The sequence below is a fragment of the Perognathus longimembris genome, chromosome 25, assembly GCF_023159225.1.
Source record: "Perognathus longimembris pacificus isolate PPM17 chromosome 25, ASM2315922v1, whole genome shotgun sequence".
NCBI classification, from domain to species: domain Eukaryota; kingdom Metazoa; phylum Chordata; class Mammalia; order Rodentia; family Heteromyidae; genus Perognathus; species Perognathus longimembris.
Genome location: NC_063185.1, coordinates 839,715 through 911,803, shown reverse-complemented (window position 1 = coordinate 911,803; position 72,089 = coordinate 839,715). Strand labels below are relative to the sequence as shown.

Below are 72,089 nucleotides of genomic sequence, written 5' to 3'. Positions count from 1 at the left end.
TTGGGTCTGGGAAATTTAGGTTAGTAGTCACATCTGTGCAGTTATTTCAAAATGACTCTGGTCCCTTTATCTTAAAGAGTTTATGAGAGCACAAACAAAAAAGAAAAAACAAATGGAGAAGCAAAATCTTAGTCTATACCAAAGAATTGTCAAGATTAGATGTACACTTGACTCAGCATAGATAGACATAAAGAATAACACACTGGTTTTACATCATTGTACTTATATCACGTGCTGTATATTAAAACCTTTTGGAGTTTTTCTTAGACACATTTGTTTGCTCCCAAACATGATCAGTTTGGGTTTGAAACCTGTTTGTTTTTTTTAAGTTTTACCAACAGACAGACATAGACAGACATATATACACAAACAGACAATGTGCACACATTTTGGGGCGCGCTTAGAATTGTTCTTTAATTGGCCATGTAAGTTTTTCTGGAATTCCAGTGGCAAATGATATTATTTTGCCTATATTCTAGAACCACGTGGTTAGATAGTAAACAAAAAAAACCTTTTCAGCAAACCAAAATTTTCAGATCATCTGAAAAGCCACATTTTGAGAAACCAGTTTAGCTCCCAAGGGGAGCTTGTGGGAGACAGGACATGAACACAGACAGTGAGCTCACAGTAAGACACCTTCATCTTCCAGCATTTGAATTGTAAGGCACCTTTGAAATGCAAGGCCACAGGACTCCAAGTCCCTGCCCAGCCTCCAGGAATTTGGCATGCTTGTCACCTGGGGGATGGGCAGGCTTCCACCCCAACCAATCCTATTGTTGACCATGTGCTCAATGCTAGAGAAAGCTTACGATTTAGCCAAACAAGCAGAATTTAACTGAGTCTCCAAACTTAACATCAATAACAAGAATAGAAAACCTTTCTTTGAGTCTTTTAAAGCAGATGTTAAACAAATATCAATACCCATCCTATGTCACAGGCAGGCAGGCAGAGTTTAGAGGGAGGCAGAAAAAGAGACAGAGAGAAATTCATCTGCCTGAGCGCTCATAGAAGTTAGGTAAGTCCTGCAAAATATTCCAAATATATAAGATTGGGCTCAAACTTGAGCAGCTTTCCTGAAGCAATTTAGATTGTCCCCCACTTGATGAGTGACCAGCGGAGCTGAACTAGAGATCAGTTTTCTCCAAACACCCACAATCGCTGATTTCCTTGACCTAGCCCAGTGGCTTTATGGAAAATGTAAGCTCCAGGCTAACGGTCACTCACCCTGGTTGGGGTTTCAAATCTGTCGTGGTGGATGGAAATAAAGCGCTCAGTCAGGAGAAGTTACCTCGGCGGTGTTAGCATTTTCCTAGCCTCAGGTTCCTCCCCCCTGCGAGTAGCCTGCACCTAGGAGAGCTGTAAGTCTGCCAGGACTCCCTTTAAAGGAGTTTGTTGTTCTGGATGAAGCTGTGATAATAGAGCTATAACTGATTTCAACATATTCTCAACATGGGTCAATCTATCTTTAGTAGGCTCATTGCATAATTTCTCCTCAGTGTCTGAGCCATCTGAGTCTTCCTTAATGCCTAGCCCAGTGGGGTCAGGTCTTGTTAATTTTCTCAGCTCTTCCCGGGCAGCAGCATATGCTCCCAGAGCTGGGCAACACTGATCAGGTCCCTGTTCAGTTTCTCCAATCGACTGAACGAATATAATCTGTTCGTGTCTAGGATCTAAGCAATCTCGGACCAGATACCAAAGAATAATAGCATCCACTGGGGTTTTCTCAGGGCCATATGCATCATAATGTTCCCAAATCTCTCTCTCTCTCTCCTTTTTTTTTTTTTTTTTTTTTTTTTTTTGCTAAGTTTCTAAGTTATTGGTTCCTTCCTCCAGGAACTGGGGGCATGCTTCCTCAATAAAGTAAAAGAAAACGTTCTAAGTGACTTTGGCCAACTTTCACTGCCCGGGCATTAAGCATGCCTTTGGGGGCCTGCACGTATAGCATGCAGCCTATACTTTATCCCATAATTTCTTACTCCCGACAATACTCTCTCTCTCCCGCTCTCCTTCCCAAGTGATCGGACGTCCTTACCTGAGTGGGGGTCCTCTGCCTTCATCCCAGGCGTTCAGGTCCCTGTTCGGGCGCCACACCTGCTGAGCCAGCCGGCAATGAAAAGGAATCCTGAATGAGGGGGGGCGAGGATTAAAGAAAAGGAAAAATACAAGACCAGAGAAAAAAGACAAGAAGCAAAGATGGGGTACGGGAGGGCTGCATCTTGAGATTGAAACTCAAGACTGCAGCCCCATTTATTCTTAACATCCAGCTTTTATGCGGTTTGGGAACCAGGGAATGGCATAGGGTTACCAAAGTTTAAGAAAATAAGAAAGCTTTTAGGTCGGTAAATAACAGGAGGCAATAAAACAAGACAAGGCTGAATGGTAAACATAAACCAGGCGCCTATGGACACAGTAAAACATCTTGGTAAGTGCTGGCTGTCAATTAAGCCAAATCTTACCGCATTCCTTGTGATAACAGCACAGCCAGAGGTCAGGATGAGCTTAGCTGCTAGCTCGACTCCCAACAGTTCAGGACAGGTAGAGAGAATGAATCAGACTCTAAAAGAGACCTTAATTAAATTGGCCTTAGAGACTGGTGCAGACTGTGTGTCACTCCTTCCTTTTGTTCTGCTTAGAGTAAGAAATTCTCCCTATCAGCTTGGCTTTACTCCTTTTGAAATAATGTACGGGTACCCCCCCACACACACCCATTATCCCTAGCCTTCAGACTGAATTGCTTGCTGATTTGGATGATACTGAATTTTTGTGTAAACTTGATTATTTGCAGCTCGTGCACAAGAATATGTGGCCCCAACTTAAGGCATTATATGATTCCGTTTCTGTCCCTACCCACCATTTCAGTCAGCCTGAAGAAGCTACAGAAGATGGATGATCTTCACCCATTAGGCCCCTTTTGAAACCAAGGGACCAGAGTTGTTTTTGCTTACTACTTTGGGCCCTATTGGCCCATACCTTATCTCTATATCATCCCCTAGACATGCAAGCCATTGAAATGGACAGAAAGGAGCTATGATTGGCTCCCAAGGTACCAAAGAGAAAAGGGGGAAAAATGAAGTGCCACACTTCGAAGTCAGGCCCCACTTTACCATGTGAACCCCACTTAACCATGCGAACCTGAGATAAGCAGGCCCTGTGAGCAAACCCAAGACAAGCTTATTAGGGCCCAGCCAGTCTAGAACTCTAACCCCTGGGAATGCGTAACTCTAACTGCCCCCAGAATGCCTCGAGCCCTGAGCCAATCAGATTTGTACCTGTGTCCTAATCTTGCTTGCTTGAACACCTGATTGCTGTAACTTTGTTTTTTGCCTTTATAAGCCCTGTGCAATCATAGCTCGGGGCTTCCGCCTAACCTCCACTGTGTCGGTGGGTAGGACGAGGCCCGAGTTGCTGCTCGCCTGAATAAAGTCTTGCCTTGCTTTTGCATTTCAGAACATCTGAGTCTCGGTGGCCTTCTTGCTGGTCGTTTCGTGACTTGGCACAACAGGGTCCTAATCCTAACCCTAATTCTGGAAATGGGGTCCTAACCCTAATTCCAGAAGTGGGGTCCTAACCCTAATTACAGAAGTGGGGTCCTAACCATAAACCTGGAAGTGGGACCAGGGTTCTCCAGCAGGCGAGGCTGAAACAGTGGTGAGGCTGGCTGAAGCGGCGGCAGTGGGGCTGAAGCAGCAGCCAGCTTCTCGCTGCAGGCTGGAACTGGGGGGCAGGGCTGAAAGGGGACCAGGGTTCTTTCTCAGAAAGAGTAACACTCAAATGATTTGAAACTCGTTTATTGTGAGAATAAAACAAAGCAATGGCTTTAAGATACTGACATCATGGCGGGGGGGGCGGGGGACCACAGGTAAATTCGTTCCGCGGCTTAGTAATTCAGATAGTGGGGCCACATGTGGTGGGGAGGAGGTGACACAAAAGAGTCCTTGTCCCAAATGTGCAGCTCATTGATGCAACGGTACAGCGCTGCCTTGTGGGGAATCTCATCACTATATCACTCACTTGGGAGAGTATTGCTAGTGATTAATAGCCGTTTTGCCAGAAAGCTCACCGTCCCTCCCTTTATCTCCACATGGAGTGGGTCCCAGTCACAGAGGTGGAGCAAATCATCAAAGGGGACCCACCCATAGAAGTCGTCCATTATAATGTCTTCCTCTGCATAATATCCATCCCACCACTTGCCACACGGTAGGCAATATTCATTTCCAGTAGGCAGAGGGTGCCATACCACATACAGTATGGCTCTTGCCAGTTCCAGGTGGGCCAATGTACATGATCACCTGGGTCTTCCACGTCCCGGCCATGGTCAGCTGAGGCCACATAAGGCTCATCTCACACAGGCAGCGCCAATGGTGAACAAACACTTCTGGATGGTCGCTGGCGACCTGCCGCAGACTGCCCATGGCATGGAGGACTTTGACCACTTGTGTCAGGTCCATTCACTCTCCTTTCTTGTGTGGCGTCTCATGCTCGATCAGGATGTTCCCCCCCCCCCCTTACAGCAGTAGTCACGGTTACTGCAATCATCCCCCTGGGAAGGCTCCACATGAGCACATCCACCCAGCAAGTTCTTGACTTGCTGAAAGTGAGGCTTTTTCTTCAGGTTGATAAAACCCTGAAGGTGGCAGGTGCCTTTCTCCCCGACCTCCCACCGACAGACCGTGTACTTGCTCAGGTCCTTCAAGGCTTTCACCTGGTCTTTGTCTCTGTGTATTTGTGGATGGTGAAGCACCAAAGCACGGCAGCACTGTCTCACTTCTTGAGGGGGGATGCTGCTCCCACATTGCCTGAGACATGTCTGCACTGCACTCCAGGCGGAGCTAAAGGGGGACCAGGGTTCCCCAAGTGGGCCGGAAGCGGGGCTGTGGTTCTCCAGGCAGGTCGGAATTGGGACTGGGTTCCAAGGCGCCAGGTGGGGGGTGCCATTCTCCCCCAACTCCCACACATAGACCAGATACTTGCTCATGTCCTTCAAAGAGTTCACTGGGGCTTCTTCTCTCTCCGTGAACTTGTGGATGATGAGCCACCAACAAGCAGCAGCACTGTCTCACTCCCACATTGCCCGAGACAGGTCTGCACTCATCTCCCAGTGGCGGGGCTGAAACGGCAACAGGTTTCTTTCTGCTGGCAGTAGGCCTGAAGAGGCTGCAGGCTTCTCCATGCAGCAGGGCTCAAGTGGGGTGGTTGGCTTTCTCCTCTTAACTGCAGCATGCCTCAAGAGGCAGTGGGCTTCTCCATGCAGGGCAGAAGCAGGCCCGGGTTTTATTCTCTGGAAAGGGAGGGTTTCTCCAGGTGTAGAGGAAGGGGGGGCCAGGCTCCAAGGAGTGTGGGAAATAACATAATGGACATTGGAGCCACATGAGGTGGGGCTCATTTGGTGTAATCCTCAACCTAAGCCTCATCCTAAGCCTCACCTGAACCATAAGCCTCAGGCTAAACCCAACCCTAACATTAAGCCACACCCTAACCCTAAGCCTCAGCCTAATGCTCACCCTAACACTCACAGGAAGCCTCACCCTAAACCTCACCCTAACCCTAAGCCTCAGACCAAGATTCAACCTATAACTAAGCCTCACCCTAAGCCTAACCCGAACTCTAACACTAAGCCTAACCCTAAGTCTGGAAGGGGGCCCCTCACCCTAACTCTAACCCTAACCCTAAGCCTAACCCTAACCCTAAGCCTAACCCTAAGTCCGGAAGGGCGCTCCTCAATAGCAGGAAGGGAACAGGAATTTAAAAAGTCATGTGTGGAAATTTAACAATATGCCCCTAAATATGGAAAGTGTAAAAATTTAAATTTTTCTTGAGAAGAATGAAAATGGAAACATATCATGCTAAAACATGTAGGAAACAAGAAAGACAAATCTAAGAGGGAAATTCAGAGTCAGAATGTCTGTCTGCATGAAAAAGTAAGGATCCTAAGAATACGCTAAAGAAGTTAGAACCACAAGAACACACTAAACTCAAAATTATTAAAAGGTTTATATTTACAAATCAAGAGTTAAAATGGCTTCAAAGCCAACTCTGGCAGATAAAACTGAGAGACTCTTATCCACAGTTAACCAGCTAAAAACCACAAATAGAGGTGTGGCTCAAGTGGTAGACTACCAGCCTTGAGTGAAAAATCTAGGGAACAATGCCTAGAGCCTGAGTTCAAGTCCTAGTGCTGGCACAAAAACAAAATGAAACAAAACACTTGTTTAGAATTGAATCTCAGCTCCTTTTCTTCCCAGCTTGCTCTTCTTCCTCTTATAAAAGAAGGAAAGAAAAAGAATTAAAATGGGGCCTAGAAAAGAATAAAAATAGCAACAAAACAATGATAGTTTCTTGAAAACATAAACTACATGAAAAAAAAAACACAACTATGGCTAAACTACCGAAGAACAAAAACAAGACTCAAAAAAAAAGTAAGGTGGAACAAAGGGCAAACAAATACAACACTAGACACTATGTGGAAAATGAACTGTACATCTTGTGGGTGGGGATGAGAAGGAAAAACAGAGAGTGAGAGAAGGGAGACATGATTCAGAAAGAATTGCACTCATTACCTGATTCATGGAACTGCAACCCTCTCTATATCAACTCTACAATAACAATAAGAATAAATTAAGAAGAAAGCTTGCACCTGACACTACTGAAATTCAAAGGATGAGATTATAATGAATAATGACCTGCCAATAATTTAGATAACGTAGAAAAATTTAGATTATGTAGAAAAAATTTTGATAATGTAGAGTTTAGATAATGTAAAATAAATGAATTCCTAGAAATTTGCATTCTACCAGATTGAATAATGAAGAAATGGTCTATTGGAACAAAATAATGATTGATTGAACTATCAATAGAAAGTCAGAGGTCCAAGAAAAGAACAGGATCTAATGAGTTGCCTTTTAAAGATTCGAAGATTTAAAATGTGATATAATTAATAGTTCAAAGTCTTGTAAAAATTGAAGACAAAGGAATACTTCAATATCATTGTAAGGAATGATAAGAGGCCAGCACTACCTAAATAACAACAGTAGACAAGGAAAACAACAAACAAGGACAGTGTAAGACAGTATCACTTATGTATAAAGATACAACAATCCTCATTTAAATATTAGCAATTGAAGTTCAATAACATATCAACAAGATAATTCACTTTGACTAAGTGGGATATAGTTCAGCAATGCAAGGATGGCCCAATACGTAATGATCAATAAACATGAGTCATCATATTAACAAAAAAGACAGATAATGTTATTTCAATAAATGCACTAAAAGAATTTCAGAATGCAGAATCACTTCATGATTGAAGTACAAATTAACAAATTAGATTTACAAGGACCTCACCTCAACACATGTTGCACAGAGAAAAGTGGAAATTGTTTCTTCTGAAGAGGTTGATTGCTTTTCTTTTTTTAATGTTCCCCAAAATATTTGTTTATAGAAAATACAATGGGATATATATGCAGCGATAAATACAGCTGTAGAAAACAGAGCCATCCCCACATTGATATATTGGCACAAATGGAGATTTCAACCGCATGACCCAGGACTAACCATTGCGCCAAGATCTGTCTGTCGGCTTCGGTGGGGGAATGAGTGCACAGCCAATCACAAACGCACCCCCCCCACGACGCTGTTTAATAACCAGCAAACAATACTGTAGACGTTGATCTGAACATTTCTAAAATGCTGCTTCTTAGATGGAGTTGGCAAAGGCCACGTGCAGTAATAAACACCAGTTTAGTCTTCCATGTAGAAACCACATCTCTAAACTATGAAGACAGTATTCCTTTTGACTTCGTTTGCAGGTGCTTGGCTGTGTGCTGAGCCGCTGGGGCATGTGAGGAGGTGGCGAGACAGGGAGCGGAGAGTGTGCAAGGCGACCTTAGAAAGACACGAGAAGCGCGGCAGGGGCTCAGGAGGAGGAAGTAACGGATCACTGAGGCCAGTGTGGCTCCGACTGCACGGACTCCTCCGCGGACTGCGCGTGCGTGGAGCCCCGGGGCTCTGCTAACTGCAGGGTCCGGGCACCCCTATGGTCTCGGTGGGGTTGTCCGCCCGGTAGCCACGCCTGCCCGCTGACTTCAAGCGCCTTATCCCCGCGCCTCCGCTTCTGTGGTGAATGGCGGGCTCTGCGGGCCGCACTCCGTGCCCGGGTCGCGCAGGCGCGTGCCTCTCCGGGAGGCAACTCCGCGGTGCCCATCTGCGGGCCGGGGGCCGGGGCCGGCGGCGTCCTGTCCTCCTCTGCCCGAGCCTGGTGCTGGCATCCCAGTGCTGGTGCCCTTGGCGGGCGACCCGGGCTCCGCTCCTGGGTCCACAGAGGGCGTCGAGCCGGCCTGGCGGAACATGTGTGTGTGTGTGGGGGGGGGGGGGGGTGCCCGTCTGCAGCCCGGTCACTCCGGCCAGCCTTGGATCTGTTTCTCCGCAGTGAGGCCAGCATCGACAGCCACCAGCAAGCCCTTCCTTCCAGCCCGCCCTGCCACGGGGCCTGGGTCGTGTTTCTGTCCTCACGAAGGTCGTTTGCGGCAAGGAAGCCGCGCGGCTGCACACCGAGAGCCTCCACTAACGTGGCCGGTGTTTTCAGGGGAGGCCGAGGGGCAAGGCCTCGGGGGCGCTGCGCTCCTCAGGGAGCCCGCGGCCGCCCCGGGAAGAGTTAGCCCAGCTCCCGCCCTTGACCCGCCCATCCCCTCTTCTGTCTGACTTGGAGGCGATCTTGCCCCGGACCTCTGTCCGAGCCCGCAGGAGGGGCCCCTGTGGACTCTGGCCTGGTGCCTGAGGAGGCTGGGGTTCTGGGGCTCGGGGTTCGTGGCGCTTCTGGCCCCGACGGGGAGGGGGGCGGCGCTGAGAGGCATCCGGGGCACGATGGTGAGGTTCTCGGAAGCAGCCCGGGAGGGCGCAATGGAGAGGCGCAGCAAGGGCCCGGCCGACAGGGCGACATGGGTGGGGCCCCGCGGAGCCTCGGGTCCGCTCTGAAGAGCGGCGCCGGCTGCCTCGGGCCCCACACTCCACAGACTTTCTTTCTCCTTACCGGGAGTTCTGAGGAGAACAATCAGGTAAGAGAAACAAACAGTAACAGGCGTCCGGAGGAGAAAGGAAGCACATTCACCCGCCTGCAAATGGGGCGATGCCGTATCCACCACAGCCGGGAGGTTACACCAGAAGAAACAGTGTTAGAACCAATCCATGAACTCTCAAGCGCAGAGGCGGCCTGGCGCGCTGGCTCCTGCCCAGGGACTCAAGGACTTGGGAGGTTGAGGTCTGAGGATCGCGATTCAAAGCCAACCGGGCAGGATCCAGTGAAATACTCCAAAGAAGCAGGAGGCGGCGCTGTGGCTCAGGGGGGAGAGCGCGAGCAGAGCGCAGGGACAGAGCCTGGGCGCCAAGTTCAAGCCCCACCACCGATCAGAAACATAAAATAAGGAATAAAAACTCAACAGTAGCTTCTCTGAAAACAAATCCGAACGTTTATGTTCAGGAAATGAGGCCCTGCGGGCTGTGGAGCTTTGCGTGTGTCTCCCGAGCTGGCTTGGGAACTCGCGTGCAGATTCGCCATGCATCTGGAGTAGGTGTTCTGCAGGATGAGAGGTGCAGATCTAGTTTCAGCCTTCTCCATGTAGTTAACCAGTTTTCCAAACATGATTTGTTGAAGAGGTTGTATTTTTTCCAATGTACGTTTTGGCTTTTTTCCCCCAAAAAATTAGGTGGCTGAAGATGAGTAGTTTCATTGTTAATTATTATATTCAGTTCCATTGGTCCCCATAGCTGTTTCTGTGCCGGTTCCTTGTTCTTTTTGTTACTACAGCTTTGAAGTATAATTTGAAGCCCGGCATTTTGGTACCTCAAATACTGTTTTCTCTACTCAGGATTACTCTTGGGACTTTCATTCTTTCATACAAGTTTTAGGATTGGATTGTCTGTTTCTGTGATTAAAAACATTAACTTTCATAATCATTGCATTGGATCTATAGATTTCTTTAAGTATTATGACAATTTTCATTATATTAATTATGCTGATTCATGGAATTAAAAAGGTTTTTATGCAGAAAAGAGAAACTTTAAAAACCAAGAAAAAAATAACCTTCAAAATGAGAGAGAATCTGCCAGCTGTTAATGGATAAAGATTAACCTACAGAATATACAAAGAGCTAAAAACTGAAACAATGAAAGAACAAACCAATTAATAAATGGGAAAATGAATAGAGCTGACAATTCTCAGAAGGAGAAGTGCAAATGGCTACTAGACAAATTAAGAAAGGCCTGTCATCCTTAGCCATAAAGAAAATACAGAACTATTCCAATGCTTGCTCCACTCAGAATAGGATTCATCAGGAAAACAAATAACAGCAAAGGCTGGTGTTATTTTGGGCATGCCAGTGGTTGCTCTGGCCTGTCCTATATCCCACATTGTAATTGCATTCTTTGCTTAGTCCTCTAATAAAATCTTTGGCTTGGGAAATTCTCTTTATATTTGCATTGATTCTGATATCACCCATTGAACTTTGTCTATGTTGTTATCTTTTTATATATTTTAATTTATTCCTCATAGCTTTGCTCAAATTCTGTACTGTATTGTTAGCTTTCATTTCAGCTCTATTTTATCAGGGATTTTCATGCAAAGACTAAATTTCTTACTCAAAGACTTCTTTCATATCTTGAATTTAACTATATTTAATTTAAGAGAGGGATCATTTTGTGTTTTTGTGCCTAATGGCTAGAATGAATCTCAGCTTAAGCCAAATTATAACATTCTTTAGAAGGTCTGAATCCTCTTTTGTGCACTCATACATGATTATATTTTATTTAGTCAAAGAATCAGAGAACATTTATTGTAGAAAATTTGTGGTGTCATTGCATTGTCTTTTCCCAAGAAGTTAGTAGTCAAGAGTCTCTGTATTGGAAATGCACTCATATTAAAATGAGCTCTCAAATCTCAACTAGGTAAAAAAATTATGGTTCCTATAACAACTGGTATCACTCCTGACTATCTTTATATTAGGTTATAAAGGGCAAAGAATACGTTACTCCATACATTGCTGTTCATCTTCACCACCACCACAAAAAACTATAGTTTATTCCCTGTGCTGGCCACAAGGCAAGTGTCGCCCCTACAGTTCTATACATTCGTGGCTTGGAAACATCTTCTTTCAAACTGTTAACTCTAGTGCTTTACCAGGAGGAGATGGGACAGAAACAGGCAATTAGATCATGAGGGCTCCTCCCTTATTAAACAGAGTAAGGCACTGTAAAACAGACTTTTTGATCATTAGGACTGCTCTCCTAGCTAGTTCTTCTGATCTGCCATAGGATGATGTAGCAAAAAGACCCTATCAGATTTCAGAAGCTGACAACTTGTTCGTGTGCTTTCAAGACTCTAAAACAATAGAATAAGTTTTTTTAAAAGAAAAATAATTGACTAATCTCTGATATAGATTATGGAAGTATAAAACTGACTAAGATAGCATCTTATTGCTTTATTAGATCTGGTATCATACAATAAACTAGACAGAGTGATTTAGGAGGCAAGCACTCTGCCACTAGACCAGATTCCCAGCCTTAGACAGAGTGACGTAAAAATCAGAAATTTATGTTGTTCTGACTTCTGAAGTCTGAGAGATTCAAGGTCAAACTATTGGGAGATTTGATTTCTTTTGAAGTATTGTTCCTTGGTAACTGAATGTCTGCATTTTTGCAGTTCCTTTTAAAGTTCTAGTCTGTATACATGAACATGACTGGTACCACTTTATACTTCAGAGACAACAATATTGGATTTGAACTCTCCTATATTCAGATACCATAGCTTTAGACCACATCTACAATATGGTTACTTGAAGACATGGTAGGTGTTGCCATTCCTGAAAAAAATTGCAAGATTTATGACCATCTTAAAGTTAATAGTAAAATACCTTCAAGTGTTTTGAACTACTATGAAATTTTATCAATCTACTGACACTAGAAAAAACAGGTTCCACAGCAGAATACCTGACTACTGTCATTTTTATGAACAGAAGATAACCATTAATGTACTTTTTGGAGATGCTGGTTATGACTTCAATGGAACACCCTGGACACTGTCAGAGAATGTAGTCAAAACTATCAGTAAATTATAACATGGTTGAGATGGCCTTAAATATTCATCAGACTAGCTTCCAATCAACTAAACTTAATATAAGAAATATATGTAGACACATGACTAAGAAGCCTTTGTACTTTATATGTATCTTTTCTCTAACTTCCAAATAAATTATATTATATAGTAGTTGCTAAAGCACTTATTAGGTATTAACTTTTTTTTTTTTTTGCCAGTCCTGGGCCTTGGACTCAGGGCCTGAGCACTGTCCCTGGCTTCTCTTTTGCTCAAGGCTAGCACTCTGCCACTTGAGCCACAGCGCCACTTCTGGCCATTTTCTATATATGTGGTGCTTGGGAATCGAAACCAGGGCCTCGTGTATACGAGGCAAGCTCTCTTGCCACTAGGTGATATTCCCAGCCCCTGCTATTAACTTTTTTTGTATATCATTTGGGCAATTCAATCATAGTCATATTTCTACTCTATAAATTAAACCCAACTTACTTAAAAAAAAATCACTTGGGATAAAGCAAGCAGACAAAACCCTTCCTTCTCCCTTCCCACCCCTTCACAAGACAGTTCTCAGAACATGATGCCAACATACAATCATCCACTTACCCACATCTCAATGGAGGGTTTTCCCCAGACTGAAGTATGCTGTTCTTGTCACTTTACAAACACGATGGTGAACTTTTTTTATTGCTAGGAAGTCATTCTTAGAGCTTTCTTAAAGTATGGCAAACACGAAGATTGATTGTGTGATTATGAAAAAGTCTCTTACAGTTAGGATTAAAATGTTTCCAAATCATGATCACTCTATTAAGAAAAATAACACCTTGGATTCTATAAGCATCTAATTCCTATATTGGGATAATTACCTTATTAATGAAAAAAATGCTGTAAGGATCAAATAAACTCTTAGCGTTAGCATCTTGCAACTGCATGAGGAATGAAACCTAAAACTAGATAAAGTCACGTCATTTTCTCAGGCTCAGTAGGATAGGCTTAGGCAAGTCGAAAGAATGCTCCACAGTAAAGCCAAGTCCCGCAAATGCTGCTCTAGACAAGCTTGTCTGTGGCCAGGGCTCCCAACCAGCAAGCACACAGACGAACCGCAAGCGTTCCTCAGAAAAGCAAAGCTGCACACATGTTACAAAGATAATTGGGACATTCAGAAAACACTCCAGGAAAGAGCCATGGGAAACGTGTGTGAGCACAAACCAGCCTCTCTCCTACTTTTAAGTTCTTCTGGGAATTACAACAGCGATCCTGACAAAAAGGGAAAAACAGAACCACCACTTGGTAGATCACTGGTCAAACAGCCAGTCCAAGACCAGCTTTGAAAAGACCAGTGCAAAAGATTCTTCTCCCTTTCGCCTGTATCTCTAGGACTTTTAAACCTATGAGAACCTATGCGATATAATTTGAGCCACAGATGAAAACTACTCTCCTTTGTAAAAGCAAACACAGTGGGATGCACTGCAGCTTGCGGACACCATGGGGTTCTCAGCAGAGGCAAAGTATGTTTATAATATGAAAATAAGTGCTTACTTAATGACACAAGCCATACCCTTCCCTCTACAATTTCAACTGCGATTCCTAAAACACTCTTTCCTATCTACCTCGCTCTTACTATGCAGGGTAGATGACCGCCTGTGAGACCAGCCTAAGGCAGGCATCTGGAAAGCCCAAGAGCCCGTGGCCCCACAGGGTTCCCCTCTACACAGCTGGGTCGCTGGCGGCGACCTTCTCCTGCTAGTGGTCTTTGAAGTGGGTGAGCTGGTGTCTCTTCCAGTGCGGGGCCTGCCTGAACCTTTTGCCACAAACTGAGCATTCAAATGGCTTCTCCCCCGCGTGAATGAGATAGTGTCTCTCAAGCTTAGACGGAGACCAGAAACTTTTACAGCACATGCTGCACGGGTAAAGGAGACCATCATTTTTCTCTGGATACCCTGGGTAGCCGCTGAAATGACTCCCAAGAGTGCAATGGGAAGGCAAGCATGCTCATTTCCGCCATAGGTACCCAGAATGAAATCCTCGGTTTCTGGCTTCACTCCCATCTCTGATAATTGATTCGACTGTGAAACCTCATATGTCTGAAAACCGAAAGCCTGATGCTGGGAAGCATTGTAGCTATCACCACTTGGAGGGATAAAACTGTTCACATTTTCAAAGTCTAGCTGGTAAAATGATCTTCTATAGAGATTCTTTTCAATATGAGTCTCTTGGTGTCTTTTTAAGTGAGCTGACTGTCTGAAAGATTTCCCACAAACATTACAGCCAAAAGGCCTCTGTCCAGTATGGATTAAATAGTGTCTCTGTAGCTTAGAAAGAGAAGGAACGCTTTCTCACATTTATCACAAGGATGTATCTTATGTCCAGTAAGTATGTTCTCACTTGGAACTGGGAAACCACAGTGTTGAAACACTTGAAAGTTATTGAAGAACTCCTCTCCTGATGAACCATAAGCTGACAAATCTTTATTAGTCACAGAGCTACCCATAGTTAATCAGCTCTCTGATGATGTAAGGATATCTTTCAAACATTCCCCCCTATTTTGGTTCTGGAACTGCTTTTGCCAAGAAAACGGCAAAGTCGGTGTTTTCTTCTTTTTATTGCCAATTCTTCTATAAAGCCCCTGCCTGCCAGGAGAACCCAGAATTCTTCTCTCTGTTCAGAATTCTACTGACTAGACTTACAAGTTTTCAAGAAACTACTTTTAAATGCTTTTCTCTCTGATGGACCGTTACTGCTTTTTTTTTTTTTTACCCCCAGCATGTTTAAGCTTAGCCAAGATTTTTTTTTTACAGTGGTTTTATAGTTGTAGGTTTTTTTGAGCCTACATGGTGTTTTGCCCTTCTGGCAGGAAAACACTGGTGTCCTTTGAGAATCTGCTCTGATTCAAAGCATTCTTCACACTCGGAACACTGAAAAGTGACGATATAAATAGAGTGGACCTCAGGTGGGTTATTCCCCTCGGACTCACCCATACTGCCATTCTCAAAACCTTCCTGCTTGACATTTAATGTGTGGGGCAGGAAGTACGACTCTGAACTCCTCAACTTTGATGCAAGAGCCTGAAACATCTTGCTCTTAGTATGGATTTGCTTGCTTCAGAAGTTTGCTTTGAACCTTAAATCCTTTTTGACAAAAACAACATTGGAAAGATCTTTCTTCTGAATGTGTGAGCTGGTGGATTTTTAAATGCCTTGACTGCCGGAAAGACTTACTGCACAGGAGACACTTAAAAGGCTTCTGCCTAGTGTGAATAAGTGAATGCCTATCGAGTTTTGACTGTGACGGAAATATCTTGCCACAGATGGTACACGCATGAATCCTCTTCCTTCGTTTCCCGGTGCTGTACTCGGGATCTGATTGGGAGCATGGGGCTAAGGCCCATCTTTCCTCCGGGGGCAAAGTTCCATAGCCACTGCTTGCTGGCTTTTCCTGCTTGGCCTCCATCAGTCTTTGGGCCTGCTTGACATCGTTCGGATAGATCTCAATGTGACGCTGTTGGTGCTTCATATATGTCTTCAGATGTTTAAAGTGGCGTTGGCAAATGCTACATTTAAAAGGCATATTATGAGTTAACTGGTGCTGCTCCAGGTGAACCAGTTGTCTAAAGGTCTTATGACACACATCACATTCAAATGGCTTCTGACCAGTATGAATGAGATAATGCCTACCTAATTTTGATGGTGTTTCAAAGTGTTTGAAGCAAATATTGCAAATGTATGGCTTGCTTCTAGGGAGTTTGCTGGCTGCTACACACTGCTGAATCTTTAGCACTTTCAGACTGTTTTCAGCCATCATATTCTTCAGGAATACGCTTGCAGGAGCTCCATAGTGTTCTTAACGCCATACATATACATGGCTGCACACAGCTCTAAATCTCTTTCCAACAGATTTTGTATTCTCCCACTGGTGTTCTTTGGTGTTTTTTTTTTGTTTCCCCCAGTCTGCGGCTGGTGGGCCTCACAGCGGCCAGGCCCCGCTGCCCAGGGCAGTGAGCGCATCCGCAGGGCCCACGGTGCAGGCAGAGCACGCAGGAGCGGTGGCGTGGGGGCACCCGGGACAGGGAGGTATTAACTTTTAAACTGACATCCTAAAAGGATGTTTTATAATAAGACACATCTATGATGGAAATTTCAAATAAAAATATGTAAGTTTCAATGTATTTAGACTCACATGGAATATTTTACCTTAATAGTATTTTTTTTATTTTTAAATAAGAAAAAGTGCACTGTGGTTGATACTTTATTATTCATTGCTCTAGATTGTAAAATACAAAATACAGTATGAAAGGTACATGCAAGCAAGTTCTCATGATACATTCTCGTTATAAATTCTCATTATAAGAATAAAGTGTTAGTACCTAAAAATACTGTGTTGTTCTGTGTGCTGGACAGATTCCTATGCCTGAATTAATGTTTCTTCTTTCTAAATTCATAACTTAGCACACAAGTACAGTAACAGGAATGGCGAAATTCGAGTTTAGGGAAAGAAGACTAGCTCTGTTCTCTTAGAGACCAGATGTGAAAACATGACTATTTCATAGTTGACAACTTCGATATTTCATAAGAAACTTAATAGTATTTATTTTACTATGTTACATTTCTTTAGAATTTTATATTTTAAAAAATATAATCTTAGGGTCTGGGAATATGGCCTAGTGATAAAAGTGCTTGCCTCGTATACTTGATACCCTGGGTTCAATTCCCCAGCACCACATATATAGAAAAAGCCAGAAGTGGCACTGTGGCTCAAATGGCAGAGTGCTAGCCTTTAGCAAAAAGAAGCCAGGGACAGTGCTCAGGCCCTGAGTTCAAGGACCAGGACTGGCCAAAAAAAACCAAACAAAAAATATAATCCTATTGTTGTTATAAGATGGGCTGTACAAAGGGGTTACAACTTCACAAATCAGGTAATGGGTACATTTCTTTTTTGAACAATGTCATCCCTTCCTTCGCTTTCCCCCCAATTCCTCCTCTTGTCCCTGCCCTCAAGTTATAGAGTTCATTTTCCACATAGTGTATAAAAACTTAAATTCTTATGACCATGTAGATTAATATAATAAAGTAATAAAAGGCAGAAAAATGTCACTATGGCTTGTTTGTTAAAATTAACTGTGATGAGAATGAACCATTCATTCTCTGTAAATGAGATTCTTTTTAACCCAATGAGAGGAAAGTATTGACTAGTTGCATTAAGTCTATAAATATACATTTTCAATCTGAATTTATAAATTATTTCAAACTTTCTATAGACCAATACAAATTTGAACAACATAAAAATGTTTTGAAAACTCGTAAACTATGTACAATTGTTCAGAAATAACCAATTAATCACAATATCAGTTAAAAACTAGAAGTAAGCTACTCAAGATTTTCAGTCTTCTGGGTGAGGAACAATACATTGTCTCACAATACAAGCATCCACCAAATACTTAAGTTTATGGTAGAGCTTTTTGAAGACACAACTTGTGTTCTTGTAAGTTTTTTAGGAGATTCTTTTCAAACTCATGAGTAGACCCTTGAATCTTCTCATTGGTAGCTTCATGTCTTTGTTCCTCAGTGTGTACATGGCAGGATTCAGGATGGGTGTAATCATGAAACCCAGAATTGCAAGAAGCTTATCCACTGGTACTATAGGAAATGGCCACATGTAAACAAAGATGCAAGGTCCAAAGAACAAAACCACCACCGAGATAGGAGCTGAAAGAGTAGAGAAGGCCTTGTGCAATCTAGCAGCAGAGTGTTTCCATACAGTGAAGAGTATGAAAGTAAAGGAGATGAGCAATACGAAAAATGTGCCAACAGAAATTAGCCCACTGTTAGCAGTTACCAAGAATTCCATTCTGTAAGTATCTATGCAGGCCAGTTTAATAACATAAGGAAGATCACAATAAAAGCTATCTATCTCGTTAGGGCCACAAAGAGGCAAATGTACAACAAAAGCTAACTGGATCACTGAGTGAATCAGTCCAATAACCCAAACCCCAAACAGAAGCGAACTACACATTCGTGGGCTCATAATACGCAGGTAGTGAAGTGGTTTGCAAATGGCCAGATATCTCTCCATGGCCACTATGAGCCGCACCATCTCAGATGCTCCCAGGACATGGAGGAGAAACATCTGTATGACACAACCCTGAAATGAAATGGTATTGTGGCCAGAGAACAAGTCAGAAATCATTTTGGGAACTGTTAAAGTAGACAAGAATAGGTCAATAAAGGAGAGGTTTCCTAAAAGGAAATATATGGGGGAATGTAGATGGAAGTCTAAAGTCACCGTAAGCACAATGGAGAGATTACCCAGGATAATGATCACATAAAACACTGTAGAGAAGGCAAGGAGGAAACGCCTCACTAGTCTGTAGGTAGAAATTCCAAGAAATATAAATTCTGATACTTCAGAGTAAGTTGTTTCATACATTGAATGTTTTGTCGTTACCTAAAATATCCAAACAAAACAAGAAGAAAATAATTTATCAGAAGTAAATATTGAAAGGATGAATTCTTTTAGAATAAATCTTCATGAACTACAATAATGTATTTTGATTAAATTATTCAATTATTTATCCTTACAAAAATATTCTTCATGAGCGTTTACTATATGCCATGAACCTTGTCAACTTCTAAAGTACAACTTAAGTTAATTTTAGAGGATTTAAATGTCAATTATTCCTCTAGACATCTTGTAGTGCAGACAAAACATAACCAATTTGAACAAAAAATTAATTCAGTCCTATTTCTCATCTCAGCACTGACTGCTTAGACGCTGCTTGCTGGTGGGGGCTACTATTGAAAAGCTATCAGTCTAGGCTTTGAATCTTCTGTATGAAGAATGAGCCAGGGCCAGTGCATCAAGATGAGCATGTGGGGTTGTGGTAAAGGAAACAGATTCTCATGCCCAGAAAAGCTCTGTTCTTATCAGAAATACAATAGAAAACTTTCTGTTAGTAAATGGTCACAAAAGTTTCAGTGCAAAGAATGGAATGTAGCCAGGCACTAGTGAGTGGCTCACTGCTGTAATTCTAGCCACTCAAGAGGCTGAGATCTGAAGATCAGAGTTAGAAGCAGAAAATACCTCCAATTAACCAGCAAAATGTCTGACTGGAGCAATAGTGCAATTGGTAGAGCACCAGCCATGAGCATCAAAAGCATAGCAAGAACACAAGGTCCTAAGCACCAACATTACATAAACAATAAAAGAATGTAATGAGGGTTAAAGTTGAGACTAAAGTAACCTAGCAGAGAAATGTAATAAATCAGTTCACACCTGGTGCTTTAAACAGGGATGTTCATACAAGAGATCAAACTTTGGAAAATATAATGTTCAATTGCATATGTAGAAACAAAATGAATATTATGGGAAAAGGTGAATACTATATATTTAAATAAAAAGGGAAGGGGCTGGGGATATGGCCTAGTGGCGAGAGAGCTTGCCTCATATACATGAGGCCCTGGGTTCGATTCCCCAGCACCACATATACAGAAAACGACCAGAAGTGGCGCTGTGGCTCAAGTGGCAGAGTGCTAGCCTTGAGCAAAAGGAAGCCAGGAACAGTGCTCAGGCCCTGAGTCCAAGGCCCAGGACTGGCCAAAAAAAATAAATAAATAAAAATAAAAAATAAAAAGGGAAGGAAACATATAGGAACATAAGAAAGCGTGTATATCTAAAATATGTGTATCTAGGGTGAGACTTTATGGTAATGTTTATTTATAAATCATTGAAGTATTAACTTATGTGGACATATTTATTAGTTTATTGCACATAAAAATTTTCTTCCAGAAGTTCCAAAGATGTCACATACTAATTTTATGGTGTCTCATGTAATACATTAAATACTTTTTTCTGACCTCATTTCTAAATTATCTTTGAGTAACCAAGGCAAATTATCAACTGTCATGGGGCTATTTTACAACTACTTTTCATAATTTGCTTTTGTTTTTATTTTTATATAATGTATTTCTATGTAGAGAACTCTATATGTCTACTACCATTCTCCTCCTCTTGTTTAGCCCATACTACTAACAACCACTTCTTTGTTGTCACTCTCCCTTGTCTCCATATCCAGCGCAGACTCTACTTGGGAGCAACTTTACACTGCCTTCCACACACAGCAGAATGAGCTGGTGGGAGCACCGTGGGTGCATTACAGTTAGACTTATGACTGGATGCTGCAAACTGAGAAGGAAGAGATATCCTGAGGATCAGTAAGCAGCCCAAATCAAACAATGCAGTGGATATGTGGAGAGCCCTGCCACAAGAGCCACACTGTGTCTACCACACAGCACTACTGTATATTTCAAAAAGCAAAAACCACTTCTTTAATAATGGGGCAATGTCATTCTTTCTGATAGAGGCACAGAATTCCATTGTGTATATGTACCACATTTTCTTGATCCACTTGTCTACTGAGAGGCATCTGGGTTTGTTCCATCTTTTAGCAATGACAAATTGTGCTGTGATGAACATTGTTGTGCTGGTAGCTTTAGTGTGGTCTTGCTTATAATCTTGCCCTAAAGTGGGGCTGCTGGGTCATAGGGAAGACCTATATTTAGCCTTCTGAGGAACCTCCATACTGCTTTCCAGAGTGGTTGAACAAGTTTACATTCCCACCAACAATGTAGTAGGGTTCCCTTTTGGCCACATCCCCTCCAGCGTTTGTTATTGTTAGTTTTACTGATAATGGACATTCTTACTGGGGTGAGGTGGAATCTCAGTGTTGTTTTGATTTGTATTTCTTTTATAGCCAGTGATGTAGAGCACTTCTTCATGTGTCACTTGGCCATTCTCATTTCCTCTCCAGAGAAGGCTCTTTTTAGGTCTTTAGCCCATTTGTTGAGGGGCAGGAATTCTATGCCTCTATCAGAAAGAATGACATTGCCCACTCATAAAGAAATGGAAGTACTTGGAAAAATGTATACTAAGTGAAGTGAGCCAGACCCAAAGAAACATGGACTCTATGGTTTCCCTAATAGAGAATAATTAGTACATGTTTATGCTAGCCACAGCAGAGGATCACAAGAACCCAATAGCTATGCCCTTATGAACACATAAGATGATGCTAGAACTGCATGTTATGGAAACAAGTGTTATACCATTGTTGCAATTATTTTCAACATGCCATATGAAGCCATATCCTTTTTTTTCTCTTGTATTCCCTTCCTTTAGTGTTACCACCGCTATCACTGTATCTGATCTTAGTACCCTGGATACAGTATATACATGTATTAGAATTAAGGAAGGGAAAGGGAATACCAAAATAGAGAGGCAAAGGATATAAAGACAAACTATTCCAAAAGCAATACTTGCAAAAACATTTGGTGTAAACCAACTGTACAACTCATGGGGGGGTGGGTAAAGGAAAGGGGTAGAGGGAGGTGGGGGAAAAATGAAGGAGGAGGTAACAAGTTGAACAAGAAATGTACTCACTGCCTTACATGAGAAACTGTAACCCCTCTGCACTCCACTTTGATAATAAAGGGGGAAAATGGGGGGGGGAAGCAAAAAACTCATGTTTTGGTCACATAAATGGTATATGTTAAAGTAATTATATTCAAGACAGCATAAAAATGAACATTCTGTGTTCCCAACTAAAAAAGGTTGCAAATTGAACAAAAATAAATAAAATGAATACTAAGAGATTTCTGAATAATTGGGAAAGCAAATGATATGATTTTGCTTTCATTTTTCTTTGCTATTTTTTGATAGTGGGTGTATAGTTTTGGGAAAATTATTATCATTTAAGTTGCTATGTTTGATAGAAGAACAAATACATTAACAGCACAAAGAAGAGGTACAATTTTACATAGTGGGAAGATATGTACACACAACTCAAAATAGAAACAACCACATATTTGTGGCTCATGCCTGTAATTCTAGCTACTTAAGAGAAGATCTGAGGATTATAGTTCAAAGCCAACCCAGGTAGGAAAGTCCATGAGACTCTGATCTCCAATTAATCACCAAAAACCATAAGTGGAACTGTGGCTCAAGTGGTAGAGCACTAGCCTTGGGCAAAAAAGCTCATGGACAGCTCCCAGTACCTGAGTTTAAACCCTAGGACCAGCACCAAAAAATAAATAAATAAATAAAAAGGGAAAGACAAAGACAGGGAGAGTGTTATAAGAAACCAATAAGAGAGAATTTCGAGTGTTTTTAAGATTTCAAAATGAGTCATAGTTTGGAAACAGTGTAATGCACAGCATTGGATAACTGTGTTGGTCTGATAATACACATGCAAATATACATACATATATTTATACATATATTTATATATAAATATATGTTTATTTATATGTATTTACATAGACACACACATATATTATATATACATATGTAATACATGAAACAGGATGTTGTTGAATTTTGTCCATGATAGCGAAGTTATTAAGTACACTATCATAACATGTAGAATGGGAAAGTATAAAGCTACTAAAATTATTAAACATTTTAAAGTACATAATCCTGAAAATATTTACAATATAAGCAAAAATTGAGAGTGTGTGGTTAGTAATATGACAACTGTATATTTAAGTAAGCAAAAACTTCTCCAGGAGTACCCACCCAAGTACCACCAGCAGTGAACCCGGAAAGTAAGATTCCACCTGTGGTTTTTAATTTCCTAAGGCCTTTATTATATGATCTGTAATAATGCTGCATCAATATTAATTCAAAAGCTGATTATTCAGAGTAAAAAGAAAAAATTCCAGGTATGATCTCAAATTCAATACAGGAATATCAGAATTGTTCAAATAGTGATCTCTGAATCATTCAAATATTTAAGAAGTCATAATAAGGTTTAAAAAAGAGAAACAATTGCTTCTTATTCTTGAGAACAATTCCTATTCCTGAGACAGTTGTTTTCTTATTTTAAAAAAAATCACAAAAATAGCAGATAATGATTCTGGTAAGAGATTCATCACTAAGATCCAACTTCACATTCGTGAGTAGACTATTGCTGTCTTTACAATATCTATTTGTTATTTAAATGGTTAGTAACAGTAAAGACGTGAAAGGCAACAAGAGTAGAATATAGGAGAAAAGACATAGACAACAACAGGAAAAGAAGAGTAGGAGTAAGAAAGAAATAAAGAATATCATAAATAATGAGAGGACTAGCTATAGTAGCACACCAACAGAACACTTCCTGTATCTTTTCTTGCCTGCTCACTGCTTAAAAGCCTGAGTGATTTCTGTCTTCAGGACATCTCAGTACACAGAAGGCCCTGTGCCCTCTCACCTGGCCTGTGGTCCTCAAAAGGTTGATGATCTACACATAGTCCTTATTCTTTCATGATGGTGCAGATCACCCATGGTTGGTGTGTGTGTGTGTGTGTGTGTGTGTGTGTGTGTGTGTGTGTGTGTGTGTATGTGTGTGTTTAGTCATTAAAACTACCCCCAGCCTTTCTTACTTAGCTAAATTAACAGTCAGTGCAAAAATTTCATCCTATATGTCAACTCATCTAGATGTCTCTATTTCCAGTCTGGATTAGATATCTATCCTCTAACCCTCATATCATACTTACCAGTCTACGATACACTTACAAATATTAATCTGTTTCATAGTTCATAAGCCTTCAATAGCAGCAATTATAAATCCTGGCCTACAGAAATAGTGGTGCATTTAAGAGAGATTCAAATTATAATTATTACTCTAGACATGGTCACATGCTTATGACTAACTGGAGAAAAGTAACTGAAAACAAATTTCCAAGGGCCTTGGAATTACTAAGGAAATATAAGTATTTCCATATATTACCTGAAAATCAAGAAAAATATCTAGGCTATAAGGATCAATGAAAACTCTAAACTTACTCTAAGAAATATAGTAAAGGTAAATGTCCAATAGTGCTTTTGAAATTAAAAATACAAATAAAGATGAGAGTATTAATGTTGTGGAGTATGCACTGTATATTACCTATACAATAAATGTAACTGATGATTCTAGTAGGCTATTGACTTTAGTTGCCCCATCTCACCTTACCTGATAAAAAGGGAAAAATCACACCAGAAATCAAAACTGCTCTTTCACTGTTGCTGGGTCTTTCAAGAAATGTTTCTGTTTGATGCTGTGTGTTTCACACTTCTCACAATGGCTCCAGCTAACAATGGCACTGGGTAATCCATCACCTGTTGGCCAGTGTTCTGAATCCCAAGACCATTTATCTTGGGGATTCTGCTTTATTTGCTTGCTTATTTATTTATTTATTTATTTACCAGTCCTAGTGCTTGGACTCAGGGCCTGGGTGCTACCTCTTTGAATCCCTATGGCACTAAAGGGAAAAAGAAATATCACTTTTGCTAAAGTAGTAAACAGAAAGCAAATTATATTTGATAATGCATACCAGCAAACTGTAAGAGAATATGAAATCTAGACCTTGTTTAAATTTATAGATCAAATGTCATAAGATCAGGACCAATGGAAAGAGTCATCAACACACAGAAATTAAATGCGAAAAGATTTGGGATTTATTTCACATGTAGACATGTAGACATTCCATCAATGGCTGGACAGGTTCCACTTAACCTTGAATAGGCTTGACACTCACGTAAAAAGTCAACTATCTTTCATGTATGGCTTTATTTCTTCTGTTCTAGGGGTCTAAAAGCTATTCCAATACCAGTGCACACTATTTTACTGTTGCAAGTTTGGAAAATAGAGTGATTTCCCCAAATCTGTTCTTTGCTTGTTTTATTCAAAGTTAAACTTACTCATCTTTTTCTTTTTTTTTGGCTGAACTTGGGGCCTGGGTACTATTCCTGAGCTCGTTTGTGCTCAAGGCTACTGCTCGACCAGTAGAGCCACAGCACTACTTCTGGCTTTTTTAAGTACCTTACTGGAGATAGGAGTCTCATCGGAACTTTCCTGCCCAGACAACCTTCCAATTGTGATTTTCAGATCTCAGCCTTCTGAGTAGCTAGGATTACAGGAATGAGTCACTGGCCCCTGGCTAAACTTATTCATCTTTAACTTTTAAAATATAGATATTTAAGTGAAATTAAAACTGTTCTACCAGCTTTCCTCCAACTGTTATTTAATAAAAATATTTTAATATATTGTATATATATATTAAATATATATTGTAAAGGTGAACAGAGGAGTTAGTTACATAAGGTAATGAGTACATTTCTTTTTAAACACTTTTGCCCCTCCTTCCTTTTCTCCGCTTATCCCTCCCTATTCCCCTCCCCACCAAGTTGTATAGTTCATTTCCAACATAGTGTCTAGCAAGCATCGTTGTTGAATTAGTTCCTCCTTTGTCCTGCTATTTCTGTGATTCCCTTTCCTTTCCATGGATCAGATAAACTTACGTATACATTTTTATTGATTCTTTTCATTAATAGACTATTTTAGAAATTTTATATTTATGAAGAAAAAGAACAGACAATGCACAAACATGCACACATATGCTGGACACAACTACTATTTTTAGCATGTCATGTAAGTACATTATATTTGGTACAAAGGTTGAAGCAATATTGACATATTTTATTAATTAAATTCCATGGCTCCTTCTGATTTCCCTGATTTGACTTGATGTTCTTAATTGCTATGTCCTTTGAAGTTGCTCATTTCTGTCATAGTTTCTCAAGTTACCTGTGTTTGGTGACCTTGACTTAGAATAATACATGTCAGATATTTCAAAGGATTCTATCAGAATTTTTTTTTTTTACTGTTTTTATCATGAATAGACCAGAGTTATAGATATGAGGGAAGAAAACCCTTGTGGAGTACTGGATTATAAGTATGAGTAATTCATCATTTATAAGGCATAATCCAGATTTTAAAAGCATAAAATAAATATCCATCAGTCTGTTTTGATATAAGAATATTAATGAATAAATAAGTGGAGGAGGCAAACCGCTTATCAGAAAAATTTACAAATAATCTATGTAATGTAGATACTCCTCCCTCAAAGAAGATAATAATTTCCTACTATTTTTAGCATTTCAACTTTAAGTGTCAATTAATACATAAGTTTTAATATTTTTTCATTCCGATTTGTATTAGTGTATATAATTATATACATTATTCTTACGTATTAGTGCATACTAATTTTACAGAGGCACTTCATTGTGTTATCTCCATCTTTATAGTTCCCTTTTTCTTCCCCTTTTACAATTTTAGTGGGTTTTATTATGCTATTTTCATACATGAATATAGTGTACTCTATTATATTCATATCCCATTACCCTCACCTTTTATTCCCTCTCCTCCTTCTGGCTCTTGAATCCAATGAGTCACCTTTTTATTTATTATATCATAAATTTTAGGTCTAGATTCTCAAAAATAAAACATGTGATCCTGATTTCAGGTAGAGCCAAATTAATTCCCATACTACAAATATAATTTGATCATTTATTTTAAGGTTCAATTTTTTCTCTCCAAATATGACATTTTCTGGCATCTTGTAGATGACTAAGAAATATTTATTTTGTAGCTAAGTAAGTTCATTTTCAAAGAAACCTGTAGTTATAAGACATCATTTTCTTCATTGAAAAATTTAAAAACTTTTAAACTTGTTTCATTATTATTTTTTTGAGACAGCTCATTTTTAATCATATTTATATCATTAAGATAACAATAAAATGTGTTATACCCAAGAGTATTTTTTTCAAGAATCAATATGTTTAAGTTTGAACAAATGTAAAGTAGCGGGTTGGGAATGTGGCTTAGCAGAAGAGTGCTTGCCTAGCATGCATGAAGCCCTGGGTTCGATTCCTCAGCACCACATAAACAGAAAAAGCCAGAAGTGGCGCTGTGGCTCAAGTGGCAGAGTGCTAGCCTTGAGCAAAAAGAAGCCAGAGACAGTGCTCAGGCTTTGAGTTCAAGCCCCAGAACTGGCAAAGAGAAAGAAAGAAAAAGAAAGGAAGAAAGGAAGGAAAGAAGGAAGGAAGGAAGGAAGGAAGGAAGGAAGGAAGGAAGGAAGGAAGGAAGGAAGGAAGGAAGGAAGGAAGGAAAGAAAGAAGGAAGGAAAGAAGAAAAAGTAGCCAGGCTCCATTATTAGTTAAATATATCATCGTTACTGCATGGGCCCTTCAAGCATAAGCAGCAGCACAATTCTGATAAAGGTCCATTTCTCAGTTTGTAGGCCCTAAAAGGGCATTGCCAGCAACCAGTTTAACTTTTCTAGTACGACAGCAGCTGTGGTAATTTGTAAGTGCACTCCTGTGGCTGCAACTCAATACAACCATTTTTTCATGTTGCATGGCAGATTTGTCTTCAGGCTGCAGTTCACCATGGACTGTCCTACTTGCCAAGTGTTTCATGAGCGCAGCCCGGAAGTTTACACTCTTCCTCTAGGTTTTGGATTTGGTAGTTTAATACACATTTGCTGAAGGTAATAAAATAATTCATTTTGATATCTTAGGTAATACCAAAAAAAGTCAATTCACAAATCAATTTATATTGAGGTTTCTGACTTTGTGCTTTCTGCATCAGGAACAACAGTATTTCAAGTTTTTCTGCATTGTTTTGTGGAACTGGGAAAGTGTTTTTGTACTAGGAAGCATCCCTGTCATGTATCCAGTGACATGTGGGCCTCATTTCCATTCCCTCTTGTGCTTTCTTTTAGGAAAAGACTTTCTACCATAGCCGTTATGGAGATATTTTTTCATTTGGGGAACAATACCATTCCATTCCAGGGTGTGCCGCTTTCCTGTACTAGTCGGATCTAAGATGATACTACTCAATGAAATGGCTACAGGCAGACTTGTGGTCCTATAGAAGCCTTTCCACTTGTGACCATATGAGTGCATGGACATGACTTTGCTTCTCTCTGGTGCTGGGATTAGTGATCAGTCACAGAGTGGTCCACTTAGCTTTCTGGGTCCATTTACCTTTTGTAGTTATAATAATAGATAGTCTTTACTGTGATTTTTTTTTTTTTGGTTTATCAAATTGATCTATGTAGATTGTTTTTGTGTGTTCTAAATCTATTTTGTGTGTGTGTGTGTGTGTGTGTGTGTGTGTGTGTTCTAGATCTAATTTACTGTCTGTACAATGTTGCTCTTTAGTTTGGGAATATTCTTGATTAGGTAGGGAATTGTTGAATCTCGTGTTTTTACTCATTTCTCTTAATTAACATTTGACACAGAAGAGCTTGTTACAACCATTTTTATAAGTTTATGACTTTTAATCATTTCTCTTTTCATTTATATCTTTATTTGTTTATATCTTCCAATACTTGATGGCTTTTTGTCCTCACAGGCTTGGATTCCTTTCTCATAATCTTTGGCACATTTAGTCTTTGACCTAGTTTTTGTGTCTGTCATTAACATCAGATCACTCTCCTTCTCCTCTTATCTGTAAGATTTCTGATTAGAAATACTCTGATAATGTTATTTGAGCTCCCATTTATATGACAAGGTACTTTTTTTCTTAATGCTTTGGAAATTCTCTTTTGACAATTCAATTACAGAATATGTTTGGGATGTTTTGGGGTTTAGACTCCTTGGTTATTCTTAGATATCATAAACCTAGATGTCCGTATTTCTTCCCTAATTTGGAAAATCTTCAGTCAGTTTCTTTAAATAATCTTTCCACCTTTTAAGGATTTTCTAAATATGCATGTTGTTTTCACTTTTTTAGAGTCCCATTCATTCCACTGGCTTTCTTTACACTTTTTTAAATTCTATATAACTTCAGATAATGTTTCATACTCACTTGTTTTCTATCAACTTTTTGATGCTGCCATTGAAGTTCACATTGAGGTTTACTAAGTGTGTTTAGTGTTTTCTTCATCTTTTGAATTGTTTTTTAATGCTTTTGAATTTTTTTCCTTTTGTTTGTGCCAGTACTGGGACTTGAACTCAGGGCCTATTTTACTGGACACTGGACTAGCACTATACCCCATAAGCTCCCGCAGGTTCTTTGTGGTGATTTATTAGAGATACAAGTCTTTGGGTGTTTCTGGCTAGGCTGGCTTCAAACTGCAGTCTTCAGATCTCAGCTTCCTGAGTAGCCTAGATTACAGGGCTGAGCCTAGCATAGGACTTTGAATTTTTTTTAATTTCTCATTTTTAATTACCTTTCTCTTAATATTATTTCTCTCCTTTTTATTTTTATTTTACTGTCAAATTGACATACAGAGAGGTTACAGTTTCATACATTAGACCTTGGGTACATTTCTTGTACTGTTTGTTACCTCCTCCCTCATTCCCCCCACCCTCCTCCCCCCTCCCCATTTCCCTTCCCCCCATGAGTTGTTCAGTTGGTTTACAACAAATGGTTTTGCAAGTATTGTTTTTGGAGTCGTTTGTCTTTTTATCCTTTGTTGCTTGATTTTGATATTCCCTTTCACTTTCCTAGTTCTAATATCAGTATATACAGTATCCAGGGTACTCAGATGAGATACAGTGATAGTGCGGGGACAAACACAGGAAGGGGATGCAAGAGGATCATCAACAAAAGCTACGGTTTCACATGGCATGTTGAAAGTAATTACAACAGTGATATACCAGTCATTTCCATAACATGGAGTTCATTTCACTTAGTATCATCTTATATGTTCATAAGGGTATAGCTATTGGGCTCTTGTGATCCTCTGCTGTGACTTGCCTAAACCTGTGCTAATTATTCCATATAAGGAAGACCATAGAGTCCATGTTTCTTTGGGTCTGGCTCACTTCAGTTAGTATAATTTTTTCCAAGTTCTTCCATTTCCTTAAAAATGGGCAATGTCATTCTTTCTGATAGAGGAATAAAGTTCCTTTGTGTATTTGTACCACATTTTCCTGATCCTTTTGTCTACTAAGGGACATCTGGGTTGGTTCCACATTTTAGCTATGACAAATTGTGCTGCGCTAAACATTGTTGTGCTGGTGGATTTAGTGTGTTCTTGTTTGTAATCTTTTCGGTAGAAAACCAAAAGTGGGGCTTCTGGGTCATAGGGGAGCCCTATGTTTAGCCTTCTGAGGCTAAAAAAGCCATACTGCTTTCCAGAGTGGCTGAACAAGTTTACATTCCCACCAACAATGAAGAAAGGTTCCCTTTTGGCCACATCCCCTCCAACATTTATTATTGTTAGTTTTCTTGATATAGGACATTCTTACTGGGATGAGATGAAATCTTAATGTTGTTTTGATTTGCATTTCTTTTATGGCCAGTGATGTAGAGCACTTTTTCATATGTCTCTTGGCCATTCTCATTTCCTCATCAGAGAGGTCTCTTTTTAAGGCTGTAGCCCATTGGTTCAGGGAGCTGTTGGTTCTTTGAGATTTTGTTTTAGAGGAATTTAATTTTTTAGTTCTGCATATATTATAGATATGAGGCCTTTGTCTGTTGTATGGCCAGTAAAGATCTTTTCCCAATTTGTGGGCTTTCTCTTTATCTTGTGAGCGATGTCTTTTGCCCTGCAGAAGTTCTGAAATTTGATGAAGTCCCATTTGTCCAACCTTTCTTTGATTTGTATCATTTCTGGTCCTTTGTTAAGGAAGTTTCATCCTGTGCCAAGGAGCCCAAGTGTTTCTCCTACTCCTTCCTTTAGTGTTTTCAGGGTGTCTGTTTTGATTTCAAGTTCTTTGATCCATTTGGAATTGATTTTGGTGCAGGGTGATATATAAGGACCTAGTTTTAATTTGTTGCAGGTGATGAACCAGTTTTTCCAGCACCATTTGTTAAAGAGGCTATCTTTCTTCCACCCTATTTTTTTTTTTAGCTCCTTTATCAAAGATTAAGTAGGCAGAGTTCTGCGGGTTCATTTCTGGGTCTTCAGTTCTGTTCCCTTGGTTTTCAGGCCTGTTCCTGTGCCAATACCAAAGCTATTACTATAGCTTTGTAATACAGCTTGAAGTTTGGTATAGTAATTCCTCCAGCACTGTTCTTTCTGCTTAGGATTGTTTTTGCTATTCTGGGTCTTTTATTGTTCCATATGAATTTCTGGATTGCTTCCTCTATTTCATTAAAAAATGGTGTTGGGACATTAATGGGTATTGCATTGAATTTGTAGATAGCCTTTGGCAATATTGCCATTTTGACTATATTAATCCTTCCAATCCAGGAGCATGGGTGGTCTTCCCATTTCCTTAGTTCTGCCTTAATTTAGTTTCTGATGTTTTTAAATTTCTCATCATAAAGGTCTTTCCCTCCTTTTGTTAAGGTAATCCTTGGTATTTTATGTTTGTTGAGGCTATTGCAAAGGGAGTTGCTTGGTCTTTGGGTCATTGGCATATAGAAAAGCCACTGATTTTTGAGGGTTTATTTTATATCCTGCTACTTTGCCAAAGTTTTGGATCAGCTCAAGTAGCTTGGGAATAGAGTCTACAGAGTTCTTTAGCTACAGGATCCTGTCATCTGCAAGGAGAGAGAGTTTGACTTCATCTTTTCCAATTTGGATCCCCTTTATATCTTCTTCTTGCCTTATTGCTCTGGCTAGGAATTCTAGTACTACGTTGAAGGGGAGAGGAAAGAGTGGACAACCTTGTTGCTCCTGATTTTAGATGAAATGGCTTTAGCTTTTCCCCATTAAGAGTAATGTTTGCTGTGGGTTTGTCATAGACAGCCTTAATTATATTCAGGAATGTTCCCTGGAATCCTAGTTTCTCAAAAGCTTTTATCATAAATGGGTGCTGGATTTTATTAAATCTTTTCCTGCATCTAGGAAAATAATCATGTGATTCTTGACTTTGCTGCAGTTGATGTGGTGGATTATATTGATTGACTTGCGTACATTGAACCAGCTCTCCGTACCGGGGATGAATCCAGTTTGGTCATAGTGTATGATTATTTTTGATGACCTGTTGATGACCTGTTGAAGTCAATTGACCAGAATTTTGTTGAAAATTTTTGCATCAATGTTCATCAGAGAAATCAGTCTATAGTTCTCTTTCTTTGATGAGTTCCTGCCTGGTTTGGGGATGAGGGTTATACTAGCATCATAGAATGTGTTTGGTAGTGAACTTTTGCTCTCAATTTCATTGAAGAGTTTGAGAAATATTGGTGTGAGTTCAGTTTTGAAGGTCATGTAGAATTCTGCTGTGAATCCGTCTGGACCTGGGTCTTTCTTGGATGGGAGAGCTCTTATTGCTGTTTCTATTTCAATGCTGGATATGGGTCTGTTTAGAAGGTTTAAATCTTCATGGTTGAGTTTGGGGATATCAATTTTTGCTAGGAAGTTGTCCATTTCTTCCAGGTTCTCGAATTTGTTGGCAGAAAGGTTTGCAAAATATTCTCTTATGGTGTTCTGAATTTTGGTCATTTCTGTGGTGATGTTGCCTGTTTCATCTCTGATCTTGTTTATTTGGGTGTGCTGCCTTCGTTTTTTGGTCAGATTTGCTAGGGGCCTATCTTGTTTGTTTTTTCAAAGAACCAACTCTTTGTTTTGTTGATTCTTTCAATTTTTTGGACTCTTAAGTCATTTAATTCTGATTTGATTTTAATTATTTGCTTCTATTGGCTTGAGGTTTGGCTTTTTGTTCTCTTTTAAGGAGCTTAATGTGCTTTGTTAAGTTGTTTAGTTGCTGTTTCTCCAGTTTGTTGATGTAGGCCCTCTGAGATATAAATTTTCCTCTAAGTTCTGCCTTTGCTGTGTCCCAAAGGAACCAGTACTTTGTGTGCTCATCTTGGTTTAATTCTATGAACATTTGAATTTCTGTTCTAATTTCTTCAATGACCCACGGATGGTTCAGCAATGTGTTGTTTAGTCTCCATGAATTGTAGGATTTTCTGCGGTGGCTGTTTGAGTTGAGCTCTCATTTTATTTCACTGTGGTCTGAGAGAATGCAGGGAATGATTTCGATACTTCTGAATTTTTACAGATTTTCTTTGTGCCCTAAGATGTGATCTATTTTGGAGAGTGTTAAATGTGCTGATGAGAAGAATGTGTATTCTGGTGTTGCTGGATGGAATATTCTGTAGATATCGGTTAAGTCTAGTTGGTATATGTAGTTGTTTAATTCTGAGGTTTCTTTGTTTAGTTTTTGGCGTGTTGATCTGTCCAGAGGTGACAGTGGAGTGTTAAAGTCTCCAACTATCAGTGTTTGGATCTATGATTGTTTTTAGAGTCATCAGTGTTTGTTTGATGAAGTTGGGTGCTCCTGTATTTGGGGTGTAGATATTTAGGATGGTTATATCCTTCTGTAGGAGAGATCACTTTATTAGTATGTGCCTTCTTTGTTTCTTCTTACAATTTTTAATTTGAAGTCAATTTTATCTGATACTTGGATTGCAATGCCAACCTGTTTATGGGGGCCATTTGCTTGGTAGATTTTATTCCAGCCTTTCACTTTTAGGAGATGTTTACATTTGCTGGATCGATGTGTCCCTTGGAGGCAGCAGAAAGATGGATCTTGATTTTTATCCAACTTATGATCCTATGTTGTTTAATTGGAGAATTAAGTTCATTAATGTTGAGAGTTAGGATTGAAAGATGATCATTTGTTCCTTTCATTATAGCTATCTTTTTAAAATTTGTGCCTTCCCCATTCTTGATCTAATATTCTGGTTTTCTATTTAGGGTTAATTTCTCTGTCTGTATTGTGATCTTGATTATTTCCCATGTGTAGTACATCTTTGAGGATTTTCTGTAGAGTAGGTTTGGTGGAGATATATTGTTTGTTTTTCCTTACTGTGGAAGACTTTTATTTGACCTTCAGCTATGAATGAGAGTTTATCTGTATTCTTGGTGGATAGTTGCCTATTTCATTGACTTTCTCTCGGTTTTCCTTGATACCTATTAGCCTTAAATTGGGCTTCCTGATTGTATCTTGGAGCTCCTGGATTGATCTGTTTTCCTGATTGGATTGTGTTTTGTTTTGTGTTTCTTTTTTGTTGTTGTTGTTGTTCTTTCTCCATAGATTCTAGGGAATCTTCAGTTCCTGAGATTCGATCCTTTGCTTCCAGTCTGCTCTGTAGGCTAATTGATTTTGATTCTCCCTTCCTTCTGACTGGTCTTTCTTGATGGAGTTCAAGTCTTTGCTATAATTTTCTCTTAGGTCCTGTATGGACTTCTTTACTTCGTTAATTTATTTCTGAGTGCTCTCTCAAATCTTTTAGCTGGGTAGCTATCATTTCAATGGACCCTTGAAGTTCATTTATCTATTTGTGGAGGCCATGAAATCCTCTATTAATTTTTGGTTTACCTCACGCTCTAGAATAGTTGTCTGAAGAGATTCGATCTTTTCATTTAACGTTTTTATCAGTAGAGTTTGTAGAGCATTTTGAGGGTTCTCATCTAGGTGTTTGGTTGACTGCTCTACTTCCTGCTTGTTTTGAGTGGGAGGTGAGATTCCCTTGTTTTCCATCTTTCTTGTGCTTCTTCTGCCCATTTGGATTGGACACGCCAACCTACAAGCACCTGTGAGCACCATTTCAGACCCAAAGCAGACCTTACCAAGCACTGCTGTATAAATATTAGAAGTTCATAATTACATATGGATACATTCCCTCTCTTTTTTGTATATAAAAGCAAATTTGGTGTCCTCAAAGAATACAATTTTAATAGAACAACCAACCCTGAGCCCTGTAGTAGTCACTTATTTACCATTATAACCCTATGAGCAATTTTTGTTCTTATATTTAGTTCTTTTTGGACTGGTGGGATTTCTCTATGAACCCATTTAACTCACTTGAACAGGGATACCCTCTATCTGAAAACCAGGGGTCAATGGAGTTTGGATGACCTGGAAGTAAATTTAGGAGGGTAAGTTAGGGGTATTGGAGAATAGAGTAAAATGAATAGGGGATGATGATTTCGGTTTAGTTTCAGTGAAGTGGATAGGTGGAGAAGAGTAGAATTGGTAAAAAGAATGAGGTTAAAATGATAGACAATGGAGAGTCAACAGAAAAGAGAAAAGGTGTTTGTCAAAGGAAAGTAATTTTAAAGAAAGAAAATGTGAAAAGAGAAACAAGAAAAAATACAGGGGAAAAAACACAAAATAAAACAAAAATGTTACCAAAAAATCCCAATAATACAAACAAATAAAAAAACAGAAAACAAAAAACAAACAACTCAAAAATGAAAAATTTAAAAAAAAGTTTTTTAAAATGGAGTCTTCCTTGTTTGGCTGGGCTCTTTCCAGTTTCTGGTTTCCTTGCAATGGCCTACAGTCTATTTTCCTGCTGCTTGGCTGGTTTGATTTGCTTTCGATTTGCAGGGGTTGGCTCTCCTCTGACCTTCCTCTCTTGTTAGTTAGTTCATGGGGCTCTTTGGTTTGCACAGCTTTCAGGTAGGACTTGGGTGTTCCCTGTAGTTGGGGGACACTGAACAGTTTAGGGAACTGTGGCTCTTCCCATCTGCTGTGGGGCTGCTGCCTTTAATGCCTGGCTTTGAATAGGCTGCAGACTGAACAGGGTGGGCACCTCCAGCCTGTTTTACCTCGTTGAGAGTGGCTCATTTGAATCCTCTGTTCCCCTTGTGATTCCCATCACCACCCTGGATGGGGACACTGTTTCTGACCTCTGTTGTGAGGTGAAGAAACTCTGTACAAATGTGCATAGCTCCATTTCTTTCAGACCATTCATTTTTCTTATTCTATGAAAAGTCTTGCTTCCTTGTTCATTTTATGTTATTTTTCCCCTGGAATACCTCATTAATTTGGATTATTTTATTTACCACAAAGAAAAGCACAATCTCCTAAGAAATTCTGACCAAGACATTAAAACAAGTATTTTTAGAATTATGAAAGTCTTGTATGGAAAGTAATGTTTAAGCCTGAATTTCCTCTTATATCTTATTGAGAAGGAAGCTACACAATGTGAAGGGAACCCACAAATGAGATACCTGGGTTAAGACCTTTAACTTTCCTCCATGGTGTAAATGTCATAACCAGTCAAGCCTATCAATTGTTCCAGAAGCCTGATTAAAGTATTTTGATTTTGTTTCAAAGTTTTTCTACTACTCTAAAGTTCAGATCATCAATAACTTTCTCTGGATTTTTTTATTAATTTTTTTTCCTCCCTTTAAATTTTACATTTGGGGATAATAAAATCTCAATAATTGAAATTAATTTGCACTACAGTTAAGTGATCTTTAACATATATTACTTTTTTACTGTTTGATGTTTTAACTTGAACATATTGTTTCACAGCTCAAAATTATAGTGGTTAGTTTCATAGCAGCAATCATACAGACTTGATTATGCAAAAATTAATCTCCTTGTTTATTTTCTGGAGGATATGTACCACGTATTCAGTAAGTCTTAATGTTGCTAATGGTTACCGTGAGGTTTCCACCTAAGTCATTAAGCCATAAACACTTTCCATTTCCTTAGTAAATACTTAAGTACTCAAAAATATCTTAAATATAAAATGTAAATTATTTAATTTGAATTGTAAATACTTAAATGTATAATAAATATACTAAACATGTGTATACATTAAATACTTAAATATTTTTAAGGAAATATTTTAAAATAATAAGCAGCCACAAACTCTACTCTATTCCCTTCATGTATCTATTTGCAGAGAAAAATGTCTCAACAGATGTAAGGGTTAAAGGGAGGGGCAACGAGTGCTTCAGGAAAAGAAAATAACCTTGTGATTATTCCACAGACAGCAGATGGTCTGTTACCACTTCCTTTACCCCTTGCAGTGAACACAGGTTTGGCAAAGCTGCCCTGGAGAAAGGAGGACTCCAGGCTGGTGGATGGAAGTGGAGGTCGTGTGGTGGCGACGCTGCTTGAGTGTTGATTCCTGTTGGTCTATGGGGACAGCATTACAAAAAAGTGAACGCCACCTGCCCTGTAACTTTACAGTTCAGCTTGTATTCCTCTACGCAGTCTTCACCTACATGAACTCTCAGCTTGGCTGGGGGACTCTCCACTGTGGCCAAAGTGGCAAGAACAGAGCAGAAGCCAGAAGCCTAATTGCCCACACCGCTTTCATGCAAAAAGGACAGGGCTCCAAGTGGACCATGTGGAACCAACCAGAACCAGATGAAGAAACAAAATCAGCTCCATTCCAGGGGTCGCACATGCAGCCCATGAGGCATACCAGTGATCAGGACCAACAACTAAGCTGAGCCTCCACCAACGCAAAAAAAATAAGTGATAAATAACATGGTTGGCCATAACACTGAACTATGGAATAATTTTATTTTATCAATACATACATGAGTAAAAAACCTACTATACTATAGGGAACAGATGAAAGTGGCAAGGCTGTGGGATTTGGAGAGAGGGAAGGAGGAATGGGAAAGTTAAGTACAGCGAGGTGGGATTGTCAGATGCTCATTCAGACAGGGTTTCCTTGTCACTGTCTAAAAAGAAAAAATAACAACAAAAATTACTCTTGATATAAATTGTCTCAACTTCTAGCCTCATCTCAAATGCTCATAAGGAAAAGGAGCTTCTAAAGCCATCCTCAAATCAGTAAGGAAATAAGGAGAAAGCAAGAAAGGGCAATGACAGATTGGTACGTGAAGGACAAGTCTTGAGGCTCTGTATCAGAGCTAGGGTCTGTGAGGTGAATTACTGAATGGGAGCTAAGAAATCACCTGGTTTGAATAATGAGAGCTAGATTTTTCTGAGTAATCTGTGCTATGTCCTTTCTGTTTGTAAAGTTATTTTGCATGACCCACTTTATGTACTGCATTCATAAATCCTCAGATTCTGACAGAATCCGGCTTGAAGTTCAGGTCTGAAGAAAGTTAGTGTGAGAATGCAGGACAGTGTTTTGAAAACAGAGACTTCCTGTTCTGGCTTTGGTCTCCTGAGAGTGTAAACAACATGCCCAGACCAGTGATCAGCCTAGGGAATACCAGGAGGTGGGGCCCTGGCCTGCACCATTACCCTCAGGACAGAAGCTTCTGCAGCAGCCAGGGCCCAAAGCATCTCCCAAGCCTGCTCAGCCTCCCTGCTTGTCCTTCCCAAGGGCAGTTCAACTATTCATTTCAATGGTGCTGCTTCCTGAGGCCACCTCACATCCCCACAGTACCTGAGCTCCCCTACCAGCCCACAGGGAAGTCCTCAGTAAAGATTTGGGCAGTGTTCTCAATCAAAAACTGCACCAGCACCACCTGCAACACAAAAGGGAACACAGAGCTCTCCTGTCATTTGGCAGTTATCAATCCTCTAAGGAATGTGAGTGTTAGAGCAAATTGGCAGAGCATTGAGGAATGTAGATAGAAGTGTGATATTTACATTAAAAATTACCTATGAACCAGGTTTTTTTTCAAAGACACAACTGAGAAGCTGTGGAGGGTCTTTACAGGCCAGAAAACAAAGGAATTGACTAAGGTCCAGAGAGTTACTTTGCTTAACTGCCAATTTCTTTTAGTAACCATAATTTCCTCCACATAATGTCATTGTTATATCAACAAACAGTGTTTTGGCATAATGGTATATACACCAATATTCAAGATAAAAGAAAATGATCGAATAGAAACAATGCTTGAAATTCACTGTGCAGAGCAGTGGTGAGGGCATGATCAGGAGAGGATCTCTCTCTCTCTCTCTCTCTCTCTCTCTCTCTCTCTTTCATGCAGCTGCAAACCCTGCTCCACACTTCTGGGCCCCAAACTGCTCAACACCTAGGGTCTCATCTGGCCTCCTTTGTCCGTGGAGATGGGTTAGAATATTTCCCTAATTTCTCCTTCCTGTAGTGAATGAGAAATATGCTATAGTTTAAGTTTAGACATCCCTCCAAGAGCCAATAGAGAAATCATTGTCTCCAAGTGGATCCATCTGGGAGGTAAAGTTCAAGATGTTTGGATTAGTGAGATGAAATAAAGTAGATAAGGAGGTGACCTCAAAATATATTGGGGAATTCCCTTCCTCTCCTCTCTCTGTCCATATGTATTTATCAGTACACAATATTGCATGATACTGGTTTCTAATGCGAACCTAAAGGATATATAAAATGGCATCAATATTTCTTTGAATGTGCATGACTGCAGAGACTCCATGGTTCATGTTTTCAGCCCCTTCCTATGAGGAAGTATTTGCACATGGGCAGAGCACAGCGCAAGAGCTCATCCTCTGTGCAGAGGACCACACTGGCTTTAAATCTATCCCAAGATTACAGATCCACATCGGCTAGAAGAGAGCTGAACTTCTGTGGTTGATTTGAGAAGCTACATGTCATTTCTACCATTGTGATTCTGCCTTCCACTCTATTGGTCAGCCTGGACTCCTGTATACTGATAGAAAGAGAAAGGGCTGCACTGCTGCTTTCTCCTTGCTGCACATCTTAATAAACCTCACTAGAAAAAGGGCAAGCCTTTCTTAATTCCTGTCCTTACATCCTGGGCTGTCCAGCATGTCCCAGCTTTCCAGATCCAACCACCACTTCCACTTCTCAGGGTGAAGCTAGCAGAGGCCATTACCTTTCTCATGAGTTCAATATCAAATCCTGCTCTGGCATCAGGGGGCGGGGCCATCAGGCTGGTGGCTGTGCAGACAGCTAAGTTGTATGAGGTCATCAGGTTAATGGAGGAATTCTGGTGGATTTGGCTCAACATTTCAAACAGATGTTTCAGCAGTAGTTGGTTGGCTCTGGGCAGCATCTTTAACAGACTGAGCAAAGAAGAACACCCTTTCATGCAAGTAACTTCTGGTGAGGGATTATAAATACACAATCTACATTTTTCTAGAACTCAACCCAGTGAAAATACAGAAACTATTGCATAAAATAGTTCCTGAGTTGAATACAGTCAACCTTAACTTGGGTAACATGGATGAAGATAAGTTAACAAGTGTCTTTAGAAAAAGTCCTGTACTGGTTTCCAATGTGCTCAACAAAAATCTTCCTGTAAAATTAAACCGGTAAAATATTTCTCAAATGACAACGTTCGTTGGTCACATCTTTCCAAGAATTAAGGTATTCAAAACTGGTTTTTAGAGGCTGGGGATATAGCCTAGTGGCAAGAGTGCCTGCCTCGGTATACCCGAGGCCCTAGGTTCGATTCCCCAGCACCACATATACAGAAAACGGCCAGAAGCGGTGCTGTGGCTCAAGTGGCAGAGTGCTAGCCTTGAGCGGGAAGAAGCCAGGGACAGTGCTTAGGCCCTGAGTCCAAGGCCCAGGACTGGCCAAAAAAAAAAACAACAAAAAAAAAAACCAAAAAACTAGTTTTTACACAAATCATTTAATTAGATATAGATTCTGATGTGCATGTAACTATTTGACAAAGCTGAGATCAGGCCCTTGCTACATAGGTTAATCAGTGTGATCTGCTCCCTACTACCAGTGTTTACTTCGCAAATATGGACATGGGAAAGATGCTATGAAAGGAATAGCATAGGAAAATTTCATTCACACCCAGAGTACTGCAGCCTTTCTCTGTGAAATAACCCATGCATGTGACCAAAAATAAGCTTTTACCCCACTTGTCATCATTCCAGTACCTAAAACTCTAATCTATGCTACTACTTTTCCTAAGAGTGTAAAGGATGGATTTTTCAGTCCTACCCAGAGAAGAATAGTTTCCGACATCCTACCTCTGGGCCATAATTATTTTCTCCTCTTCGTTGTCTTCATTCATGATCCTAAGCCATGTCTCATACATGGGACTGTAAAACACACCGCCTTCCACATTGTGAAGAAAACTCTTTAAGAGACACAAGCAGAATTATTCTGATGGAACAAACTTTGTCATACAATCACAACATATACATGGAAGAAATGGATGTAGCCCCCATTTGATACAATGAATGAATCTGAGACCTACACAGACCTGGGTTCAGATTTTTTTCACTTCCCACCTGACACAGGTGCCAGAAGTCTCCCTCCTGAACTGAAATCACACAGGCATTATCTGGGCAGTGTGCTGAGACCGGATGGATCATGGAAAATGGGACCTGGTGAAGACAACTAAGAAACAAGGAATTTGGAAGCACGGATGCACTGCCTTTGCTTCTAAGCAAGCCAAAAGGATTCATTCTATATCTCAAGGATATAGAATTTAAGAGCAAGACGCATCTGTTCCTGAAATAAATGTCTCTCAGAACGAAAAGGGGGACACAACATTTAAGGAACCAGAATGGTAAAGAAGAGCCAGGGACTTAGAAGCTATAACAGCACCAAGAGTGACTGAGAACAGAAATGAACACCTATCTTCGCACATGTGTAAGTCCGAGTCTGCCTTTATCATACACACACTCTTGATACCAAAGAGCTCAGGGTCTCCCTCCCTTTGCCAGCACCCACTCTGTTAGAGTGTGTCTCTGTCTTTCTGCTTGTCTGTCTCTTTTTCTCATCTCATTGTCTGCTTGCCTGCTTGCTTACTTACTCAACAAAGCTCTGCCAACTTTTCTAACCATGAAGACCTGTTCCAGACATTCTTATTGTGGGATGCAGGTCAAGGGCTCTAAGTGAAGAGTCCTCCTTTAAGGAACATCACAAGCCCTCACCTGAACCCAGTGACCGTGGGAGTGCAAGCCCATCTCCTCCTCTCTTGAAAATCCCTACCTGACAGGACAAAAACACTCCAAAGAAGAAAGATAGCTGTGCAGTGCTTATCAATCCTATTGCTGAGCAGAAGTAGGCCTACACATTTCACCTTTTTCTTGGCAGCTTGAATTGGATAATTCTTTTTTATTTCCTGAACAAAATATTCCTGTACATATCATAAGGGAATACTTGGTTTTCCAATTTGTGCTATTTCTGAGTCTTGGTTTACAATTCCCCAATACTCTTAAGAGATGTTGCCAATTTTGTTCCTTTGAATCTCGTGTTAGAGACCTGCACATGTAAACATGGAGCTGACATGAACTTATCTACCTCATATCAGTTACAAGTGGGCAGTATCCCACTCGTTACTTTTATCCCTACGAATACATTCATACTGTCCTAGCACAGCACTGGCAACCATTATCAGCATAGCAGTTATCTAGACATACACTGAAAGGACATAAACGAAGACCTAGAGCAAGGGAGATGATGAACTATTTTAAAGAAGTCATTCTTAGTCATTGTCACATGAGTTTCTGCTGCGATGCTCACAATGAGAAAAGGGAATTATATTGGTTATGTAGTGATTACTCCATACTACAGACATAAAGATGCTTGTGATCTGCCTGTATCATTTTACCCCTAATGTACATTAGGTAAAATCAGGTGAATTTTCAGGAAGCACAGCTTTTTTAGCTGCTTTATCCATGCTAATCATCAAATTTATGAATAATGTGGAGAGAAATGACTTTTGTGTAACTACGATTGTGGGATATGAGGGAAGAAAGAAAAAGAATATTTAAGGCCCAGATTTGGAATATTGAGGAAGGAGCAGTGCTTGATTATCTGCACCACCTTTCCTGTAAGGTATTGGTGATTGGACAGGAATGAACTGAGCTGTAGGTAGCCTGGTGAATCACAATTAAATCCATTATGGCCTTCAACCTTGGTGATGAAGGTAACTTCAGTAGTTCCTGTCAGAAGTTTCACAAAACCTTTTGGATTTTGTGTTTTGACCCTTCACTAAAGAAGACAGTGCAATGTGCTTGTTTGGTAAATATTTAGCAGTGCTTCTCTGTGTTGGTTGGTAGTTGTGTACAGCCATGGCTATTTTCAGTGGTAAAGAAAAGTAGGTTGCTCATTAGTCATTATTTGATATGGGTTTTCAGGTTGGAAGAGGAGAAAAGGTGACAGGTGAAGACAAAGTAAACACAGAACACATAGCTTTAGCCATTTTGCCTCTGTGATGGGTCCTTGCATTTCCCAGATTCCTGATCTGTGCTGCCCCTCATTGGGTGAGGTTGGTGCTGACAATGTGGTCGTGTGGCTTCAGAGTGAGGCTGCCCCCCTGGAGCACGCTGGCCCTGTCCTACCTTTAACACCGAAGCCACCACATGAACAGACTCCTCGTGCAGGTCCACTGGTTCTCCACCAATGAGTCTGTCTTTGAGGGCTCTGCAGGCTCTGACACTGCCTGACTTTCTGAAGATGCCCTCTGTGAGTCGGCCCTCCTGCATAATGAAGGCAATCATGTCCTGGGGGAAGGAGAGGAAAGAAAGCCTGGGTCCTCCCCGTGCCCTGACCCTGAGCATGACCTCAAACCGCTTGAAATCATCTACTTGCTAGGGTTTCTTTCTATCTCTTGTGCTAATCCTTTAACCCAACTTTTTGCTGAATATTTTGGGTTAGGAATCTGGTGGAATTTTCCTCCAAGGTGGCCTATATTTCAGTCCTCTGGATCCTAAAGTCCCAAGGAGCTTGGAGTACAATAGTGCACTTTTACTAGGATGATATGTCCATTTTTAGAATGTCTATGATTTCTCGAAATGTGAGGATGCAACAATAACCTATGAACCTCCTAAATTTGCTTGTTAGAAGTAAGACCAGGGCATTCTGTCACATCCAAGGGAAAATTCCCAAGTTGTAGTAGCAATTGAGGAGACAATGGGCATTCACTCATTAAATCTTCCCACACACAATATAGTGAATAAGAGGGGTGTGTGTGTGTGTGTGTGTGTGTGTGTGTGTGTGTGTGTGCACGGCACCAGTGAGCAGGCATTCACAGTCAGGCTCCCATGCACCCACATGCCCACCTAGTTCCTGGAGTTTGGAACTCGTGGCCTGAGTGCATACAGTGAACGTTGAAGTTCAAGGCTACTACTGCTCTAAAATGAACAAAAGTCGCACCTGTCACTGTGGGGTGGTAATTCCAGACAAGAGTCTCATGAGCATTCTCATCTGGACTGCCTATGGAGCAGAAGTCTTAGGTCTCAAACTCAGATCTTAGGGTTTGGAGGAGCTAGGATTACAGGTGTGAGTCACAGTTGCCTGGTTAGTACACCACTTAGAAACATTGCAAACAAGTCTCAATGCTTTTCCAGTGATAATCTGTCTCAATATTTAGAGACTGACCTTTGCCAGAGGTTGAAGCTCCTTTATAAACAACTGAAATTAAAGTAAAATCATGTCTGATATATTTGAATTAGTAGACTGAGTAGGATCTGGTGAATGCCTTATTTGTGCACCTGTGACATTCGCAAGTTGGAAGAGTGAAGCTGGTAGGGAGCAGGAAGGTGGTGGTCTCACAGCTCCACATGGACAGGGCTTGGATGGAGGCATGCTGCAGGGGATGCGGTCCTGGCTGCACCAGTCCCATGCTGAAGAGAACATTTTCTTCTCCTGCTTCACTAAGGGAATTGTACACTGTGACTTGTTTATGCCTTGAAGTGATTCTAACAAAGCTCCTGCACCCAAACTCAGACTGGTCTGATGCTTTCCTGAACTGGACCTGGGCTTCATGAGAACCCTCCACCCCTCCTTCCACACTCAGCAGTTTCCTCTCCTCAGGAGGCAGCAGAGAACAAACTGGGACCTACCAGAATAGGGGAGGGCACATTGCCATTCTTACAAGCAGCCTTCAAGGGAGCCCCAAAGAGCAGGCCTGACTGTGGAGGTGAAGATTTCACAGGTGGCTTCTCCTTGGCTGTGCTGGACCGCCGCCCAAAAAGCCAATTGAGGTAAGATCTTCCCCTGCCTTCCTTCTTCTGCTCTGAATCTAAAGAAGCAACAGTTTGATTTCCTAGTGACTGAACCTTGTGTGTCAGATGTTCCACATTGTGTAATTGCTCAATGCACTTTACTATTGATTGGGTCTCTCCCCAAAACAGTACACTGTTAGTTCCACCTAGGAGCCTGAGCAGACTCAGCTTATCTTTATGATTAGTGTGGCCAGCTTCCTTGTACCATGGGGTGATTAATATCTACCAAGTTCCTGAGATGCAGTATGATTCTCAGGTGTAGCTTTCCCTTCTGAAGGAAAAACTAACATTCCAGTAGGATGTTACAATCATCCACGTGGAGAGTGATTCTATCCATATTTGACTTTCTGAATGTGTCACTCTGACCACTTTCTGCATCCGGGTATCTGCCCTCACGTCACAACCTGCCTCGAAGATGGAGATGCGGGGTTGCCTTATACTGTCTCAGTTCCCATCTCCCAGCGGAGACAAGCAAAAAAATAAAATATGATTTGTGCTGTAAAAATATAAATAATGTCCTTACGGGTGACTCTAGGCACATCCTGGCCCTCACTAAGTTATAAACTCAAATTTGAGACATCTCTCTAGATTCAATGCTCTCCAGAATCTTTTCAGGATGATGACATATATTTTCTTTACTTTTCTATGCCACATTCTAGGCAGCAATCTCAGGAGCCAGGTCCCCGTGCCTGAGCTTTCCTTTCAAGGCTAGCACTCTGCCTCTGAGCCACAGTTCTATTCCTAGCTTTTTTCATTGATATTTGGAGATAAGACTCTCATGACTGCCATCTGAGGCTGAGTTTAAACCAAGATCCTCAAATCGTGGCCTCCTGCGTAGCTGAGAAGACAGTGTGATCTCTAGGCCCTCTGCTTCTTTTTACTTCTGTAAGTTCTGTGTGTATATCAAATGCATGAAGAGGTCATGGAGGTCCTCAGTGGTGGAGAAGATAGAAAACTACGTAACCAGAGTGAGGTGTGAGGCCAGGAAGGCCCCGAGGGATGGGAAAGGACTCACTGTTAGCTTGCTGGCCACAGGCTGGCTGCCTTGGCTTCAGAATGAACCGCGTTCCCATGGGTGGATACGACTGCTCCATGAGATCCTCTTCCACAAAATGAGTGTCATGTTGTCGTGATCTTCGTGCCATGAATGCGGTTTCTCCAATTTGATTCATTTTAATCACATAGGGATTTTCATGCCCTAAGGTGAGAAGATCAGCAGGGTACTGCCATTTGAAGGTAAGCCCAGATTCAAAAAATGAATTTCTAATCAACTTCAGGAAAAGAAAATCCTTTTTGTAAATCAAGTAAACTCATTTTTAATTTGAATTTCTCATTTATTCTCTTTAAGTAGTTGCACAAAGGAGCTATAATTCAACAAGTCATTTTAGGAATACAAGGCATATTGATGAATGTCCCAATAAAAGGCTATATTTCAGTGAAAAACTATTGGCCCAACAACTACCTATTTTCTTCTCAAAAAACAATTACCAAATTAAGAGTTGATTCCCTGTACCACACATAGACCAAGTACCCGGGAATCATGTATTGGATGTATAACTGAAGAGTGCATGACATTCTTAATTTTAGGAATATTGGGCTTAAAGAAAATAATCAGCATTTGAGATTGAGACCAATTCTGAACCAATTCCCTCCCATTTACATTCTCCTTGACATTTACCAAGGAAGGCAAACGGGGCTTCTCCATTGCCGGAATCGTACCAAAGCTGGTAGTCACTCTCAGTGCCCTGGGGAGAGAAGGACTGAGTGTCACACAAGCCTCTCACAGTGGAGCATGAAGGACACATCTCCTCAGCACAGCTAAGCTTCTGACAAGGGACAAGCGTGGTGTCAGGACACATGCCACACCATTCATGGGGTGGCCCAGGTTAGTGTTCTCAGTGGTGATGTCAGTAACCCTAATCCCTTCCCAGCTTCCAGTGGATTCCCTAGATGGCAGCCATGTGTCTCCTGATGGACCATAGGTGCTGGTCCCAAGATGAACACTCCCCTCACTTTCTGAGGAACCCAGGGGACTGAGAATCACATTCCTAGCCCTCACTGAGGGATGCGCTCTAATGCAGGACTCCTGTGCGGATCCAACATTCTCCACAAGTTTTCCAGGATATTGATATTTAACTTCTCCTGCCCCACTGCACAAAAACTTATTGACTACATTCTTAAGCATCCACCAAGACTAAGCCTGAGTGAAGTCACACACAGGTATTGTTAGCACTGCCAGTTTCAGGACTTCAGGAAAGGGCATATGGAAGACAACTGCTGGCTTTCATTCCATGAGCTTAATTCCTAGAACAAAATGGATATAGTGTGTATAACGTAGGAAACATGCCTGAAGCAGAACAAATTATCCCGACAATTGCCTGACCATGTCAGAACTCACATTTGCAAAAAACCAAACAGAGGAAGAAGGTAGAGAATTATGTATGATACTATTGAGGAACTAAATGAGATATAAGGTTCACATTGAGTAATGGATGATAGAGAGCAGAAATGCCTTTCATTCCTGATTTCAAAGCCTGGTCCTTATGATTATTCACAGTTGTAGCCTCTAATTCTCTCTCTCTCTCTCTCTCTCTCTCTCTCTCTCTCTCTCTCTCTCTCTCTCTCTCTCTGGCTGCCTCTCTATTTCTTTCATGCATACCCACACAAACACACTCATATACACATAGACAACATCATTTCAAATTCTGTTGGTTTTTTTTAAAGACAAAACAAACTTAATAGGGACATTCTGTTAATCCCTTCCAGCACACAAACCTATGAAACCAAATAAGCATCATTGTCATAAAGGAGAACTCTTTTCCTATTTGGTGACTAGACATTTGAAACAACTGAAAAGGAATTGCACAGATGGTAAAAATCAGTGATAGTACTGAATCTCTGCCCCTTCAGCCACTGGGTCTCTTCCAAGAAGAATTTCTTCCTGATGGACAGAAAATTAGTGCTACACTGTACAACTCAATGTACAGATGCCTTCTTTACTTGCTACATGTAAGTTTACTTTCTGATAAAGTATTGTGAAATCCTACCACAACAGAAATTACAGAGTTATTAGGCTAAATTCTAGTTCCCTGAGTTCTATGGCCTGGAATGTAACATGTAGTTTTAGACTTCTGTCTTATAAATCATGTCACAATACCAAGCACTTTTCATACTCAGAAGGAAAGCTACATAAAAGTCATGCTGTCAAAGTGCTCCTTTCATTTCCTGTTGTTCTGAGTATTGAATAAGATCCTGACCAGTGTAAATTTCTGTCTCTCTGGATGACAAATGCTCCAATCCTCCATCAAAATATATGCTGTCAACATGTATAGACTCCTTTAAATTCAAGAGAAAAACCATTACATGTAAAGCAAGATAAAGGGCATGTTGAAGAGGCTCATGCCAGGAAACCTTCAGTTACTCAGGAGGCTGAAATCCAGAGGACTGTTCTGCAATGTCGGTCCAGGCAGGAAAACCCAAGAGACGACATCCCCAGCCAGCCATGCACAGTGTGGAGCACTGGCCAGGGATGTAGTGGAACACCAACTGATCACCCACAGCCAGTGAGCATGGGGCCCAGAGCTCAAACCCAGCTACTAGCAACACAATCAATCAGTAAGGATCGGGAAGACGCTGGAGTGCACACGCACACACACGCACACATATGCACACACACACGAACACACATGTGCACACACATGAACACACACACACGGGATCATCGCAGATGTACATCTGCCCTTTTTCCTCAGTAGGGCAGCCCATGTCCTCACCACACACACCCATGGATCAGGTTTGCAGGCATGTCCTCTGCCAGTCAAAATATGGAAGCAAGGATGCTCTTTTAATTCAGTTTCCAGTGATCATCAAAGTAAGTATGGAATAGAAAAAGCAAAAAAGAAGGTACAGAAAGTACTGACCAGTTGAAAAGACTAAGTGTTTCTAGTGTGTGCCAGTCGTGGGTTTTGAATGTAGGAGAGGGAGCTGTCCTTGAACTTTTGTGCTTCAGGCCAGGTATCTACCACTTGAGCCCACTCTACTTTTGGCTTTCTGGTGGTGAAATAAAGATAAAAGTCTCATGGACGTTCCTGTCCCGGCTGGCTTTGAACCCTTGATCTCGGTTCTCTGACTCCTGAGTAGTTAGGATTATAGGTATGAGCCACAGCTGCCTGTCATGAACCTTGTTTATTCAGATTCTTACACTACTTTCATCATAGATAAACTTTTTTTTTTTTTTTTTTGTGTGTTTTTTTTTTTGGCCAGTCCTGGGGCTTGGACTCAGGGCCTGAGTACTGTCCCTGGCTTCTTCCCGCTCAAGGCTAGCACTCTGCCACTTGAGCCACAGCGCCACTTCTGGCTGTTTTCTGTATACGTGGTGCTGGGGAATCGAACCTAGGGCCTCGTGTGTCCGAGGCAGGCACTCTTGCCACTAGGCTATATCCCCAGCCCTAGATAAACTTTTTATATGCAGCAGAAATACATGATGTTAGCAGGCTTGAAGTTATATTCCAACTTCCTGTGCATTCCTGTTCAGTTGGCATGAGATAAAGACTAAAGTTTTAGGACCCCACCGACAGACTCAGCTCATGTCCAGCTGCCGTCAGCTTCTGAAGGTGGCAGTAGGGGAGGGGGACAAATACGACATCACTGTATGACTATCAGCAATGCTATGATGTCAGTACACAATAGGCACGAGAGTGGAAGTGCATCTCTAGTCATCTTCAACAGGAAATTACTTTCTAAGTTACAAATGGCTTACAGGTGACTTACACTTATTCCTAGTCTTGATAGTGACTTGCTGATAACGTCCTTCACTGTATCTGAGTTTCTTGCTATTACTGTTATTGGCTAGAAAAGACACGTCAGAAAAAAATGGTATATATTCAGAATGCAAATAGTATCATTATATGGTCATTTCCAAATTACTTTCTTTATCTCCCAAGCAAAATTTGTTTTCTGGTATTTAAAGGCAACTCCTGTGAAGAGCACAAACCTTGAGTAGAACTGTGTCTTTGTTTCTTCTTATAACATGAAGCCAGGAGAATGCATTGCAGACACATGAAAAAAGGCCACAGAGATCAAAGCTGAATAAACAGCAGGGAATATGGAGGACAAAAGGCACTGGAATACCGTGAAAATACTGAGAGGACAAAAAGTGTTTACAAAGCCGACAATGCAGTGAAAATGTCTTCCAAGAGGCAAGGTCAAATAAGGACCTTTCCAGGGAAGACCTGCCTGTGGTCCACGAGCATGATCATGGACACTTTCCATGGGCTGAGCACAAATCAGTAGGCAGACACTTGGCTCTTCAGGAGTAATGCTGCACCTCTGCAGCCTTCATGTCAGGAAATGTGGACCTCCCTGAAGGCCATTTAAAAATGCAGAGCTGACCGAACAGATGTGTCTCTCAGCCCCGTGGACACTGGAGGAAGTCAGGCAGAGAGAAGTCTGCACTTTCCACACCAGACCTGTCCACTCTCCTTTCCCTCCAGCCATGAAGCAGGCTGTGAAATGGCTCAGATCATTTTCAAGGCATTCACTAGCAGCCATAGGGAATGAGCAATACTATTTTTTTTATCACGTAGAGCCCCCTTGAAGACCAAAGTACCATTTTATGATGTGTTTTGTTCATCACTATGAAGGTCTTACTACTCTACTACAATGTCAGCATATATATGTGACCCATTGTGGCAAGTATCAGTTGATATTCTCAAAGGCATTACAAGCGATGGGGTGAACACATCCTGACTCATGGATTTCAGGTGAACTGAGTCCTGATGTGAACAAGAGTGGGACATGATAACTTAGCATAATTTCTAAAGCAATATTTGAACATAGAGCTTTCTGTTCGGGCTCAAGAACACTATGTGGGACAATTGAGAAATTTTAAATATGAGTAGTGGGAAAATATGAAACAGATTGGAGTGTAGGTGAGTCAGGCAATACTGGACTAGAGTGTTTGAGTCCCGGGTTCAATTCCTACCATCACGACCACACACACACACACACACACACACACACACAATACATATATATAATGTTTATGTGTATATACAAATATACCTTAAATGTATCTTATGTGTGTATAAACATTTGTATATTTTATGTGTGCATGCATAGAAAAGTGTATGTATACACTTGTGTGTTATGTTTGAATAGTCTCCAATATTTGCGTACAATTGCATAGCCTCTGTACATTCTATTAATGTAATATGTGTGTGAATATATGTACACATATAATTTACACATACATATGTATATACACACACTATAGTTAAGTTTAGTAGAAAAGTTAGTATACATATAAACGAACTCCGTTATTTTTAAGAAGCACGTAAGTTTCAGCATGAAGGACTATGATATTTGGTAAAGACTTTCAAAAATATGTGTGCTATCATGTATGCTGACACTCTTCTACAACAAGTTATAGAGAAAAACAATTATGTGAAAAATTCTAAGTAAGAAACTTGGGGGAGAAGATTATGATTTTCTGTTTAATATTTCATACCTCTCTTTTGGTTTTTTATTCCAAAAAAGTATGAAATTAATGATAACCACTCCACATATAAATAATAATAAAGGAAAACATGGTTTAATTCCAGGAAGAATACCTCCCTGAGTGATAGAAATGACCTTCTGTATGACAAAATGGTGACAAATTTTATATATTTAATATTAAAATTTGCTTCTAAGTTTATCTATGTTAGCTAAAATAAGTGAATAAAGTTTCATATTGTCTAGTACATATCAATTTTATATATGAAAGACATACATGTACAAACAATAATACATTCTTTTAAATGGTCTTCCTTTCATTTTTGATGTAGTTGTTATTTGTGCGGCTTGAACTCATGCCCTAGACTCTGTCCTTGAGCTCTTTTTGCTCAAGGCTAGAGGTCTAGCACTTTGAGACATAGCTCCACTTCTGGATTTGGGGTCCTTCATTGTCTATAAGAGTCTCAAAGGGACTTTTCTGCCCTGCCCTGTTGGTCTCCCTTTCTTAAGTTAAAAACAAAAGCAAACAGAATTCACTTAGTTAGGTTTTGTACCTCATGGAGCTTGAACCCACAATCAGGGTATGTATCTGAGCATTGCCATTCAAGTCTAACACTCTACCACGTGAGCCACGGCTCCAATTCCAGCTCTTTTTGCAGGTCATTTGGAGGTAAGAATTTCAAGTTCTTTCCTCCCAGGCTGGCTTTCAACTACAGTGCTCAGATCTCAACTCTTGTGGAGCCATGATTCAAGGCATGAGCCAGCTGGGTACAACAGGTATTGCATTTTCAACAAAGTTTATCTCAATTTACACTAAAGTGGTTTAAAAATATATAATACACCTAGAAGAGTCAGCATGAATGCTGATGGATTTTGGAATAAAGGGAGCTATTCAACAAACAGAAGGACACAGTATTGTTCCAAAATAGAAGATAATTGTCAATAGCATATAGTAATTGCACTAAGACACATTGCTATCACATTTACCTTCATAAATAACACCTAAGTGGAATCAAGCTCATCCCTCAATTTCTTTCTTTCCAAATTTTCCTCCTGTCATTGTTATTAAAATGTTCCCTTCCATTTGATAATTTTTAAAGTCTTCTCGCCCTTCCAGCCTAAGCAAGAACTAGAAATGTCCTCTCTGCTGTAAAAATAACTTACAAGGGGACTGTTCTTGACCTCATTGGTGAAGATTTGGAGTGGAATGCTGTCATCTGGGTCTTCCTCTTTTGCGAGGCTGGTATACCTGAGCCATTCAATAAGAACCCAAAGTAGTACATTATTAGCTTGTAATTGAATTTTCACATCAGTCTTTATAGTTAATATGCTTTCAATCTATATTTTGTTGTTCACAAACACTCATGAATCAATGATGCATTTGAATAAATGCAATAACATTGTAGTAAAGTAGGATAGGATTGAGAAGTGAGCAAAGTGTCCTGTACAGTTGTTGCAGTTACACATGTCCCAACACATAATGACATTTGGGAAGGAATCAGAGCCTGTTTTTCAAGTGTGACTATCTAGAGGGGAGGGCCAACACTTTCCTAGACAACTAAAAGCAACAGGTGCTTGGAGCTAGCTCCATGCCGCATGGGAACACAGATCATGCCAAACCTGGGGCTTGCCCCAGAGTCTGTGCACGGTTTCTAAGCTTCTGTGCTCCAGGCTATGGCTCTACCACGGGACCTCAATTCCTTTTCTAGATCTTCTGGGGGTTAATTGGAGATCAGAGTCCTTTGGACTCTCCTGCTCAGACTGCCTTCACACTGAAACCCTCAGCCTCCTGAGGAGGACGGATTACAGGATGGAGCCTCTAGTGCCTGATGACCTAAATATATATTTTCAGAGAATGTTAATTTATCATTTTAAGTGAAGGAAAACGTAGAGATTATAAATAAACTGTCATAAAATACAGAATGTATGTTATTTAGAATTGCAGCCAGGATAAATAACTACCATAAAAAACGGGTGAGCATATATTAAGGATATTGGCTTTCAACTCTCCATTCACAAACAAAGTAATATATTAAATATAAACACTTGCTTAATACCTTTGCAGAAGAGAGTACCATTTTTCCTTTTGTTGGGTAGAACTGCAAATTAAAATGACAGACAATATTTAGTGACATTTCATAGACATGATCTTAAGAAGTCATGAAAGGTGAAAACAGTCAATCCATTGGTATCCATGTGAACACAGACAGAACCGACTCCAGTATTAACTGGGGTGTTGATGGACTGTGGCCTGTATGGTGATCTTAGCATGATGTTAATTAAGTAGACTACTGTAGAAGAGGAGTGGATTTGAATGGAATCACTGCTACCTGTGATGGAAGCCCCCTCACCATGGGCCAGTCTCACACTTACCCTACATTCAGTTCCCCATGATAATACCAACAAACCTGGATGTGCTCTTCATTTAAGGAAATATAGTCATTCAGGTTAACACACACAGAAGAAACATGTTTAGATAGAACATTCTTTATCCCGAAATACATAGAGAAATTTGCAGTTAACAAACAGGAAACATGAGAAAAACTGCAATGTTTCACTTCCTTAAAGGCTTTTCTGAAGTCCACGATGTCTCATAGCCTAGAAAACTTACTTTACATTTGCATGAACAATGATCAAGATCACTGTAACTCATGGTAGTGCGAGCTGGAATAGCTAAGTGATGAATGCAGAATCACTCCTTTGCTATTTCACTGCATGTTCAGGGGCCAGCCGTTAGTCTTACCTGAAGGTGGCCTTGACATTCTCCATGGGCCAGCCCAAAAGGAGGGACTTTCTGGAAGGATCAGCACCCTTCTCATTGTCCCCACATTCAGCCATCCACAGGGCACGCAGTGGGATAACATTCTTAATCTTAAAGCATTTCTTATACCTAAAAAGAGCAACAAACACCATGTCTCCTACTTTACATCCACAATATGTTGTGTTCAGAAATACTCTCCCAAACTACTCCCTTGATTTTTTTGCTGTTGTTTTTTTTTTGCGCCAGTCCTGGGGCTTGAACTCTGGGCCTAGGTGCTGTCCCCTGAGCTTCTTTGATCAAGGTATAACCACTAAAGCCAAAGACCCACTTCCAACATTTTCTGTGTATGTGGTACTGAGGAATTGTACCCAGGGCTTCATTCATGGGAGGTGAGCACTCTTCCACTAAGCAACATTCTCAGCTCAAACTATTCTCTTTGTTTTTGTTTTTATTTTAAACATTTTGAACTGTGGAAAAGAGCACATCGATCTGTCACATTCTCAATCGTGGTGTTCTATCCATGTTGCAGTCAGGCCTTTCTATGTAGTGTAGCCTGACCCTAACTCTGGTTCATACATCCAAGTCTGCATTCTGTGGCTACAGGATGGACAGCATGCCTGGTGGTGTGCTTCATTCTTGACCATATTCTCAACAGTAACAGCACTTAGGACATTCAGGGACAAGTGGGAAACAGACAAGGAATTCAATCCTTTGCAAACACAATTGAAAAACAACCTGTGGTCTTAAAGCCAGGGCTACGTAAATGCTATTTGCTATTGAAATGTATTTGTGCTTAGCAGGAGAGCTTGCAGTGCACACCTACTTGTTATTTGTCACAAGCAGTAAATCAGTGAACAGGAAGAGGTGCTGCTTCTTCCTCTTGCGTTCTTCCTGCATCTGCACTTGGCTGTGGATGAGCAGGGTTCTGCTGGGGTCCCCTGGGCACAGGGGTCTTTCCCAATGATTGTCCATGTTAGGAAGATGGCTTTCCTGCTGCACAGAAAAAGCCACACACAGTCAATGTCCAAACACAGGAGAAAGATTTGTGCCAAACTTTAATGGTGCCCAATGCTACCAGTCATCAACCTTGCCTTTAAAAATAACATCCAACGGACACTGTGGTATGGGTGGAAAAGCAAGGGGAAAGCTAGGTCAGTTGGAAAATGGATGCAGGACAGATACACAAACAGAGCCCTGGACCTTTTCCTCTTTAGGAGACGGGCGAAAGGACAAGGCCAGAAGCTGAATCTACTGTTAGAGGAGGAGAGGGGCTGGTGAGGGAGGGTGAGCCAGGGGAAATGAAAGAGCAAGGAGAAGCAATGATTATGGAAACTGACCACTCTTCTGTTTGGTTTTTAGAAGTTATTGGTAAATTGGTAAACTTGAAGAAAATCTGTTATGGTATGAATATCTGTGAAAAAAATAATTCCAATTTGATATTCTTATAGCATTATAAGTGACATAAATGTCCATTCTACAAATGTCCTTCCCATCTTATTTACATCATCTTCAAAATTTGTAGAGAGAGAAGAGAAAAACAACAAGTACTACATAAAATACCAACAAAGTCCTGAAATATCAAGTTTTACAGTTATTTACTGTAATTTACAGTTTTTTTTTACTGATTTGTAAGGTGCACTATTGTTCTACAGGTAAGAGTAGTTCTATGGGATCTTTAAAAATCTTGTTGGCTCAGGTATTTCCAGAGAGAGCCCAAATTATCATCCATGAAGACAAGCTCATGTCTCTGAAGAAATCTTTCTTTAGCTCAACTGCACTACACAGTAAAAATCACTGAAGCTAATTTTTTTAATGCAAAGGTAACCTAACAAATTGTTTCTTTGCTTGTTTACTGGGGCTTGACTGCTTGGCATGGGAGCGTGTCGCTGAGCTTCTTTTTCTCAAAGCTAGCACTCTCATGTTTGAGCCACAGCACCACTTCTGGCTTTTTGTGAGTTGTTTATTGGAGATAAAAGTCTCATGGACTCATGATTCTCAGATCTAGTCTCTGATGTAGCTAGGATTAAAGGTGTGAGTCACTGGTGCCTGGCTGACCTACTAAATTCTCTCTCTAAACACTGTAGCCATTGAAATGAATCACAAGTCTGTGATTTCCTACATAAGGACTAACCAGACTCCTCTCCTAACTAAGGAAGGAACTTGATAATGCCTGCTTATTCTTTTTTTTTTTTTTTTTCCACCATGCCCGGGGCTTGGACTCAGGGCCTGAGCACTGTCCCTGGCTTCTTTTTTTGCTCATGGCTAGCACTCTGCCACTTGAGGCACAGCGCCACTTCTGGCCATTTTCTGTATGTGTGGTGCTGAGGAATTGAACCCAGGGCTTTATGTAAATGAGGCAAGCACTCTTGCCACTAGGCCATATCCCCAGCCTCTGCCTGCTTATTCGTAAAACCACTTACAGAGCCATCCTTCTGGAAATCATTGGCACAGGGCCGCAATGGAATATTCTTCTGAAGTTCTTTCTCTTTTTGAACGTTGATATAGCTGAAAAGTTCAACAAAAATGAAAAAAACCACAAATGAGGTAGCAGTCTGAAAATATAGAATATCATACAAAAAAAAATAAAGTCAGAACGCAAGAGATAGCCCAAGGGAATGACATTGGGAAGCATGCCCTTTGTAAATAAAAATTGCTTTGAGCAACACACACACATACACCGCCAGCTGTGGAGCTTGATCCTTGCACCTGAATACTGACCCTAAGCTCTTTAGCTCAGGGCTAACACATTCTTACTTGATCCAGATTCTGACTTTCAACTTATTGGGAGATTCTTGGGGATAAGATTCTTAGCAACCTTTCATGACTGGGCTTGTTTGGAACCACAAGCCTCAGGTCTCAAGCTCTTGAGGAGCCAAGATGACAATGACCATGAACCTACATATGTACTTAGAAAATATTCCCTTAGGTCTAACCAGCTGACATTAAGAACAACTTAGGGTTTACAACCAAAATGCCTCACAAAATAAACAATACATTTTATTTATGAAAGAAGTCATGATAAATAATTTCTATTAAAAATGGGGAGAATCGATTGGGAACATTGCTTTGCAGAGACTTATTCACTCACTAGCAAATTAAAATATTAAGTATGAACAGTTGGGAATTACCTTTGAAGTAAAGAGCACCATCTGTCCTTTAGCTGTAAAGAACTGCAATTGAAAATGAGAAACAATATTATAGTACATTTCATATTCGTGCTATGATTTTAAGTTGGTCCTTAGAGATAAAACGATTGGTAGTCCATTAGTGTCAATGTGAATACGGGTAGAATTAGAGTCCGATCATAACTGGGGTTTGAAGCACTCTAGTGCATAGTGCATAGTGATCTTACTATGTTGTGATTTAGACTTTAGTGTGGAAGAGAAATTGGATTGACACGGAGAAACTTATTTTCTACTGTGTACTGCAAGCCATCTCACCATAGGAGAGCTCACATCTGCACTGCCTTCAGTGTCCATAGTGATCACACCAGACAGAGCAAGGTGTGCTGTCAAATACAAAAATAGCATTATATACATTAAATCATATGAAGAAACTTGGATGGAACATTTTCAATTCAGTAAGCAAGGATAAATATTGGCTATAAAAATGAAAACATGGGAAAATTGCTGTTTTGTTTCCTTATAGAAATTTCAGAACTATAATGTGTTGTGTTATTTCCTAGGAAACATTCTCTTCATTGTTATGATCAGTAATCAACACCACACAAGTCTTTAATGATTAATGCAAAGACAGCTAAGTTACTCCCAATTTGTATCTCCTTTGTTATTTCACTGTATGGTTAATTTCTTCAATGTTTACATATCATACATAATAGTATTTTCTGCCTTACAGGTTTTAGAAACCTGGGAATTTAAACGTACATGAAAACTGCCATGATTATTTATAATATTTGAACATTTGCTATATTTGTGTTTATCATCACAAACTTGTAGTTATATTCTCCTTCTCTAAAAAGATTGGAAATCAAAGTATGTACATATTACTCCTTCCAGCCTGGCCTATATTTGCTTTAGTCATGCATTAAGCTTTTACAACTATTACCTGGGTATTGTAAACCAGATCACTTGAAACATTAATATTTGAAATTTTGTTTGGAGGTATTGTGTGTGTGTGTGTGTGTGTGTGTGTGTGTGTGTGTGTGTGTGAAAACACCATGAGTGGAATCACTGGGCACTTAGCTATCCACTATTTATCACTGTACGAAACACAAGACTGTATTCTATGTCTGCTTGTTTTTTATTTCCATCAATAACACCTCTTCTCCTTTCCAATGCTGTGCTGTCCTGAAAAGTATTTCACCAGGTGAGTGAAGCCCACCTTAGATTGCCCCTAACCTGCCTATATATACCCACACACAATGCCTATTTACTGAGGCCATGTAGCAGAAACAAAATAACATCCATCTGCCACAGAGCGAGGAGAGGCTGGACCGTGCAATAGCTTTAGAACTAATGGAGCTTAAAATGACCTAATAGCCACATTTTAATTTTTCCTTAAAGAGTAGTTTTGGGGGAATGTCTCCTCTTCTCTCTCTGAGTTTCATCAGCTTCCTTTCATTTGCATCCTGAGTACCCACCAAGAAATAAGAATGCTTGGGCTGGGAATACGGCCTAGTGGCAAGAGTGCTTGCCTCATATACATGAGGCCCTGGGTTTGATTCCTCAGCACCACATATACAGAAAATGGCCAGAAGTGGCGCTGTGGCTCAAGTGGCAGAGTGCTAGCCTTGAGCAAAAAAGAAGCCAGGGACAGTGCTCAGGCCCTGAGTTCATGGCCTAGGACTGGCAAAAAAAAAAAAAAAAAAGAAATAAGAACCCAGAACATTCCAAGAAATGCCACGGAGAAGACCTGCAGAGACGGGCACACACATGTCCACATTCCCAATCATTTTGATAATTTTTCCAAGATGAATTCATCAGAGAATTAACAAATAGACAATGTGACAATTACATGTCTTGTTTGTCTCAATCTTCTGACGATGTGTGCAGTCTCTGCAGAGGGGACAGGTGAACTGCATGCTCGACGTATGCACAGGTAGAAGGTGAGGGATGGTTTTGAGACCATGGATGATACACATTACACTACCTTGTGAATCCGTGTGTTTCAATTCTCCATCTTCATGCAGGCTTAGAGATGTGTGCTGGAAAATTCACCTGTACTTTATCAGTAAAACCCTTTTCAGAGCAATTCAAGCCCTTTGCTGTTTGCCGACTTAATTTATGGAATTAAAATTATATCCACAGGGAATTATTGGGAGTGTGAAATAAAATTGTCAATCATACTTGCAGGGTTCACTAATACTCGCTGACTAATTTCAATTATTGTGATGCACTACGTAGGTAACACCTTGGCCTCCCCAGTCTGAGCATCCACCCTTCCCCAAGAAGGTTCTCTAAACCTCCTGAAAACCACTGGTACAGCCAGTGCAATACTGACCCATTTGAAATGGTGGGGTGTGTGCATTGAGGGTCATTAAAAAGGTCAAATGTGAGGGAGGAGCCTAGAAAGCAATCATATCACAACATTTTTGTCTTGTAGTAAATTCTAAATGAAATTGCATCATCCTTTCCATCTTTTCTGGAAAATTTGCATGTGGCTTTGTCGACCCACAACTACCTGATATCTGTTAGTCTTACCAGAAAGTAACTTTGAATTTCTCCTGGGACCAGCTCAAGAAAAAGGACTTCCTGGAATGCTCATTGCCCTTTTCCATTTTCTCCCCATATTCGGCCACCGACAGGATATGCAGTGGGATCATATGCTTTATCTTAAAGCATTTCTTATATCTGCAAAGAGAATTAAACTCCATCACTCTTACTTTGTTTTCCTTTTTGTCAGAGTCATAGGGTTTGAACTGAGGGCCTGGGTGCTTTCTCTGACCTTTGTTTCTCAAGGCTAGACCTCTATCACTTGGGCCAGAGCTCTACTGACAGCTTTTTGGAGGGGAATTAATGGTCAGTTTTATGGACTTCCTGCACAGCCTGGCTTTGACTCACATTCCTCAGGTCTCAGCCTCCTGAGTAGCTGGGATTACAGGTATGAGCCTGCTGACCTAGGATTCTTAGTTTGTTACTTACCAATTGGGAAGTTTGACTCAGGTTAACTGAACTCATTATTCTCTAATCACTCTAATATTTTGCCATATTTAGCTCAGAAAAGCCAATCATATCTTCATTCTTTTGCTTGTTTTATTTGCTTTTGGAGACAGGGCCTTTGTATGTAGCCTAGCCTAGTTTCTTCCTCTGAATCCTTCCTGCCTCAGACCCTCTGTGCTGGGACTACAGGGATGGGCCAGCAGACGGGATCTTCTTCACTCATGACTATGCTCTCCGCAGGAGCCAAAAAAGGAGCTGCATGTGTACTTGGAAATAAAGAGGGGTAACAAATGGAAGGGCATTTTGTGGTGGGCAGGAGAGCATGTGGTCCACACATACTTGGTATTAGTCACGAGCAGCACATCAGTGAACAGGAAGAGGTGCCGCTTCCTCCTCCTCCAGCCTGTTCTCATGTGCACCGGGCCGTGGATGAGCAGGGCTCTGCCGCTCACCTGCGGGCACACAGGTCTGTGCTGCTGAGCGTCCTCCTCAGGAAAATGGCTCTCCTGCTGTGCACAACACCACACACAGTCAGGCTCCACTATGGTGTAGAGCTTTGTGCCAAGTGTAATGGGGACACAGTGCCACCCGTGGCCCTCCCAATCCCAGCCTGACTCTATCACTCACACCCAGGGTGCTTGGTTATTTGAGTTTTAACACAAACAGAAAAGCTGTATCACTTTTTAAGACATGAGGAGGTTAGATATAGGAACAGAGTCCTGGACCTTTTCTTCCCAAAGAGATGGGGGAAAGAACAAGGCCAGAAGCTACTGCACCTGTTAGAGGAAGGAGAAGGATCTGGTAAGGGAGGTGAAATGATAGAGCAAAGCTAAGCAGATGGCCACCGCAAAGTGACCAAATGCCATCTCTCAACTTGAGAAAAGCATTTTTGGGGCATAGCATTGTAATGCCTAGGCAGAAGATCGATAAAATCTAAATAATTTAGGTAGCAAGATGTCAGTGGGGCTAGGATAATGAGTCATTATTTAAAATGTACCTATGGCCTTGCCTACAGAATTGAGTTAGAATAAAACTGTTTTCCTTCTCCATGCCTAGGGAGTTAAAATTAGTCCCTCTGGGCCACAGCCAACTATTAACAATGGTATTCCCTAGCAGCTATTCTAAGAAAATGCCAAGGACTAAGACTCTAGGAGACATATTTCTAACCCCCTTTTTTTGCAATAAACTTCCCATCTTCATCCAATCAGCAGGTGGTGGAGAAGGCCTCAAGGTCTAGCCGGTAGCTAGATAAGGGCTAGACAGCCCTGCAGGATAACACGTCTGTCATGAGGGCCCGGACTAAAGTAGCTGCCCCCATGAGCTAGGCAACCACCTTTTCCAGACCTGTTCCCCCCACCAGTTGCACCAACCAGCTTTTGAATTTCTTATTTTCCCATGGCACAAAGTAATTTGCTGTATGATACTATGATGCATGGGACGCCCCTGACAACCCTATAAAAACCCTGCTAGATAGAGGGGTGGGGCTCTCAATCCAGATCTGCTGCATCAGTGAAGGTGGTGAGTCCAGGCTCGAGCTTGCAATAAAGACTCTCGTGTACTGGCATCGGAATCGGCTCCTTGGTGGTCTTGGGGGACCCCTGAAATCTGGGCTTATCAGCATGAATATTCTTGAAGAAGCAATTCCAAGTTGCTTTCGTTTTTACAAGAATTGTGACACAACTGTCCCTCCTTGAAATGTTATCCCCATCTTATTTATATCAATATTCTGTTTTGGAGAAGGGAACAGAAGAGAAAGAACACCGAGCAGGATAAGACACCCCTAGAGGAAGCACTTAGGTGTGCTGGCCACACTGTGGTCCTGTGGGCAGCGCTGTGGCTCTGTAGGGCATGGTGATGGCACGGGAGAGTGTGGACAGCTCTGGTTGCTGCTCAGGCACTGGCAGAGCCTCCTCCACACTCCCTGTGGGAGCCTCACTCTGCTTCCTCTGACAATGTGAGGACAACTGTCCTCACCTCAGCCCTGCACAATGTGAACAGGGGTCGCTTTTCATGAACGGGGCTGAAGGGCAGAGGCAGTTCACAAGGGTCAGGAGAAAGGAGACAGAACCCTGGCCAGGGCCACCTTGGAGGAGGCACCTCAAAGCAGGTGTTTTCCCAGACTACCTGGCGCAGGGCAGCCGCGCATGGAGGGCGTGGTGGTCGCAGTGAACACTTGTATTTGTCCATTTCGAGGCTCTGGACAGCAGACATGGCTGCAGCTCCAACAGAGACTGCAGTCAACTGCCTGGAATCTGAGCGCTGGGAGTTCCTCTCTCTGTGACATCATGGTTCTAAGGCTCATGCCCCAACTGCCAGGATGGCACAGCCTCTGACTTCCTGAGTGGCTCCTTTCTTTTAAAAATCTTTCAGATAACCGTAAGCATGCTTGCCATTGTAAAATATAATGCACATTAAATAAATTTTTGTTTCCCTTTATTTTGGCCCTGAATTGTAATACATTGTAGCAGAATGAGCATACTTTTTGAAATTACACTACTACAAAAGTGCCTCAGGATTAGAATTTAATAAAGAAAACAGGTTTAATTCACTACCATGAATTGTGGCTAAATGCCACAAACCAGGTCTTCCTGAAACTTGGCCTTTTGACAGTGCCACCTAGATTAGGTCCTATCTCAATGACCAGGAGCACTGTTGAGAGAGCCTAAGCTGAGATAGGACACTGGACTGGGTACAGTCCAACAGGAGTTGCTTCATAGTACAATCCTCTCAAGAAAACCAATCAGACCTCTAGATCTTTAGTCCTTCACAGAGCAGCTCCCAGGCCCTTTCCGGGTGTTTTCCAGGGGTCCCTCTTCCTGAAGACCCCAACATCCCTCAACACTGTTCCCTGTGTACAAGCTGTCCACAAGAGGCCCTCAGGTGCCCAGTCAAAGCCTGGCCAAAGCACCGGAATAATTCCTGAAGACACCAGAATCCAGTTATTCCACTTAGAGAAACATCTGTTATTTTACCTTCCACAGCCACCCCCAGGGCCTTGCCCCCACCCCATGTTTGAACCCTAGCTAGTGCTCATCTGTTTATGTCTGTAATTTCATCTTCAGAAGAATGCTCTATGGCCTGGTCTACACTAGCGAATGCATTTTTACATTTGCTTCTGTTTTCATAATTGCAAACCCATCCTTCCATCGCCAGCATTTATAAGTTCAGTTCTTGGTATCTTCTTTGTAATATCCTATGGTACAAATTTTCTTTCTCTCCCACTTCCTCCTTTTTTCCAGGCATTTGACTGGAACTCAGAGCCAGGCCATTTTCTCTGATCTTAATTTGCTCAAGGCTAGCACTCTCACCGCTTGAGCCACAGCTCCACCTCCCACTCTTTTTCTTTTCTTTTTGCTTTTGGCCATTTATTGGGGATCACAGTCTGTTCTACTTCCTTGCTCAGTTGCGCTTTAAACCATCCTCCTCAGCTCTCAGTCTCCAGAGTTGCTGGGATCATAGGAGATTCACTGACACTCAGCTATTTCTCTGTTTAATTCACTTTTACAAATAATTGACCACCCATACAAGGCGCTCTCATCACATGCATTCCTTCTGTTACTCAGAACCCTCCTCACCTGCACTTCCAGTGTGTTCCTTTCACTGTTTTCATGCACACAGGAATTTTCTTCAATGACCCAGGAGAGTCTCTTTGACCTTGTGCCCATGTAGGGCTTTCGTGTGGCTTCCACTTTGGGGTATTATGAATGAGCTGCTCTGCGGGTCTGTACAGAGCAGGACTGAGAATCTGTTACCCCGCAGTCCCCAGGCCTTGCAAACCTCTCAGAACCCTTGCACATACACACTTATATCAGGCTCACATGGAAGGACACCTGTCTCCTAGGGAGGCCACAGGTCCAGTCACCATGATTCAGAACAAACACAGGAAAACCTTGCTTGAATGGACAAATTCTAAGCAAGCACAAGAGGGGCACAATTCCCATGGTGGTAAGTAGAAGACAGTAATGCAAATCCATTAGCCCTTCTAGATTTCATAAAAGCCTCTCAAAACCAAGCTGAACTTGAGGAAGCATTCAGGCTGTCACCTCCATGGTATCCACCTGGTTTCACAGTTTTATTACCACATGCTTATTGTGCATACTAAGGAATTCACTGGGCTATTTCCTTACATGCATCAGCCTGCACTGACCAAATAACACCGACCTTTCTACATCTACCTTCCCAAATTCCAGGAGTACCTACATTACACTGACAAAATGTTAACAGAATGAATGTCATAGAAAAGCCCGTTTGTTTTCCAGAGAGAGGTGGAAATGGTGTCATCCAACTAAATCAAGTACATACATTAGGAAAGAGAGAACATGAGTCAGACACAAGGGTGGGATGCGTTGTAGATGTTCTTGAATGGGATCTAAAAATATCCAGAACTCTCCTGAGCCACGGTGGCTTAAGTGTATAACCATAGCTATTCAGAGTGTTGAGATCTGAGCATCATGGTAAGAGGCCAGCCTGGGTGAGGAATCTTGGCAGACTCATCTCCAATTAGCTACCAAAAATTCTGAATGTGGAGCTGTGGCTTATGTGGTATTGTGCTATCCATGAGGAATAAATCTCAGAGACAGTTTCAGTCCCTGAGCTCAAGCCACTGCCCCACCCCCCCTCTTTCTCTCTCTCACACACACACAGACACACACACACACACAAACATACACACAGACAAATAAACTGAAGGTTTTCAAAGGATGACAAACTGGTAAAAAATAATTGTAGACCACCACGTGCACACACATATCCAGGATTCCAATGATGATATTCAAGGGATGAACAAACGGTGAAATAATTTTAGGCCAAATTTTTCAAATATATTTTCAGGATCATTACTGGACTTCTGCCAACAGTATTCCAATCACCTGCATTGTAGAATACACAGGGTTTCTTCCTGAAGGTTTTCTCTATGAATTACTTAAGTTAATGCAGGTTTGTCTGTCCAGAAAAAAACTAAGGCATTGCCAAATATGAATTAGGAAAACCTTAATAACAATGCACAAGACAATGCATGAATGGAATAGAAAACCGTAGTGTTAATAGAGGAGAATATTGGTATTTGATTTTTTTTCTATCTGGTCTTAAGGCTTCAACTCTAGGCCTAGGCTCTGTCCCTGAGCGTTTTCTTTTTTTTTTTTTGTCAGAATGATGCACATAGGGGTTACAGTTACATGCTTAAGGTAGGGAATATACATAGATTTCTTGTCATATCTGTTACCCCCTTCCTTATTTTTCTCCCTCCTTCCCTCCCCCGTCTCTCACCCCAACCCCTTCTTTTCTTCAATATTATTTTTTCAAAAACAAACAAATCTTATCCTTAGTCTACATTGTTGCTCTAGTATACAATGCTTATATCCTCTAAGGTTAATAATTGTAAAGCAATTCCTTCCAGATCAGGTGATCTATATGTATATTTCTCTCTCTTTTTTTTTTTTTTTTTGCTTAGTGTAATCTGCACCTTCTTTTTCTCTGATTTTCCCCCTTTCCTGTTGCTCTTGAGCTGCTTGGTTTGTTCTCTTCAGTGCCCTTTGCAGCTGTTGGGCCCTTTCTAATGTATCCCCACCCCCTTTTTTTCCATTCATTCTGTGCCCTCCTCCCAGCTTCTATCAGATGTGTACCAGTGTACATCTTGTGTGAGGCAAAGGGAATAGAGTCCTTTAGTTTCTCTAAGACTGATTATGAAGAAGTCTTTTGCTTCCTTATCTTAGGTGTTCTTACAGCCTGGATACTAAATTATGTTCATATGATTTTATGTACATGTGAATTAGTGTTTGTGTTTCACTTTTGGGTGCCTTTCTCCCAAGGCTGATCCTTTATATTTTTAATCTCCCTGTGAAATGGTACCTTGGGTCCCGTTTTCTTTGTTGTGTCCCAAAGCCTTTATGCTCAAGTTTAGTGCTCTACTCCTTTGAGCCACAGTTCCATTTCTGGATTTCTGGTAGTTAATTGGAGATAAGTGTGTATGGACTTTCCTGCCTGGGTTTGCTTCCAACCACAGTGCTCAGATCTCAGCCTGTTGAGAAGCTAAGATTACAGATGTGAGCCACCAGCACCCAGTTGGTGTGTGAATCTAAGCTGATATCTTAAGAGGAAACGTCAGCCATACACAGAATTCATTGCTGATTCATTTTTATTTTCCCCACAGGGTCTCTGATATAGGCTGAAGATATACCTGTCCAACTAAAGTGTTTGCTTTGTAATTTTTGAAAGTATATTTACATTTCCCTTATTATTTGCTTTTCTGGAGGCAGGATTCCACAAACAGTCAGCAGGCCGCACTGTGATGTGCAAACCAAGGTAACTTGAATGGACTCAGCCGCTGTGCATTTCATGAGCTGCCTTATACAGGTGGGGAAATTTAAAACTTTTGCTTCTGAAACTTCGTTTGCTTTTTATAAACATGTTTGGCCAAATTGCATAAAATAAGTCCACAAAAAATGCAGACATAGTGTAATATGTGAATCTATAAACAAAAGATGGAACGTAATAATACACTCTTGTATATTTTTCAATAGTTCAGCTGTAATCAGACCCTGTATTTTTATTCAGTGGGACTCAGGACTTCACTGTTTACTGGGAGCGTGTGTGTTGAGTGCTCACACTGGTAACAACGTGGGGTTGAGGGGAGGGGACTCTCATCTGGACCTGGTCTGTGGGCACTGGAGCCTGTGAGAAGATCTGTTTCCTGTCTCATGTCCATGGTTGGGGTGTGCGGCTCTTCTGAGGATGAGTGTCATTCCAATCCCATGTTCCTCCTGTGATGCCCATCACTACCCTGGGATGGGGACACCGTTTCTGACCTCTCTTGGGAGGTGAGGATACTCCATTTTTTCTCACCCTTCCTTTTTTTAATTTTAATTCTCTGTGGGATTCTTGCTTCCCTTTTTTAATCTATCTGGGATAATTCAACACATGCACATCATGTCTCATAGTTTTAGTTCATTCTGCGTGTTTTTCTGTGTGTGTGAGTGTGTGTGTGTGTGTGTGTGTGTGCGCATGCGTGAGCCAGGTCTGAAGCTCGAACTCATGGCCAGGGCAGTCTTCATGAGCATAATAGGACCCAAGAGTATCATTGGTTTCCTCCCAGGATGGCTTGGAACCCTGACCCTCAGATCTCAGCCTCTCAAGTAGCTGCGATTATAGGCACAAGCCTCTCGTGTCAGGCTTGTTTTCAGTGTTTACCATTCATTTTCCCTCACTCTTTATGGCATAAGTGGATCCCATGTGCTTATGAGAATAAATATTTTTAAAGAATAAGCAACTACAAGTGCTTGCTCTAAGCCATGTCTGTGGTGACGTTGGTTCCTGGAGACATTGTCTCACTTCTTTTAAGGAGTAAGATGATGGAGGCACCGAGTAGGGGGCAAATCTACCATAATTTCTCAGGGAGCATATTGTCTGCTTGTGCTTCCTTCAGCCCTTCTAACAAACACATTTTGGGGATCGCTGGGCTAAAGAAGGGAGAGCTCACAGCTGATGAAGAGAAATACAAGACATGGGGTAGCAAAGGTACTTGACCTTGCATTTTCTTTTCTTTTTTTTTTTTGCCAGTCCTGGGGCTTGGACTTAAGGCCTGAGCACTGTCCCTGGCTTCTTTTTGCTCAAGGCTAGCACTCTGCCACTTGAGTCACAGCGCCACTTCTGGCCATTTTCTGTTTATGTGGTGCTGGGGAATCGAACCCAGGGCCTCATGTATATGAAGCAGGCACTTTTGCCACTAGGCCATATCCCCAGCCCCATTGACCTTGCATTTTCAGGACCTTTCACTTACAGGAATAATCCTACATAATAACGAACACCATGCTGTCTTATAGCTTTATAGCTTGTCTTTCATTGCCCTCTGCAGTCTTTACCTACACATTGACTTCTAGCTTAACTATGAGACCCTAGACTGTGGTCATAGTAATGAGAACAGAACTGAAGTGTATACCTTTTTCCCATCTGGTTCTAGAAAAGTGTTTGTCCTCCACATGAATGCTTAGGTCCTTGTCAAACATGTGGAAACCTCCCAGAGCCAGTGCAAAGTACAGATGCCTAAGTCAGCCCCATTCCAGGGACAGCAAACCTTGCTGCACATGTGCAGAACCAAACAGCTGTCCAGCTGAGCCTCCCTCAATGGGCCAATATAGGGGAGGACTCAATAACACGGCTGGCCAGCACACAGAAGAATCATGTATTCATTTTATTACATCAACAATTCCTGTAAGAGTATATAATATATGTGAAGAAAACTTAGTGTCCTAAGGGGACTGGAAAGGATTTTAGATTTGGAAAGACAGGAGGAGGAAGGGGGAAGCCCAAAGATGGTGAGCTGGGCTTCAGCGGTGCTGACACAACCATCGATTCATTGTCACTACCTACAAAGAAACAAGAACAAAACAAGAAATCTCTGTATAAATAGTCTCCAAGACTTATGCTAAATCCTGACAAATAGGAATATTCTAGGTCTTCCTCCAAGCAATGAAGTAAACAGCACAAGAACATGAAGGGCAAAAATAGAAGCATGAGATGTAAGCTCTCAAGTTCTAAGGCTAAGCTCAAATCTATGAGATGAATCATGAGGAGGAAGCTATAATTATCTAGGTTGAAAGAATGGTATCTGGATTTTCTGAGAAATTTCAATTTGTGAAGTTATATTTTCACAAGTTGCCTTACACAGTTGTCCTCAGGTTCTGACAAGATGTTCTCTAAATTTTGGACCTATACGAAGTAAGTGAGAGGTGCACTATAGTATTTGATAACAAAGAAATCTTGTCATGGATTTGGTCTCGTGAGAGTGTAGAAAACTCATGCAGAATTGTGATCAGCCTAGGAATACCAGGAGGTGGGGCCCTGGTCTGCACCATTACCCTCAGGACAGAAGCTTCTGCAGCAGCCAGGACCCAAAGCATCTCCCAAGCCTGTTCAGCCTCACTGCTTGTCCTCCCCAAGGGCAGTTCAACTATTCATTTCAATGATGCTGCTTCCTGAGGCCACCTCACATCCCCACAGCACCTGAGCTCTCCTACCAGCCCACAGGGAAGTCCTCAGTAAACATTTGGGCAGTGTTCTCAATCAAACACTGCACCAGTGCCTCCTGCAATGCAAAAGGGGACACAGAGCTCTCCTGTCATTTGGTAGTTATCAATCCTCTAAGGAATATGAGTATGAAAGCAAATCGGCAGAGCATTGAGGAATGTGGAGAGAACCTTGCAGTATACATTAAAAATAATCTATGAACCAATTTTTTTAAACACACAACTGAGAAGCTATGGAGGGTGTTTTCAGGCCAGAAAACAAAGGAATGGTCCAGAGAATTACTTTGCTTCGTGTCATGCTAATTAAATGCACTTTTACTGTTTTCCCTTCCTTCCCTCCCTTCCCTCTCTCCCTTCGTTCCCTCTCTTCCCTCCTTCCCTCCCTCCCTCCCTCTTCCTTCCTTTCTTCCTCCCTCCCTCCCTTCCTTCCTTGCTTCCTTCCTTCCTTCATCTTTCTCTTTCTTTTTTCTTTCCTTCCTTCCTATGGATTTAATCCAGAGCCTGAATCCAACCTGTTGGCCTTAATTTTGTTTTGAAATTGGGTCTCATTCATTTAGATGGGGCTGGCCTTGAAGTGATGAATCACCCTCCCACTGGCTCATGGTTTAGCTGGGATTACAAGTATGTTCCACCACAGCCAGCCCAATTGCCTGCATTTTGTCATGGTTGTGGTGTTATTTATTTTAAATTTCCAATTCATTTTACTGTATTCAATGATTTCAATTCCAGGAGAGTTAAGAAAATTATTGAAAATCCTTCAATGTTTCCCTGAGTAAGCTTTTGGAAAAACATTATAATTTGAATAATGAAAATTTTAACACAGATTAATTATGGTAGGGGAAAAAACCTGGTATTTTGTGTGGCTAAGTTTCCATGAACATGTTATGGGAAAAACAGAAATACCAAATAAACCTAGGAATCTTTCCTAAACTTTTTGGAAATAACAAGTTACTGCTGCAATTAGCAATCAGGAATGGATTCCTAAATAGGCCAGGACTTAAGGTCAGGGTGATTGATAGAATGAGAAATCAAAAGGGAATAATTTGAATTTTACCTAAAATAAAAAGTGGATTTGTGCAAACTGAAACAATATCCAACATTTTAAAGACAAATTACTTGGCCTGTGAATGATGACATGTTCCCTGTAGGGAAGTACAGATTAACTTTACAGGGCCAGATAAGCAAAATGTATGCTCTTTTATGCTTCCTGCATCATTTGGCTCTTCTAGTCACTGAGACTAGTTTTCTGCTTCTTCTGGACTCTGATTATCTTAGGGTGTTTAATGGCATAATTGTCTGAATTAAAATTTTTAGAGAATTAATTAGCACAGATCTACTTGAGGACAAGGAGCCCAAATGGATTCTACTTTCTCTGCAGTCATAGATTCCTGCTTCTTTTCTTAATGACACCCCCCCCCCCAACCAATTCTTTGCTGTTGTTTTGTTTTGCCACTCCTGGGGCTTGAACTTAGGGCCTGGGCACTCTCCTTGAGATTTTTGCTCAAGGCTAGTGGCTCTACAACTTAAGCTACATCTCTATCTCTGGCTTTACTTATTACATTTTTTTAATAGTATTTTGGAGATAGGTCTTATGGACTTCCCTGCCCGGGCTAGTTTTAAACTTCAAGCCTTAGAGTTCTGTCCCTTGGTTATGTGGGGTTGTAGGTGACAGCCACCAACCCCTGCTGACCATGCATCTTTTGGTCTCTATGACAAGAGGAATACCAAGCTAACCCCTAGACTCTATGAATGAATGTCTCTCCATTCATTTGTTCAGTGGACTAGTTGCATTCTTGTTATGTTTTCAGTGTAATCTGGAAAAAAGAATAAAAAAGCTTTTTGAAAAATGATGATTGAGGAGACCCATTTATTTCTGTCCCCTGTGTGAGTTACATTTTATGTCAGAGATTTAAATACATTTTTACATGCTTTCTGGAAGCGAGTATTACCTCTCTCTTTCTAAACAGCTCTGTGTTTTTGGTCCATCTGAACAGTAGTTATGAATGCCTCACAGACTAGATGATGCCGTGGAACTGGCTGTGTTCTTGCTTTGAATGTGAGTGAAATCTGAATTCAGAACTCCCAATGTCCTGGCTTTCAAACAATACTCCCCGCCCATAATGTTATTTGGAAGGCTCACATGTACAGTGCTTGCAATTTCTACAACAAACTCCATCACACAAGGTTTCTTGTGGTCACAGCCCAAGAAGAAACACCTGGAAGAGATGCAAGGTTCACAGCATGTGGCAAGGGTTTCAGATTTGGGGGCATTTGCTGCAGCCCCTTGCATTTCACATTTAGAAGACTTCAATTTAGACCTAAATGTGTCAGTTCTGATAAACAAATCATATTGAGATCCCAAATCTAGGAAATCAGGCCAGCAACCAATTTTCCCTTGCTTATAATTTATCTAGTTTGAAATATGTACGTAAGTAGTGTAGGCTGCATAGTTTTTATAAAATTTTGCTTGTAGCAGTAATGACATACATAGTGGTATTCTCTGTAATCTCAGTTCTGTGATAAATCCATATTTATATTTTCTTCTTATTGTCTTTCTCATCAAACTTATCCAGCAGCCTTGACCCCCCTTCTCCGGTTTGCACTGTAAATTCATGGACTACATATGGTTTGCTCAGAAGTGAGAATGATTGTTCTGTCATACAGCACCTGGAAATTCAGAGTAGCTCTGTGAGTTTCAGTATACCACAATCTGAAATTGAAAATAATAAAAGAAAAGGCTAAGGTTGATATCACCTTTTACTTGGTGGAGTTAAGTGAGACTAGGCGAGGCTATCAGATTGTAAGAGCATTTGTCTCAAAAGCATGAAGTCCCCGGGGAAAAATGAAAACTGGAATGCCTTGTAATGACAATGTCTCTGCAGAAGTAAATGGCTCCATGCCTTGTAATGGCAATGTCTCTGCAGAAGTAAAAGGCCATTTTGTTTCTAGATGTTTACCAACCTCCAGAAACCCTTTCCCTACTTAAGGCCTAGGCCACAGCTCTTAAGGAGTGGAAGTCCACCCCATTCTCAGAGAGTGACCCCAACACCTCCGTAGCACAGGAGGCCACCCAGGGCAGCTCAGCAGAAGTGCAAGCTCTTCATAGAGAGGAAATAAAACCTGGCTCCTGTGTGTGCTCATAGGTCTGCATGTCCAAGTCCATTTCCCACCCAAATCCCACTGTTGCGAGGGTTTCCTATCTGTGGACTGCTTTCTTTATCCTTTCCCAATAATCCAGTGGACGCAGAACC

The 72,089-nt window shown here is 41.1% G+C and overlaps 3 protein-coding genes and 1 pseudogene across 3 annotated transcripts; all 4 read right to left on the bottom strand.

Annotated features, from left to right (window-relative positions):
• Positions 1-13,483: 13,483 nt before the first annotated feature.
• On the bottom strand, positions 13,484-16,087 carry LOC125341913 (annotated as a pseudogene).
• A 1,476-nt stretch (positions 16,088-17,563) lies between these two features.
• On the bottom strand, positions 17,564-18,499 carry LOC125342046 (olfactory receptor 4F15-like). The gene has a single exon (XM_048334180.1). It carries the CDS (start codon positions 18,497-18,499, stop codon positions 17,564-17,566), a length of 936 nt encoding a protein of 311 aa, XP_048190137.1.
• A 19,442-nt stretch (positions 18,500-37,941) lies between these two features.
• Positions 37,942-40,616, bottom strand: LOC125342210 (rho GTPase-activating protein 20-like). The gene is made up of 3 exons (XM_048334359.1): positions 40,454-40,616; positions 39,340-39,529; positions 37,942-38,031 (listed from the first exon to the last, which is right to left on the bottom strand). Exons 1-3 carry the CDS (start codon positions 40,519-40,521, stop codon positions 37,960-37,962), a joined length of 330 nt encoding a protein of 109 aa, XP_048190316.1. The 5' UTR covers positions 40,522-40,616; the 3' UTR covers positions 37,942-37,959.
• Positions 40,617-41,745: 1,129 nt separating this feature from the next.
• Positions 41,746-49,285, bottom strand: LOC125341753 (rho GTPase-activating protein 20-like). Its single transcript, XM_048333859.1, has 6 exons — positions 49,214-49,285; positions 46,122-46,188; positions 45,459-45,641; positions 44,282-44,460; positions 42,779-42,940; positions 41,746-41,844 (listed from the first exon to the last, which is right to left on the bottom strand). Exons 3-6 carry the CDS (start codon positions 45,613-45,615, stop codon positions 41,746-41,748), a joined length of 597 nt encoding a protein of 198 aa, XP_048189816.1. The 5' UTR covers positions 45,616-45,641; positions 46,122-46,188; positions 49,214-49,285.
• Between the last annotated feature and the right edge of the window lie 22,804 nt (positions 49,286-72,089).

Coding starts and splice junctions, on each gene's coding strand:
- LOC125342210 (XM_048334359.1), bottom strand. CDS start 40,521: ATGTATGAGACATGGCTTAGGATCATGAATGAAGACAACGAAGAGGAG. Junction 39,530..40,453: donor AAAATAATTATGGCCCAGAG/GTAGGATGTCGG, acceptor TTCTTTGCTCAG/TCTGTTAAAGATGCTGCCCA. Junction 38,032..39,339: donor ATATTGAACTCATGAGAAAG/GTAATGGCCTCT, acceptor TTTGTGTTGCAG/GTGGTGCTGGTGCAGTTTTT.
- LOC125341753 (XM_048333859.1), bottom strand. CDS start 45,615: ATGAATCAAATTGGAGAAACCGCATTCATGGCACGAAGATCACGACAA. Junction 44,461..45,458: donor CTGTGGCCAGCAAGCTAACA/GTGAGTCCTTTC, acceptor TTGCTTCTTTAG/ATTCAGAGCAGAAGAAGGAA. Junction 42,941..44,281: donor ATGTGCCCTCCCCTATTCTG/GTAGGTCCCAGT, acceptor TCCTTCCCCCAG/GACATGATTGCCTTCATTAT.
- LOC125342046 (XM_048334180.1), bottom strand. CDS start 18,499: ATGTATGAAACAACTTACTCTGAAGTATCAGAATTTATATTTCTTGGA.